The sequence below is a fragment of the Panthera pardus genome, unplaced genomic scaffold, assembly GCF_024362965.1.
Source record: "Panthera pardus isolate Hobbes unplaced genomic scaffold, ASM2436296v1 HiC_scaffold_17, whole genome shotgun sequence".
In the NCBI taxonomy this organism is placed as follows: Eukaryota; Metazoa; Chordata; class Mammalia; order Carnivora; family Felidae; genus Panthera; species Panthera pardus.
The window spans coordinates 106,606,010-106,678,098 of NW_026526732.1; the positions used below are offsets into that span (position 1 = coordinate 106,606,010).

Below are 72,089 nucleotides of genomic sequence, written 5' to 3' on the forward strand. Positions count from 1 at the left end.
TAAGAGAGAAAGAACTGTTAGAAGGATACGATGCGCTCAGTCTGTGGCTTTTGAGAAACCATATAAATGAGGATTCAGCGACATTGATGTTTCATGTACGTAAATACCGTTTCAGCTCCTCAACCATAATTTTGAAGTGATTTTTCTCCCCAAGGATTTTTTTTTTAAGCTTATTTATTTTGAGAGACAGCGCGAGTGTGGGGGCGGGGCAGAGAGCGAGGAGACAGAGACTCAATCCCGAGCTGAAAGCTCTGAGCCCCACGCGGTGGGGGGGGGGGGGGGGGGGGGGGGGTTGGGGGGCGGCCCGGTCCCGGCCCCGGCCCGGTCCCAGAACCATGAGATCGTGACCTGAGCTGAAACCCAGAGTCTGACACTCAACCCACTGAGCTGCCGGCAGAACCCCTTTCCCCAAGGGTATTTGTTATATAAACGACAGTCAGCTTCTGGAGATTTTAGTGGTTCTTTTTCCTAGAAAATGGCAAACATTTGGCTCTTGGAAGTAATCAACATTTATATCTATGTTCGAAATGTTTAATCGTTTATATCTGTGTTCTAAATGTGTAATCATTATGCACACATAATTTCAAAAGTATTTCTTTCACGGACTAGTTAACTCTTTTAGTCCACTAGCTTATTAATATAAATTCACGTGATGCATTTATTTATTTTCTTCTTCCAAGATTTTTTAAAATTTCAGTTAACATGCGTGTAGCACTAGTTTCAGGTGTAGCACACGGTGATTTCACACATGCAGCACCTGGTGCCCCTCAGGACCAGTGCCCTCTTCATCCCCATCACCTGTTCCCCCATCCTCCCACCTCCCATCACTGTGTTCTCCGTGGGTAAGAGTCTGTTTCCTGGTTTGCCTCTCTCTTTTCCCCCTATGTTTATTCGTTGGGTTTCTTAAATTCCATGCATGAGTGAAATCGTATGGTATTTGCATTTAGAACATACAGTGATGCTGTAACCGTGATGCATTGGGGCAGCACAGGATAACGTATTAGCTTGTCCAATCACTTGTACACCTGAAACCAGCGTAGCATTGTGTGTCAAATATACTCAAGTAAATAAATAATAAAAATACCTTAACATGTTCAAATTAAAAAAAAAATAAAACAACCCAACCTCCTGGCCTGTTCTGGTGCATGGTGTTGAGGAAGGAGTCAGCTTCTGGGCCTGCATGTTGATGACCGGGTAGCTGAATCTCAACATGGGGATAAGGGTCAGGGAGAGGAGGTTCCCTGGTGGCGTGTAAGTTAGTGGCCTCGGCATAGATGTTTTACCTTCTAGAAGATTAAAGAGGCCGAGATTTGTAATGGGCTTTTTGAAAGTCCAGTTGTAAATGAAAATGTTCAAAATACACTCACTGAGACAAAGCATATTTCCAAAGACCATCACTGTGTGTCATGTTGAAGACAAATGGGCACATGTCCTCAGGCTTCACAATTCTTCCCTCATAATAACTGCACATCTTGAAATTGTTTTGTTACTTGTGGAAAATAATCATGAAAGTAAAATATATGAAGTCATTCTCAATGATTAACCCTTATGTTCATGTAACATAGCATGTGACAATATACTTGCGGATCTGGGTCTGGGCATCCAACAGCAGCACAGGTGCAGAATGGTCTTTCAAAAGAGTGAAAGGAAGTGATATTATAACAACAATATAAAAGGGCCCCAAGGAACACACTAGTTTACATGTATACTTTCTAATTCTAATAAATGCACCCCCAGTAACGCATATACATACCGCTGAGCACAAACACCTGGGCACGCTCATACCTCTGCCCATCCCCTTTCACTGTCAATTCCCATCTATACATACTCATTCTTCCTTTTAAAAAATTTCTTTAATGTTTATTTTTGAGAGAGAGAGAGAGACAGAGCGTGAGTGAGGAAGGGGTAGAGAGAGTTGGAGACACAGAACCCGAGGCAGGGTCCAGGATCTGAGCTGTCAGCCCCAACGCGGGGCTCGAACTCACGGACCGCGAGATCACAACCTGAGCTGAAGTTGGATGCCTAAGCGACTGAGCCCCTCGTGCCCCATTCATATGTCTCTTAAGTTCAGTGAGGGGCTCTGCCATCTGTGTCTCTCAGGGTCACAGCCTGACTGGTGTCCACACCCCTGACAGGCTGGCAGAGGGAGAGGAAGGCTCCAGAAGGACTTTCAGGGGAAGCCAAGCATTCTGGCCTGGAATTAACGGAGTGGGAGAAAGCGGTAGATATTGACTGTTCAGTGAACATGATGAATGGATTTACAGTAAGTGCCCCCAAATACATAAATGTGAGAAGCTGAATGAAACAGCCTTTAGCTATGGAGTAAACTTTGCTGTCGCCCGTGTCCTTTTCCCTCTGCAGTTTTCCACTGGCAAGTTCACAGCCCGTGCCTAAGGCAAGAGTAGCACACACAAGGTGGAGACAGAGACCCTCATAGCTCTCAATTCCCCTGCAAGTTCTCGAGCTGGACCAGGCCTGACGGCAGACACTTCAATCACAGACATGAGAATATTTTATTACTTAAACGTGGGCATTTTTACCACTTAAAATGACCACAAAGATCATGGGACATTGTAAAGATGGAGTCCAGGGGGGAGAGAGCCAGCACATGGCAGGCAGGAAGGGTGAGGCACTAAGACCTGTTTTCATCGCTCCCACACACTGGTCTCACCTTCACCACATCAGCAGGTAAGTGTGGATTGAGCTCTGCTGGGTGCCAGGCTCCCCACCAAGCACGTTACACACGTCATTTCACATATCACTCACTGGCACTATTGTTCCACTCAATAAAGATGAGGAAACCTTATCTTCTAGAGGAGAAATATCTTGCCCAGGTTCTGGAACCTACGCTGATCTGACTCCAGAGTCTGTGATCTTACAAAATACAAGATGTGCTGCCAGTTCACAGGAGAGTCCAACCTCCTTCACAAAGCACAGGAGTCCTTCTTCTTCTTTTTTTTTTAAACATGAAATTTATTGTCAAATTGGTTTCCATACAACACCCAGTTCTCATCCCAACAGGTACCCTCCTCAATGCCCATCACCTACTTTTCCCTCCCTCCTGCCCCCCATCAACCCTCAGTTTATTCTCAGTTTTTAAGAGTCTCTTATGGTTTGGCTCCCTCCCTCCCTAACTTTTTTTTTCCTTCCCCTCCCCCATGGTCTTCTGTTAAGTTTCTCAGGATCCACATAAGTGAAAACATATGGTATCTGTCTTTCTCTGTCTGACTTATCTCACTTAGCATAATACTCTCCACTTCCATCCATGTTGCTACAAATGAACAGATTTCATTCTTTCTCATTACCAAGTAGTATTCCATTGTATATATAAACCACAGCTTCTTTATCCATTCATCAGTTGAAGGACATTTAGGCTCTTTCCATAATTTGGCTATTGTTGAAGGTGCTGCTATAAACATTGGGGTACAAGTGCCCCTATGCATCAGCACTCCTGTATCCCTTGGGTAAATTCCTAGCAGTGCTATTACTGGGTCATAGGGTAGATCTATTGTTAATTTTTTGAGGAACATCCACACTGTTTTCCAGAGTGGCTGCACCAATTTGCATTCCCACCAACAGTGCAGGAGGGTTCCCATTTCTCCACATCCTCTCCAGCATCTATAGTCTCCTGATTTGTTCATTTTAGCCACTCTGACTGGCACGAGGTGATATCTGAGTGTGGTTTTGATTTGTATTTCCCTGGTAAGGAGCGATGTTGAGCATCTTTTCATGTGTCTGTTGGCCATCTGGATGTCTTCTTTAGAGAAGTGTCTATTCATGTTTTCTGCCCATTTCTTCACTGGGTTCTTTGTTTTTCAGGAGTGGAGTTTGGTGAGTTCTTTATAGATTTTGAATACTAGCCCTTTGTCTGATATGGCATTTGCAAATATCTTCCCCCATTCCATCAGGTGCCTTTTAGTTTTGTTGTTTATTTCCTTTGCAGTGCAGAAGCTTTTTATCTTCATGAGGTCCCAATAGTTCATTTTTGCTTTTAATTTCCTTGCCTTTGGAGATGTGTCAAGTAAGAAATTGCTGTGGCTGAGGTCAGAGAGATTTTTTTCCTGCTTTCTCCTCTAGGGTTTTGATGGTTTCCTGTCTCACATTCAGGTCCTTTATCCATTTTGAGTTTATTTTTGTGAATGGTGTAAGAAGGTGGTCTAGTTTCATCCTTCTGCATGTTGCTGTCCGTTTCTCCCAGCACCATTTGTTAAAGAGACTGTCTTTTTTTCCCATTGGATATTCTTTCCTGCTTTGTCAGAGATTAGTTGGCCATACTTTTGTGGGTCCGATTCTGAAGTGTCTATTCTATTCCATTGGTCTATGTGTCTGTTTTTGTGCCAATACCATGCTGTCTTGATGATTACAGCTTTATAGTAGAGGCTAAAGTCTGGATTGTGATGCCTCTCACTTTGGTGTTCTTCTTCAAAATTACTTTGGCTATTTGGTGTCTTTTGTGGTTCCATACAAATTTTAGGATTGCTTGTTCTAGCTTCAAGAAGAATGCTGGTGCAATTTTGATTGGGATTGCATTGAATGTGTAGATTGCTTTGGATACTATTGACATTTTAACAATATTTATTCTTCTAATCCATAAGCACAGAATGCTTTTCCATTTCTTTGTATCTTCAGTTTCCTTCATAAGCTTTCTATAGTTTTCTGCATACAGATCTTTTACATCTTTGGTTAGGTTTATTCCTAGGTGAATATGGATGCAAAAATTCTCAACAAGATACTAGTAAATCGAATTCAACAGCATGTAAAAAGAATTATTCACCATGATCAAGTGGGACTCATTCCAGGGCTGCAGGGCTGGTTCAATATTTGCAAATCAATCAACATGATACATCACATTAATAAAAGAAAAGAACCAGATGATCCTTTCAATCAATGCAGAAAAAGCTTTTGACAAAATCCAGCATCTTTCTTAATAAAAACCCTCAAGAACGTCGGGATAGAAGCAACATACTTAAACATCATAAAAGCCTTTTATCAAAAGCCCACAGCTATTATCATCCTCAATGGGGAAAAACTGAGAGCTTTCCCCCTGAGATCAGGAACACGACAGGGATATCCACTCTCACCGCTGTTGTTTAACATAGTGTTGGAAGTTCTAGCATCAGCAATCAGACAACAAAAGGAAATCAAAGGCATCCAAATTGGCAAAGATGAAGTCAAGCTTTCACTTTTTGCAGATGACGTGATATTATACATGGAAAACCCGATAGACTCCACCAAAAGTCTGCTAGAACTGATACATGAATTCAGCAAAGTTGCAGGATACAAAATCAATGTACAGAAATCAGTTGCATTTTTATTTTTATTTATTTATTTATTTTTTTTAGATTATTCCATTTTTATTAATCTTTGCCATTACTGGATATTATCTTTTTTTTTTAATATATGAAATTTATTGTCAAATTGGTTTCCATACAACACCCAGTGCTCATCCCAAAAGGTGCCCTCCTCAATACCCATCACCCACCCTCCCCTCCCTCCCACCCCCCATCAACCCTCAGTTCTCAGTTTTTAACAGTCTCTTATCAGTTGCATTTTTATACACCAATAATGAAGCAACAGAAAGACAAATAAACTGATCCCGTTCACAACTGCAACAAGAATCACAGGAGTCCTTTTGTAATGGGTCCTTTCATCCCCTAGGAACTTTCTGCCACTTCCCAGAGTCTCTCCCCTAGCTATAACTGAGACCTTGAGTTCCTTGGAAGATTCTTTCTTCTCACAAATCCACTGATTAGCACATGAAAGATGACTGGGCAGTTCAGAGGATGAGGTCATGGGCAATCAGCCCAGGATCAAGGCCACACTTCTAAAGTCTCCAAGTTTTTTCATCCAAGGATGAGGTTTGGTGAGATTTTGAGAACTAGATGTGGTGTGTGGTTCATAACCTCAATAAAAGGAAAAGATATTCAGAAACTTCTGAGTGTTTAAATATTAACTGAACAAGCTGATCATAGGATAAATAGGGCATGTTGTAGGAGAGATAAATTAGGTCAAAATGGTGGAGAACCTGGAACTTTATTTGTTAATCATTAGGCACCATTTCAGTGAGAGTAGTGGGGTCATGTATGGAAAATAATTCTTACAGAATAATCAGACTTATGGAGAAAAAATAAGATCTGAAAGAAACAGCTTGGAGACTTTAGAAGTGTGGCTGTGATCCTGGGCTGGAGGGTGACTGCCAAGCTCCTGGGGTGGGTGGGTGGGTGGGCTCTGCTGTAAAGCTGAAGGACCATGGCACAGCAGAGGTCATGACCTCTGACCTTCAGACCACACTGCCCATCTGACTGCAGCCCAGGCCAGGCCTTCACCACTTGCGTTAGAGCAGGGAGAGCATGTGAATTAGGGCGACGGCAGGTGAGGAGGGTGAGGGGTGCTGCTGGGACCCCGTGCATGTGTGGGGCTTCCCCGCACCGTGCAGAGGTTATCCAGGGCTGGGGGAATTAGCAGGAAGAGTGGCCTTAGACGTGATTGAAAGCCTGAGGTTGAATGTTAAATGGGTGACGAAGGTCTAAGTGCCCAGAGGTTTGGAAGCATGTGTGTGGTTACAGGTAGAATTCTTACTGGTGGTTCTATTAATATGCAAGTGGCCTTGGGCTAATGTCACATTTCCTTGTCACAACAACTTGTAAATTAGGGGCCACTGTCACCACAGTAGTGCAGGTGAGGACCCTGACTGGCCTGGGGCACTCGGGCACGAAAGCACCTCCAGGGTCAGGCGGCTGTACGTGCTGGCCTTCACACTGAGTCACATCGTGCAGAGCCCAGGCTGCTCAGCCAACACCACCCTGCACAGTAGAGCTGGGCCATCCAGGGCACAGGCCAAAGAAGGCAGGTCTGGGCTGGGCCGTCTAGGGCACCGGCCGGGGAAGGCGGGTCTTGGCTGGAATATTCTCATATTCTGTATATTCCTAATAATGTTTAACATGAAATGCCAATTTCTCCCAGATTGATGTTTTTACTTTTGATGATTAGAACTCTTATCTCAACCCTTTCAATAAGTACTAAGACCCAGGGCGAGCACAAAGCAGGTATTTCCATCACCTCCAGAGAGTAGCATAGTTTCTACACTGTTATCATTATTATTTTGGTCAAATGTTTAGGATTTATTTTTAATAGCAATCATGTCCATGGAATCATGGCATGAACAAAATCCACATGTTCCAAATGCCATTATAAATCAACCCCGTCGCCAGGAGCAACACCATTGCTGGCTAAGGAGACAGTTTCCTGGTATCGGTTTCTCCGTGGCCTCGAAGATGGTTTATGTGCACCTTTTGCAGAGCCCGAGTGCCCAGAAAACAGGAGACACACTCCTTGCAATTTTAAGGCTCTGCAGTAATCCTCTTTGTCATGAGCTCTGACCTCCATGTCCACGGGGCATCGTGCTGGCCCTGTGTCTGCCGTGCTGACCCCTGACTGGGCAGCGTCCACCACGGAGCTGCTCGCACCCTTTGAGGCTGCACAGGGGACAGCTGTGTCCCCCTCCTCCGGGCAGCCCCCCCGAGCCCTGATTTGTCTTCAGGGTCATTCTTCACTTTTCTTGAAGGAGAAAACACGTTCACAGCCGCATTGCCCCATTTCCCAGCCTGTAGAAACCCAGGAGTCTGACAACCTTGCCTTCTTTTTTTCATCTCTGTGCCCGTTGGTCCAATTTATCAGTGTCTCTGCTGATGTAATCCTGTCTTCTTCTGAGATGAATGAGGATTATCCAAATCTTCAAGTTCTGATTCCTTCACCTCCAGTTTATGTCTCTCCTCTTGCTTTTACTGTTGGAAGCAAGGAGACAGCACCTCACATGATGGAAGCAGGTGCGTGGCCTTTCTGGCTGGCAAACTCCACGATGCCTAGAGTGGAAGACTCTTCTCACTGCCCCTCCATCTCAGAGCTCATGATGGGAGGCTACCATGATAGCAGAGGGCCGGTTACAGACACCTTCACAGCAAAGTGCATGTGTACGTGCATGTGTGTATGTTCAGACAGTGGCATAGGATTGATTGCCTCCCAGTGACACAGAAGTGCAAGCCTCTAAGGCCCTTCTCTCTCCAGAGACGGGAGTCTCCCTGTGATATAGACGGGACGCTGCCTGGGAAGGAGCTCCAGCAATGTGTGAGGAGTGAACTCGCCAACCTCCATCCACCTGCAGGGTGATTGAGCCAAGAGATCACAGCTTATAGGCTGCCCACACGCAGATTCCCCGCTGCCTGTCCCAGAACTCTGATCAAGACTGAACTTTTCATCACAGCCTCCAACAGCTTCTGGATTGACATTCTTCCTGGAAGGTAGGGCTGTTTTTCTCATGTGTGGAAAAAAATAAAGGAAGTTTATTTTAAAAGTCCAGGCCATCCAGAGCTGGTTCCCTTTAGCAGCGAACAGGATGAGGTTTTCATGTGTCCCAACATCCACTGTATTTTTAGTCATGGAAAATTGACTCTCTCCTTCTCTTTGCAGACATAAATCCCCTCATTGGCATCTTGGTTCACAGAAATGTGAAAAGAGAGTTTCAGTATGGACTCACCTGGGAAAATGCGGGTTATTCTTGGAGCAGAAATATCCCAGGACAAAATCGTGGTGATGTAGAGTTACATCGGGCCAAGTGGGCCCCCCACGCACTGTGTTTCTTGTAGACCCAGCAGCCCCAAGCTTTCCCTCTTCACAGTTTGGGGGAGGAAACCTAGCAGCTAAACCAAAGTCAATTCTGTACCACACAATTCAGGGTTTTACTTTACCACCAAACCACGTGGTCACAGGGACATATGGTAAACACAGTGACTACTTCCTTTGTTTCAATTAGTTTCCTTCCTTTGTTTCAATTCTGGAAGGAGGGTTGAACTCACCCAAAACACAGCAGTTTCACTCAACCAGAGTTCAAACTGCAGCTGATGATTGCCATGGATACTGAGGAAAATAAACAACTTATTCTCCTTAAAGTGGATTATATGACGATTGCCTAAGATCAGCTATAATGGCCGAGGGCTCTTAGAAATACAGTTATATTTTCTGGTCAGGATATTGAAGAGAATTTTCATTGGATATTTTTGTTTTTTTATTGTAAGAAACCTGTTTAGGTTTGACCCACAGGTCATCCATCTGCCCAGTCATTTGGAAACGCTAGGACCGAGCATTCAGAGGGACGGATGTTCCTAACTGCACTTCCTAATCTCTGCAGGCTCATAGCATGAAGGACACTGATGCATTTTACACCATTTACTCTATGAAATGTCAGTGGATTGCATTAGATGACTGAATTCAGATGCTCTTGTAGTGAAAGCATATTAAAGCATGTGAACTTAGGACCCACTGGGGAGAGAGTGTGCTTGTTGGGGACTGTGAATTAGACTTTCCTAGACAGCAATGTTCGTGAAGACAGTAGACCTATGACTCAAATAGGGAGATCACAGAAGTTTTGCTTAATGCTATTATCAGGTCAGTAATTATTTGCTTCATAGAAACACAATGAATATGAATGATAACCATGTCTCATTGCTCCTGTATAAAAATTCTATGTGTCTCCAACTCTGTGTACCTTCTCTCAGACCCTTGCTCACTACATGGATCTTTCAACTTATCTGTTACATATATTGTCTAGCACATGTCTATCTATATAAACCAATCACCTTTTCAATTTCTCTGCTTTTTCACAGTGTGTGCATTGATGGCCTGTGTATTTTAATCCTCAGGTGGTTTGGTATATAAATCTCAAATCTGGTTCAGTATATGCTTCTAATGTCTCTCCTGTGTTTGTATATTTCCTTTCAATGCATTTAGTATTTTCATGATGGAATATATTTGTCTTTCTTTCCGGATAACAAGTCAACCTATTATATTTGCTGGTTTGCATAATTTTATCTTTGTCTGTTGTTTCTCTAATTCCAGTGTCCAAATGCTCATTTCACTCACTTTGTTATTTTTCCAGTGGTTATGAGACCTGATTTTCTTCCCGCAGGAATAAAACAGGAATGACAAAGAAAGGTGACTCTCAGGTAGGGAGGAATGAGAGGGACAAATTCTAGCAACCCGGCAGGGTTTATCTTGCTGGGCTTCTCTGAGCAGCCCGGGCTGGAGAAGGTCCTCCTTGTGGCCATCTCCATCATATATGTACTGACGCTGGTGGGGAACACAGCCATCATCCTGGTCTCCTTCTTGAACCCCAAGCTGCACACGCCCATGTACTTCTTCCTGTCGAATCTGTCCTTCCTGGACCTCTGCTTCACGACGAGCATTGTCCCACAGATGCTGGTGCATCTCAGGGGCCCCGAGAAGACCATCAGCTACACGGGCTGTGTGCTCCAGCTCTACGTGGCGCTGGGGCTGGGCTCCACTGAGTGCATCCTTCTGACGGTGATGGCTTACGACCGCTTCAATGCCATCTGCCGCCCCCTGCACTACGGCGTCATCATGCACCCCAGGCTGCTCCGGCAGCTTGCAGCTGTGGCCTGGAGCAGTGGTTTTGTGGAGTCCACGCTTCAGACCATCCTCGTCTTCCAGCTGCCTCTCTGCAACCACCACAGGGTGGATGATTTCATGTGTGAGGAGCCCGCCCTGATTAAAATTGCCTGTGTGAACACCACCTTCCTGGAGAACGAGCTCTCCATAGCCATCGTCCTCTATGTGGTCATACCGCTGGGGCTGATTCTGGTCTCCTACGGCTGCATCGCCAGGAGCGTGCTGAGAATCAGGTCCACGGAAGGCAGGAGGAAAGCGTTTGGGACCTGCGGGTCCCACCTGCTGGTTGTGGTTTTGTTCTTCGGGACTATAATTTCTGTCTACATCCAACCCAAGAGCGAGTACACGCAGAACCACAGTAAATTCCTCACCCTCTTCTATACTGTAGTGACGCCCTCGCTTAATCCTCTCATCTACACGCTGAGAAACAAGGAGGTTAAGTGGGCTCTGAGGAGACTTCTGTGGAGGGACCCACATCAGGGAGAACCGTGACACGTACTCAGCCATTCCCCAGGTGCCGAGGACTTACACATCCCGCGTCTAAGGGTCACAGCTTCGGCTCCGCAGTAAAACAGGTGTCACATTTCCTTTCAATGGCATCCTGAAGTTACTATCCTAAGCCCTTCTTTTCATCCTCCTTTCCCGAACTGTTATATGTCTTTTTCTGGCTAATTTGTAAAGATTCTGTGTATACATGAACACGTTTAGAGGCAGGGGTATGTGCACATGAATCATACTTCCAGGAATCCCGGAGTTATTGCTCTGGTAACGAACTATCGCCATGAGCAGACAGAAGCCAGCTCCAGCTCGTGCTGGTCACGGCTGCCAGGTGGGTCTAGCTGAGGACAGGGCTCTGCAGCAGGGGCTGCGTCTGCAGCTCGCCGGCCGGTTAGGGCCCTGCACACCCACAGCTACCTGACGGTTTGTCTTATCAGGGGTTGTTGGTTCTCACATATTCAGCAGGGCGCCTGGGATTCCATGCACCCGGGACCATTCTGATCTCTCCCAGCCACAGAGAAAGTCTCCAAGGAGAACGACCAACGTGACTGTTTCTCTACTACACGTCTCTTGTTACCGCAGAGCAGCCCCCAATCTCTTGATTGACCCCTTGGTGCTATACCTGAATTGAGGTCAAATAAACACAATTTGAAATATTGTCATTAAGTGTGAATATTTAAATCTCCCAAAAGTAAGCAGATTTATTTATAAATAAAAGTGTTTGTCTTTGCCATTATAACATTCCCTTTCACAGATATTGTAATTTCATAGAATTTATAAATTTTTTTTCTTCATATTGAATATGAAGTTTTTATCTATTCTAATAACACAGCTGAAAATCTGGGTAACTTTTAAAGTGTGAAAATATTGGCCATGCTTTCCCTATGTTCATAATAGTTATCGATTTATAAAATATTATCAAAATCCTTATTGGCTTTAATTCTAGAGACTACTTCAACATACTTACAATGTGTTATTGTTTTATAAATGTGGTCTTAAAAATAAATGCTTTTAACAGAGATTAATCCTAAGTAATTATTTTAATACAGATAAGTAACTCTAGCTGAATATAGTAAGTTGAATGGAATGATTTAAAAAAAAAATGACCTCATTGGAGGAGAAAAAACATGATCTACTAAGAAGACATTGATAAGGTGCCTTAGGTGTTGTTTATACAAACTGGTGCTTCTATTTCTCTGTTTATATGATAGAATTTGATTGACATTTGATGGAAATTGGATTAATTGTGGTCAGATTTAAATAAAATATTTTTATAGATGGATTAGGACAGCCAAATACCTAATCAGCAGTATGATTACCCAAATCATTTAAAATGTTATAATTTCAAATAGACAATAAATGAAAGCACTAATAAAAATGGTATACTTATGTCCCCAATAAGATTAAAAAATTTAATATTTTCTATATATTTTCTACATTTTTAGCACTCATACCTAGAGGTATTCATGATTATTAGTTTGTGTACATTTATCCAAAAACATTTAAAAATACTTTAAAGTAAAAATATATAGATATTAATGGTTTTAAATTTACATAAATAATATTAAACTACATGTATCACTTACACTAGTTTAAGAACTAGTTACAAAGATATTCAGATTATTTAATTGTGTGCATGTATCTCATTTTATTAAGAATATTTATATTGTTTCAAGTTTTTTACTCTTTCTAACCATGCTGCAACAAACATTCTTGTGTGTAGATGCCAGTTTTTACCTACTTTTGTGGGAATGATTCTGTGTGGTCAATAACTACATGTGGAAGCCTTCAGGTAAAGGAGATGCCCATTAGAAACTACAGAAATCCGCTGATATGGCAAAGATTTCCGCAGGTAACCATATTGATTGACAACCCCACCTTGACTGTATGAGAACCTCATTGCTTATCCTCTATTCAACCCACAATGTAGCCAGATTTGAATGCCAGAAACTGTGCCCAGCTAAAATGCTGAAAGTATCCATTGTTTCCGCATGCAACTGTTGAGAAGATTGCATTGTTTTTCTCCTATTATAATCTATTACATACTTCCTGTGTCAATAGATTTTCTACCTTGAAATAATATCTGTGTTCCTGGAATAAGCTGGCTTTGTCTGTAATGTATTGTTTTTAGAATATTCCTTCTATATTCAAAATGTCTTTTGAGAATTTTTATAAAAATTTTGTAAAATGTAAAACTGTATTTGAGTTTATAATGGAGATTGGCCAATAATATCATTTTCTTATGTCACCTGTGTTCTGTTTATGCATAAAAATTTTACTAGTCTCATAAAATCAGTGGGGCAACTTTCTATTTCTTATTAAATTTGGAAGAGATTAAATAAACCTGGAATTAATGGTTCTTTGAGTTTTCTAGAAGTCACACAGAACAGATCCAGCCTTGTGATGCTGAGGGTACACTGTGGGACATTAGTAATCCTGAGCTCATTAAAAAAAATATACTGTTCTACTCAGGCTTTTTCCTTCCTGGGAATTTTGACAATTTATATTTTTCTGTAGAAAATTATTCATTACATTTAGATTTTTAAGTTATCGGCTCAACATTCTTCCTGAAATGGTGTGTTGTGGCATTAAATCCGTTTTATACTGTGTCATTTTTTATCTTAATGATACTTACTCATGTAAATAGCCAGAGGTTTACCATTTTATTAGTTTTATCAAAGAACCAGCTTATTATTTTATTGGTCAAATCTATTTAATTGTTGTATTAGTGTTCTACTTCATTCATTTCTCCTTTTAGCTTTATTATCTCCTTTATTCTATTTTCTTTGGTTTATTTTGTTGTTCTCCCCTTATTTTGGTATTTTGAATGTTTAGCCTCTGTTCTTCCAATTTACCAATAAATGCATTTAAATCCATAAATTCTCTTTGAGTACTGCTGCAATACACACGTTTCCATACATATTTTGAAATTTAGCTATAAATGCCTTTTAATTTTAATTTTTATTTATTCTGTAACTTGAATTTATTTAGGAATGTGGTTTTTGGACTCTAAACTCATGGGATGTTGACTATGATTTTGTTAATGCTATCTATTTTATTTTTTTGACTATCACTTTGTTATTGATTTCTTATTTTACTATATGGCATCAGTAAATATAATCTGTGAAAAATCCTTTAGAATCATTGGTTTGTCATTTTCACCTGGTAGCTCTGAAAGATTTGGCTCTGTCTTAAGGCTTGTTGTTTTAATTTAATAGCATAAATGAGAAATCACTCAAAATCATTTCATGGGGAAAACAAATTGGTAAAAATAATAACTTAATTCAGCCTATGACAGATCAAAGATGTATCTTGTAATGTCTAAGCCACTAAAAGAATAAGACTTTAATGTAATGCCAACAAGCTTGAAGGTGAGGCAAGTGTTATAATAAAACTATTTGATTAATTATAAAAACATAAACGCAGTAGAAGAAAAGGCAAGCAATAAATTGGATGAATAGAAGCTGCATAGAAAAATAGTAGCCACCAACTCCAGCAATTATATGAATTATATTATTTAAATTATGGGTATGAATTATATAAATTTGTATATAAAGTACATTATATAAACTATATGTATAAATTATATAAATGTAAATGGCCCAAACTGTCCAAATAAATAAAAATATTTTCAGAGTACTGTTTTTTAATTAAATTTTTTTTTAAGTAGGCGCCATGCCCAACGTGGGGCTTGAACTCATGACCCTGAGGTCAAGAGTCAGATGGTCCACCCACTGAGCCAGCCAAGTGCCCCCAGAGTGCATTTTTTTTAGAGACTAAGATAAAAACTACATATAAGATGCAGGGTAAAGTTTAAAAAAAGACATACCCTGTGACGGTAGACAGTAGGAAGTTGAAACATGCTAATATCACATGACAGAAACTTTAAGGGAAGAGTGATTACCAGTAATAAGGAAGGACTTTTCATCATGCTAAAATATTTAATCAGCCTGGAAATTATAACACTCCAAGATTCACACACCTCCTGTAACATAGCTTCAAGGTATGAAGCCAAATCGGACAAGTAGCAAAGGAAAGAGAGAAATCCACAGCGGAGTTGGGTGAATCACTGGTAGAAAGACACACAAACATGAGTGATACACAGGGAATATAGTTAACAACAAAAATCACCTCAGACGTGCAGAGAGGACACTCAAGCCAATGAGTTTATACGAGCGTTTTTGAAGCATACACAGAACATTCACAACATGTTGACCAAATATTGAATAATACAGCAAGTTTGAACACATTCCAAAAGCTTAAAGGCACATGAGCATTTATTTTGAGAAATATGAAATCAAGATAGAAATCAGTAACACATACTGGACAAAGGATTACTGTTTTTCACATATGAACATTTCAAACATAGTACACGGAGGTAGGAGAGGATAAGATAACCCACCAACATCCAAGTCCACATTAGCAATTATCAACATCACGCCAATTTTGTTTCAAATATTTCCTCCCACAGTTTTTGTTTTTTCATTTTGTTTTGTTTTGCTGTAGTTTTTAAAAGTAAATCTCAGGCATTGTATCATTGCAAACAATAATATAGAAAGAAAACGAACAGTATTTGCTTACCATAATCCGTCAGCCCATGTTCAGATTTTCTTAAATGGTTTTTGTCTTTGGTTTGTTCCAATCAGGATCCAAAAACTTCCACCCCTTGCATTTTGTTGGTGTTTCTCATGTGTGGACGTTTCCGGCGGAGGGCAGGTACCAGGCATCTGCAAACACTGAACTCTGCAGGTACAGCCCCTGAACCGCGTGTTGGTGAGGGGGCTGGGGGCGTCTCCACTGAGCCTCATGTACACAAATAGGCAGTAGGCAGATTTGGCCCATGGCTTAGAGTTTGCAAACCGACCTGTGGTTTGCATTCTGCAAGGAGACAGGTTAACCTAGAAGAGGTGATGGCATGCTCTGATTTTGTAACTTGGTATAGACAATAACTCCAAGAGTGAGACAATTAATAAATTCCTTTTCAAACTGTCTCTCTGCCTAGATTTCCTTGTCATTAAGCCCTGGGCTACCTGTCTTATCTTCTGCTGGTTCATCTATTATTGAATGAGATAAACTGTAGCTCATTCTAAAAATCTATTTGAGAATTTTGCTCTCAGAACATGCTGCTGACTGTGTTTTTATGTAAATAGGAGGTAAACAATTTATGTGTGTGATTTAAAGATAACAAGCATAGGTGTTTGGGAATCTCTCTTTCTCTCTCTGTCTTTTTTTTTTTTGTCTTTTTATTTAAATTTTAGTTAGTTAACATACAGTGCAATATTAACTTCAGGAGTAGAATTCAGTGATTCCCTCTTACATACAAGACCCAGTGCTCATCCCAGCAAGTGCCCTCCTTAGTACGCATCACCATCTAGCCCATCTCCCCCCACCTCCCCTCTAGCAACCCTCAATTTGTTATGTATCATTATGAGTCTCTTGTAGTTTGTTTCCCTCTCTTCTTTATTTTCTTCCATATCTTCATCTGTTTTGTTTCTCAAATTCCACATGAGTGGAATCATATGGTATCTCTCTTTCTCTGACTGACTTATTTCACTTAGCGTAATGCCCTCTAGTTTCATCCACATCATTTCAAATGGCAAAATTTCATGCTTTTTGATCGCCTAGTAATATTCCATTGTGTACGTATACCATATGTTCTTTATTCATTCATCAGTCATTGGACATTTGGTCTCTTTCTGTAATTTGGCTATTGTTGGTAATGCTGCTATAAACATTGGGATGTATGTGCCCCTTCAAATCAACATTTTTGTACCCTTTGGGTAAATACCTAGTAGTGTGATTGCTGGGTCGTAGGGTATAGGGGTTACTCTTAAATATAAATCAAAAGTTACTGTTTACATCACATGTGCTGATTCAAACCAAAGGAGAGGCTTTCACAAAGAAAAATAAAATCACCCCTCTGAAAAAATCTCACAAATTAGAAAGAAACCTGAACAGCATATTTGTCCCTTCCCAGTGGACACTCTCTGGTATTGTTTGGTCTTTTCACTTGCACTTTATTTATCTCAGGGACAGAGAATGCAGGGAATCAGAACTAATGGGAATGAACCTTCCTGGAAGTCATGGCTGGTGCCCCACACTGGTCCTTGCTCACTTTGGAGATGAGAGGTTCCAGCCTCTGCTCCTGGCCTCCAGGCGTGTAGACTGAGGACAGTAGCACAAGGGTGGTTTTTAAGGTCACATGGAGTGAGCTTAAACTGCCCTTTTATACACTCAGAGTTCAGTAAACGTGGTTGTCGTTATGGTTGGTGGCGCTGTCTGTGCTGGTGCAGAGGAAAGTGCACTCCAGAGTCTCCCCAACACCACATGGCACAGGCTTGGAGGAGCAGAGTTAGTAAAGAATGTCTCCCTATAACTAATATTCAGGAACATGCAGTAGAGAAAATACTGAGGGTAAGTTAATTCGTGACCATGTAGATATTTAAAACAAACGTTAAGTGTTCTAGAAGATGCATTTTTGGTACTTTTTATATATTCAACTGCTTTCAAAACAACATATATATGTTTTCATAACATAATCTTTCATGGGAAGGGACTTGAGTGTGTGTGTGTGTGTGTGTGTGTGTGTGTGTGTGTGTGTGTGATTAGTGGAAAGAAAAGGCTAAAATAAAATAAGCCAAATGTTTACATTAGCTGGATTCAAGGAAGATAAATGGATTAAATTTTCAATTTTACACTTTTATATATTTTATAAATTTGCTCTGAAAAGCATGTATTATATTTGTTTTAACAAAAGGTCTACATTTAAATATTTTAGTATCTGTATTCTACATACATTACATATTTATTGAAGAAACCTTAGAAACAAGGATAAGAAAAACATCTGCAATATGAACGCCTGGAGATTCTACTGTGAACATCCCATTGTAATCCGTTCAGATTTATAAAACTAAACAAAAATGGTCATGGTATACAAATCGTTTTTAACTTGCTTTAATAATCACTCTTTTTTCTGGATTGGTCATCATTTCTAATGCCTGCCTATAATTTCTGCCTATTCCATAGCATAATTATTCCCCAGTTAGTTTTGCTTGTTTGATTATTCCCATTGTCAATTACTATGCACATGTCTAAATATGAACCACAATGCGTTATGTGTGAATTAATTGGACAGTTTTTCGTAAAGTAGGGATATCTGGAAAACACATCTTGGTCATTAGTGGACATGACTATTGTCCCCTGATAGAATTATCACATTAGCACATTCTTTTTTTCTTTTACCACTAACTGACAAGCAAAACTGCATGTATTTAAGGTGCACAAGGTGATGAAGTATTAGCACAACTGAGTTATTGACACACCCATCATCTCAAATAGAGATTGTGTGTGTGGTGAGAGCACTTCAGATTTGCCCTCTCTGCACATGTCAAGGGTACAATACAGTGCTGCTAACCAGGGACCACATTTACATCACACCCAGGACTAGTCATCGTGCACACTGATTGGGTCACACAGCTACTCTTGGTCCTATGACAGCTGCTGCCTGAGTTGTTAGCAAACCCTCCTGCATCCCAGCACCTGTGAGGGCTGGGTGTTGGTGCCTCAGGCAATGCCTCTCCAGGCGCCTGCAGCTACTGTGTTGTGACCATGTTCATTTCCTTTGAGAGATAGTGTGTGGCTCATTTCCAAGCATAAGGAGCCAGAATTCATCTGTACATATGCAAATTTTGTAAATTATATAAAAATCTTTTAAATTGTTTATGTTAATTATGTTTAGTTCATTTTTATCTTTCTATCCTATAATTTAAATATGATTCTCTTTTTAAAAGCATTTTCAGCATGGAGACTGATAAAAATTTCCCACTTTTTTCTTTTAATGTTCTGAAACGTGTTTGCTTTCTTTTTTTGCATGCTTACATATTTTATAGTACACGCAACTCACAGAAAGAATTAATTCCATGTCATGTAACAATAATTACAGTTGGAATGCTTAAAACATTTTTTATGGAAGGAAATAATGTGTTTCATGGAGTTATTAGGGATTTGAGAGTCATGTGGGGCAGACATATGTGGGAACACTTTCCCCAGGGACTAGGGCAGAGAGTCAGATGGGACCCTCGGGGACTGGAAAATGACTAAGACTGCAGAATGAGAATTTGCCAGACTTCTGAGATATAATCTGGCAATTTATACACTAAGTCTAGACTAACATATTTTGGAAAACCTGTCTAGTGTTGGACTCACATATTAAAAATTTTTGGGAGCCAACTTCCTTCCAGAATTTGGCAATCAGAACTTAGGCTGTGAGTACAGAGGTGTCTCCAAAATTGCAGCCACTGTTATCACAGAAGGTCCTAACACAGGACCTTCTGTACTGTGAAGGTCACAGGACTGTGAGCAGGGCTCACAGTGTTATCACAGAAGGTCCTTACACAGGCTGCAGGGCTCAGAGTATTATCACAGAAGGTCCTTACACAGGCTGCAGGGCTCAGAGTGTTATCACAGAAGGTCCTTACACAGGCTGCAGGGCTCAGAGTGTTATCACAGAAGGTCCTTACACAGGTTGCAGGGCTCAGAGTGTTATCACAGAAGGTCCTTACACAGGCTGCAGGGCTCACAGTGTATGTTTCTTTCTTTCCTCTTGGGTTGTGTGTGCATCTTTTCAAAGAGCAGATCTGCACAGTCCTTCGGTACCTACCCGCGAGTTAAAGCTTTTTTCCAGAGGGTTCTCCAGAGAGCTGCCTTGACCTCCTTGTTCCGCAAACTGTAAATGATGGGGTTGAGCATGGAGGTTACCACTGTGTAGAAGAGAGCTAGGAGCTTATCTATTCCTGGCGAATGGCTGGCCTTGGGCCTCAGGTAGGTGACAGACCCTGAGCCGTAGAAGAGCGTCACTACAAGCAGGTGGGAAGAGCAGGTGGACAGAGCTTTCCGGCGGCCTTCAGGTGAGGGCATGATCAGCACGGCAGCTAGGATTCTGCCATAGGAAGCGATGATCAGTAGAAATGGGCTGGAAATGCAAAGAACGGCTACAACAAAGACCGCGGCCTCGTTACGGGATGTATCCCCGCAGGCAAGAGCCAGGATAGGGGGGAGGTCACAGAAGAAGTGGTCTATTTCACAGGGGCCACAGAAGTTCAAGGAGAAAATATAGTTGGTCTGGCCCAAGCCTACCACGCAACCCACTGCCCAGGAAACCACGGCCAGCTGGGCACATAGCCCACGGCTCATTCGTGTCGCATAGTGTAGTGGGGAGCATATGGCCATGTAGCGGTCAAAAGCCATGGCCGCCAGAAGACAGCACTCACTGATGGCGAACAGCGTGAAGAAGAACATCTGTGTGGCACACCCCTCTCGGGAGATGCCCCGGGCCTCACTCACAAGGCTCTGAAGCATCTTGGGTATGACTGAACACGTGTAGCCAATCTCCAAGAGAGACAGGTTGGCCAGGAAGAAGTACATGGGCGTGTGGAGGGTGGGGTTGGTGCAGATGGCCAGGGCTATGAGAGCGTTGCCCGTCAGGGAGGCGAGGAACATGAGCAGGATGAGGGTGAATAGAAGCAAGCACTGCTCGGCAGCGGCAGAGAACTTGGCGAATGCAAAGTGCTTGACGGACTCGCTGTTGTCCTGCCACTGGGAACAGCTGAGGTTCATGACCTGGGAAGGGGTCAGCAGGCAAGGATTCGTTCAATATAAATGCAAATCTACCTCTAAAGAGCGCTAGTACGCCAGGTAGGTACATTTCTTACCTGCAAATCTAAAACTCAAAAAGTTTGGAAGTTACACTCACCCTCATGCCTTTAAGAACCAAATCCTACTCTGTGTTCACAATGCCAGCTGATCTGCTAAAAAATACACCTGGTCACCAAGCATGACATTGAAAACAAACATTAACTCCAGCCCATTTCTGTCTTCATCTAGTCTGACCCAGGAATTGCACTACTAGGTATGTAGAGGTGTGCTGTTTTGAAGGGGCACATGCACCCCAATGTTTATAGCAGCACTATCAACAATAGCCAAAGTATGGAAAGAGCCCAAATGTCCATCAATGGATGAATGGGTAAAGAAGATGTGGTATATATATACAATGGAGTATTTCTTGGCAATCAAAAAGAATGAAGTCTTGCCATTTGCAACTACATGGATGGAACTGGAGGGTATTATGCTAAGTGAAATTAGAGAAAGACAAAAATCATATGACTTCACTCATATGAGGACTTTAAGAGACAAAACAGATGAATGTAAGGGAAGAGAAGCAAAAATAACATAAAAACAGGGAGGGGGACAAAAACATAAGAGACTCTTAAATATGGAGAACAAACAGAGGGTTACTGGAGAGGGTGTGGAAGGGAGGATGGGCTAAATGGGTAAGGGGCACTAAGGAATCAACTCCTGAAATCAATGTTGCACTATATGCTAACTAACTTGGATGTAAATTTAGAAATAAATAAACTATTTTTTAAAAAAGTCTAACTTATAAACTAATTAGTGAAGATTTGCTCTTAGCAGAATCTTCTCTGGCCATCCAAGAGCACAGCACAAATTTCCTTCTGTTTTATTCATGGAGTTCCCATACATTTAATCACTGAGCTTTATCAAAAGTATTTTATGGGGCCAGAGGCAGGTGAGTGGTTTCCAATGTTCTTATACATTTTATTGTATCCTATTGAATAAAAGGTTATTTCTGGTAAAAAAAAAAAATACACCTGGTCACCAAGCATGACGTTGGAGAAAAAATTAACTCCAGCTCATTTCTGTCTTCATCCAGTCTGTTAATCAGTCTTCAGATACCACCAAAGGTCCTCTGTACCGATCCTTCCTTTTCCCCATTTCTGTTGTCACTGAGTCCTTCACACACTTACTCAGCACGTGTTTACTGAGCACAGAGATTCTGCCTTTCCTGCTGCAAGTCCTGAGATTCAACAATGAAAAACAACAACCCATTTCTTTCCAAATGGGACTTATTCAGTGAAAGAAAGTAGAGATTAAATAGCTATTCAGTAAATAAATAACTGCTGTACTGCAGAGAATTAAAGCCAGTGTGTCCTGGGGGCTCTGTGGGAACAGCAGGAGCCCGTACCCACTCTACACCACGTCTACACTGCATGCTGCGTTCACTGCATTGAGGCAACAGACTACTCTCCTGGTGATTCTTCTCATCTGCCAGGCTTTCCCTGTCACAGAATTCTTTGCTAAATGAGCACTGCCTTCAAGTTACAATTCAGATGTCTTATTAACGTCATTCATGCAAACCCATGGATTGGCTCAGTGACTATGACAGAGACGTTTGCCCCTTAACCAGAGGCCTCCTGTGACTGTCCTATCGAACCACACGCACTCGCACCTTTTAGAGTGTGCCTTTCTTGCACGTGTTTCCTTTGTGCTGATTTTCTCGCAGGGACTTGACCTCTGCCTCCCTGACTGTCCACCCAGTGAAGCGCCCACTGTGTTCAGGCTGCAGGATGCATCTTCTCCTCTCTGGAAACTTCTTCCTCACTCCTGCTCTGCCCTGTCCCCATAGCGGGTGTGGACATGTCCCTGCGTGTGTTCCCACCACCTGGTAACTCACACTCCTCCAAGGCAACTGCTCATTTCTTCCTGAGCGGAGCCTTGGACACAGACACGGAGTGCAGAATTGTATTTATCAGGATGCCTGGGTGGCTCAGTCGGTTAAGTGTCTGACCCTTGATTTAGGCTCAGGTCATGATCTCACAGTTCGTGAGTTCGAGCTCTGCGTTGGGCTCTGCACTGACAGTGCAGATCCTGCTTAGGATTCTCTGTCTTTCTCTGCCCCCCCTCTCCTCTCTCTCTGTCTCAAATAAATAAATAAACATTTAAAAGAAACTAATTGCATTTACTTACCTCTTACACGCACCACACTTACTAACGAATATGTTCTCGTGTAACGAGGAAAAGCTTGAACGCTCAGCTTTACTTTTCTGCCCACGGGTGCTGAGTCTGTTTTCTGAGGCTAGCTATGATAAATCTCATCTTCTTCAAATGTCCCAAATGTGACCGTCACCTTTCTCTCAATCTAGGAACATCAACTCCCGGCAAAATAGCCCTCGTTCCGTTTGTGGACGTCCTGCACTTTGGGTTGTTCTTTGGAAACGTCATGAGGCAAAGCTCCAAGCCAGGTCTGCCATCCCAGGGGCGGGAGAGCAGGGAGGTCACATGCCTGTCGGCCTGGACTCTATCTGCTCTAGCGTCACCTGAGATCCTGTTTGTACATTAGTTCATAACACATCACTGTTTATCGCACAGTAACGTGTGATGCTGGCACATGTAACACAAAAGTGCTTCCTGAGGTTGCACGTTATTGTGGATAGACAAGAACATGAGGTCCACTCACGAAAACCTAGCACAAAAATGTGCATTCTTGCATACACACGTACACCCACACACAGAAACACACATTCCAATCCACACCGAGTAGCATAGTAATCACGAGTGTTTTGGAGCTATTCTATCTGGGTTCAAATCCTAATGCAGCCATCTAGGGCTGGGTCAAAGTCAACATTTCCTGGAACTATCTGTTCCTCAATTTTCCCATTTGTAAAAGGAGGTGACAGTGGTATGTCCCTAACGGGGTTGCTATGAGGTTGAGTTAATTCCCATGAAAGCACCTAGAAAGTGGTTCAACGCGCAGTAAGCATCGGCCATGGCAGCGGCTGTGTCCGGGTACACTGTGGTGTTCGTCACCATAGATTTACCTTCACACACACTCCCTCTTGTGGGATTTTCATCCATCCCTGGTCATTTCTCCTGCCTCTTCTTCATCCCCATGTCATGATTTGCTGTGCACCTGCCGTGATGGAAAGAGGAACAGCAGAAAACACACACACATCCATACACACATAAAGATGCTTCCTGAGTGTTATGTCCTGAGAAAAAATAGTTACGTTGTGGATCGTTTTAATCTACTAATTTGGGTGTCCACGGAGCTATGCAAAAGGTCCAAAGTTAAGGATGGGAACAAGTGATCTGATCTAAAACTGGGAAATAAGAAATAACAACTCTGCGTAATGACAGGGGCTCCCACATCAAGTAGTCTATTATAATGTACTTATACAGATATTAAAGCATTTATAAACCTTTTTCCTGCATTGAAATTGTTTTTAACATCTATGTTTCCCATGAAAGCACACAATTCAGTGAAGCCTGAGGCAACAAAAACAGACAATGACGTACTTATCTTTGTTTTTACCCAAAACATTTTCTTGAATTTCCTGACTCTTCAGTCAGGGTCTACAGACAGAAAACTCTGCCTGTGGAGGTGTCAGTCCATTTGTCAGTTAGACACGTGCACAGGCCTCTTACCCTGCACATCTTCCCTCATATTGGGAAGACAGCAGTTTCCTGAGTGGTGCCGATAGAGGTGCAGTGACATCCTGATGGTCTCCTTTCCTAAATGTCCCACCCCGTTTGGACAGCGGACAGGAAATGCTGGGCCTGTTTTGGGGCTAGGAGTCGGGCAATGCTGGGGGTGGACGGCACGCAGTGGGGCCGCTCACACGGCCTAATGTGTGCTATGGCAGCTGTTGTGCTTTGGCCTCCCAGTATGAACAAAAAAGTCATCCTATGATAAGGACATTTTAAAACCTCACAAGTTCAGAGACAGTTGGAGAAACAGGCTAACAGAGGCAGCAAAGGTCTGTGAGTGTTTCTAACTGTTGAACAAAGAATGGCACTCTGCCTGGAAATAAATACTGAATCATATAACAATGAATGTACAGGACTCACTGGAGGTGAGGGTACAACCAAATGCAGTCAGTCTCTTTTCCCTCCCTCTCTGTCACTTGGCCTGATACTGAAGCAGGTAAAATCCGATTTTTTAAATCACAAATCCTGCTGTTTTCAGGATTTACTGTGTTGGCCTTAGTCTGGGGACCTGAGGCCCATGTGGTGGAGACCAGCCTTACGTACACCGATCACGGCTGTGCAGCCAGTGAAGAAGTGGAAGCAGAAAGGGCCTCCAGCTAGTACAGCAGCCGAGTGTGAACGTCGCTTCTGCTCTCACCTGACACCTTTTCTTGACTTCAAGTTTCTGATTCATCATTTTCACGTGAAGGAAGGATGACGAAGCCTTCCTATCTTTCTTGCTAAGTTGTTTTGAGTTAAAAATGCAAACACTGTGGAGGCAGGCCATGGATAAAAAGTAAGAAATGGCCATGAAAATGCAATTAATCAGCATTAAAATCTCTTGCCTTCTGAAACAATGAATGAACTCCTAGGACACCGCACGGACTATTTTCTGTTGTTATTCTCTATTGTTAAATTGTAACATACACAAAATAAATATATGCCATATAATATATAACTATATTATTATCAGTCTATAAGAGTAACTTATGAAGGGTGTGATCAAGCAGATAGTAACATCATATAACCTAAAGATATCCAAGTTTCATGCCCCGTGATAAATTCTACTTATAGATTCCTATTCCATGTGATCAGATTAAGTGGCCCTTGGACACTGGCAAGATTCTGAAGGTTTACACTTCGACATGGACTTTCAGTGATAGGTGGATGTATGAGAAGTAGGAGGGAAATAAGGTGATTTTCATGCTCAGCCCTAAAAGCCAAGACAAACACTCTCTATAGACTTCTGCTTTGGAAATAACCCAGCACGAGATGATTGGGTCATCTCCACATAATGAGAAATGTTCCTTAACTGACTCATTCTCTTATTAATCTCCATTTTCATAACAAAATATTTCTTTTTTCCAATCAACCAAAGGAAAACTTGTTATACATTATTAGACACTGTATCTGAAACAGCACAGTGCCTGGCATACAAGAAACACTCAGAAGTATTAATGTTCATTATAATGAAGTTTTCATTTCTAAAATGTCTGCATAGTAGATACAACCTATGTAAATGGCTCGTTACGGATTACAGAGGTGGTTACCCATTGCTTTCCACAATTTCCCCGTAGTCACTTCTTCGAGGACCTGAGGTGATGCCTTAACATAACGTAGCAGAAACTATTTTGTCATTTGATTGGGTTAACGTGTACAGGACAATCTAGGTAGTTCATTCCCCAACAATAAGGTATTTCCATTTCCTATGAAGGATTTAATTTAGAACAACTCACAGCAATTTTATGACAGGAATACTGGCAAATTGGGTAGACTGTTCCACTCTCTGGAGATGGAGGAAATAGCTGATTAAATAGTGCTCAGAAGGAAAATGCTGCAGGTGCTGGCTCTCTGTTTCCACACTTTAAGCCACTATCTCCTACAGCCTCTCTTCTGGAAACATCCACTTATGCCACATTCCTTTAATCATAACGTTTGGGGGAAAGACCAGGTGGTTATGGCCACTGCCTGGTTTCCTCTGCACCCTCCCCTTACAACCTCTCAAAATCCAGAGGCTGTAAGTCTGTGGATCCTCTAAGACTGTTCATCCAGAGGCTTGGATTGTGCTCAGCACCTCCCAGCTCTCAGGACACCTCTGTGTCTCATGGGATCATGTCCCTCCAGCAATGCCCTCCACGCTCCCGCTGCCCCCTACGAATGCACACAAGGCTGTGTCAATTACATGATGATATAGTTGAGCCTTCCTCCTTCCTGGAAAACAACAGAGCTTGAACAGTTATATTTGGATTCTTCTGGCTCTGGATCCTTAGCCTTCTTCCTCCCCAAGGAGGCAGATTTCTTTTCACTGGAGACTCTCAGGGAGCAGTGTGATTCTGCCTCTCAGGAATTGTCAGGGGCAATTCCTCTATCTGTTGGTAAATGCTAACAGGTAAATGCTAAAGAAGTAAAAGTAAAAGACAAAAAGAAATCAATAGTTATAATGAAAGCTATATTATGGGTAACTGCTACCCCAGTCTGTGTACAAAGCATGATATGAATTCCATGAAATGCACTGTTGCAACCAAATCTTTGACAACTCTATTAGTATAAAATATTAAGATTTCAATTTTTTGTCTGATTGAACAAAACTCATGAAAAACAATTATGAAAACTACATAACATTCATGTCATATTACATCGATGCAGTTAATATTTATTCCAACTATTATAAAAAACTCAAATTAATAAATCATAGTAATCTTGTTACACATGAGTTTGGCAAAGTGTCTACTTTTTTCTATCAAAGGTAATAATAAAATCATCAAAAGTCAAAGGGTATATATTAGGATAGATAAATAAATAAAACTGTAAATACAGTTTTACAGGAAAAAACTGTAAGGTACTGAATGCTTCTTATTTAAATGCTACAGAAAAGTGGGTAAGGTACTACGTCCCTATTATTGTCATGATACAAAGGCAAGGAGACGTAGGAAAGGCGAAAGTGTCATTTAGGTAGAAAATTCCCCTGGTTGGAGCCCTCTCAGGTGAAGTGAGAACGTGTTCATGGGAACCCCACACAAGAGCTTACTGTCCCAAGTATACATTCTGATTTGTACTTTTTGCTTTAAGTCCTCCTGAATTGGAACCTGACAGCTTGAATGTGATTAAAATGTAGTTCTCCTACAGTTATCACTCCCTAATTCGAACACAGAGCCAAGGGGTTTTTATTAGGTTTATCCATACAGGACGAGACAGCTGTCCTCTCCAACATTCTCCCCCTTAGTAACAGAATACAGACTTTATTTGTGGCAAATGCTCTAGTTCAGGAACTTTTCTCAGCTTCTCTTGCAGCGAGGTGCACCCACACCTAACTCTGGCCGAGAAGACATGAACAGAGGCAGGTTGGTATGACCAAGAGGTTTCCTGAAAGGGAGGGAGACTGCCCTGCTTTGCCCCTCTCTGTCCATCCTGCGGCCTGGGAGCCCAGTATGACGTCCGCTTCAGCCTGGCTTACACCTTGCACACAAAGGACAACTCCAAAGCTGGGGGACGTTGGAATAGAAGGCCAGAGAGACACGAATTCTGGACAAAGTGGACTTCATTGTGTGAGATGTATAAACTTGTATTTGTTAAGAAGGCACAGGTGTTTGGGAATCTTTCACTATGCGCCCCAGATTCAGTGGTAACCTCTCAAGCAGGTGGTTCGGGTAAGGTGAGGAAAGCTGCTGGGATTCTGTGGACTTTCTATCCTGGACACAGGACTTTGCCCCTCTCCATCTGTCAGCACGAAGGAGCAAATGTGCTTGTTAGAGCTTTTTTTAAAAAAAAAAATTTTTTTTAACGTTTATTTATTTTTGAGACAGAGAAAGACAGAGCATGAACGGGGAAGGGGCAGAGAGAGAGGGAGACACAGAATCAGAAGCAGGCTCCAAGCTCCGAGCCATCAGCCCAGAGCCTGACACAGGGCTCTAACTCACGGACTGTGAGATCGTGACCTGAGCCGAAGTCGGACGCTCAACCGACTGAGCCACCCAGGCGCCCCTGTTAGAGCTTTTTAATCGAAGGACATTACTTTAAGTGTCATTAAATGGCCTTAGCACTGGAAGAATGCTAAGGAAGTTAGTAGCAAGTTGAGTTAAAAGGGAGAGTTTTGTGGAAGGAGACCTGGCTGGAAGCGAAGGGATGAGAGAAGAAAATAAAGGCAGGTGTTCAGAGCTACAGAATGTTTTGGCACAGGTGCACAGCCTGTCTGGGAGAAGTGCTAGCATGGTCTTTCCCCTAAAATACGCGGGTGTGTGCACTGCTAAGTAGGAGTTGTACGTAGCAGCAGAGCCTCTAACATAACGCATTCAAATCCTTAAAGTGTCCCAAGTAATATGCTCTCCAAGGAAAAAAGATACTTATTCCAGGAATAGTAATACACACTACTAGTTACTTAGTTTTTATTTGTTCATATTTGGCTTTTTAATTAGCATTGTTATATGTAATTATATAGCTTTATGCTTAAATATATGTTTCAAATAAGCAATTTTATGAGGGAAGGAGAAATGGAGAGGAAAGCAGTTTAGTAGAATGAGCGAAGGTTATCAGTTTATTCAAAACATATCCATTTGGATGGAGCCAGAGGGTGTTAGGCTAAGCAAAATGGTTTCAGTCATGTGTGGAATTTAAGAAGCAAGCAGATAAACATAGGGGGAAAAAAGAGACAAGAGAGGGCAAACCATAAAACAGACTCTGAACTCTAGAGAGCACCCTGGCGGCCACCAGAGGGGAGGGGTGGATGGGGAAAGGGCTGATGGGGATGGAGGAGGACACTGGGCGGAGCATCAGGGGTTGTAGGTGACGGGTCACTACATAGTACACCTGAAACCAGTATTACGCTGTTTCCGCGAAGCCTGCGTTAGCACGATGTTGACAAATGCACGTGTCAGGGTAGGGTACTGAATAATTATGTGGATCTTTTTCAAAAACTGCCTGACCCTGATTTGCTAGTTTCTGTGGACGACTGCTAGAAGGGGGGCGAAGACGTTTGTTTAGGCAAAATCTCTTTATTTTACTCATAATCTTACAAGATGCCGTTGACGAAACACGGTGGATCTCCAGGAAAAAGACAACACAAGCTGGAAGAACTGGGCAATAATTAATCCCCACTTGTATATGTCCATTTATGTCACCATATGCTCTCTGTGAGTTTTGTATCATTACCCCCCTCCTGAATGTGCACGGCTCCCCCACGTACAACACACACGTGACACTCTTGCCCACGCACACAGACACGCGCACACGCATGCACACGACGCACGCACACTCACAGGACGCGCGCACACGTGCTCACGCACTCACAGGACTCGCGCGCACGCACAAGGACACACAGGACGCACGCGCACGTACACGCATGCGCGCACACCCTACCTCCCGTCTCAAAGCGGGTCAACCGTGTCCTCGCGCTGGCTTGTCGCAGGGCACGGACCTGGCCAGGTTCGCGCTGAAGACTGGGCACAGGGAGCCCGAATCAGAGGACCTTGGCTGCCGGCTGCAGGACCAGACCCACAGGCAGCCGACACTGCTTCCTGCCGTCTCTCTGCTGCGTCTCCTGACACACACCTGTGTCACCTGCCAGCCGTTGTTGACCTGCAGTGCAGATGTAACCAGTCCAGAATGTCCCCAGTCAACCTGCTCGGGTCTCAGCCCTTTCTCTTCTGTAAGTGTTGGCCTTGCCGAGTTAAATCAGTCCCCTGATTGATCTCCGGTATAAATAGTGTGCCGTTGATTAGCTGGACGTCTTTGAGCTAATTAGCAGTGCATCCCTGGAGGTCCCTGCGATGCCGCGTCCCTGGACCCCACGCTGGACCAACGGAAACAGGTGGTCTGCAGGGGACCTCCTCGGCTGCAGCCACCCTCCCGAGTCTGTTCTGGTGAGTTTCCCGGTTGAGCTGTTTTAGGTCTTGCATGTACACCTGAGTCTTTGCCAAGTTAGCGTTCCGTTGATGTTTTGATGGTGCACAGCCAGTCGTGTCCGCCGTGGTGCCAGCAGACCGGATTTTCAGTCGTGACCTTTACATTTCGAGTGTTAAGTGATTTCTGTCCAGTGACAGATCTTGGGAATCCGGCCGCAGCCAGGCGAAGGGTGAATCTGATTCGTTCGGTGTGTAAGTGCGTGTGCTTACTTGTGTGAGGACCCTTGTCTGTCTAGCAGGGCTGTTTTCTGCCCCGGGAGTCCCAGGGTGAGAGGTTTAGTCTTCTGTCTCTCTGACTTTTGCTGAATCTTCTCTGTGCGTTGTGTCTGTACGACTGTGAGTGTTCCCAGCCTGAAGCTCAGGACTCTGTTCCTCTCCCCAACACTCTGACTTTTTAAAATGTAGATTCAGGGCAGGCCCAATAATTGTCGGTGTGCAAAATGGAGTTTGTGTGCCAAAGTGTATCGTAGCATCCCAGGTTCTCCAACAGATATTTTTGGTGTTAACAAAATTGTATTGTATTGTAACAAAATTGTATTGGTGTTAACAAAAATGAAAAGAAACTGAACCCCTGCTCTCTCACATTCAGCCTTCTTTGGTTTGCTAAAGTCTTTAAATGATGAAAGAATTGGAATCAGTGCTCCTTCACGCCTCCTTAGGTAAGAGAAGTCAAGTCATTGCAAATTGGACAAATTGATTCAGGAAAATGAGGGTTTTGTAGAGCTGTGTAAATCAAGATTTAGTATTTCCCAAACCTTAAGCCAGCTCATCTTTTAATAAAAAACTGATGGAAACCAATGTCACTATGTTAAGGGACATGAGCACAGAAGGATATCTCACCAAGTTCAAAGGGAATCAGGTCACTACTAGGATTTCTCATCAGTGAGGATTCTGGAGTGATCTAATGATATTTAGTGGCACGTCTTTATTTCCTTTGTTGTACATGAACGCTTTGGTTTCTATTTTAAATCATGTTCTATTACTTTTATGGATCTAATGTGCACAAGAGTTGATACAATTTTCAATTTTTATAAATAAGACTTTTTTTTTAGCAAACAGATCAGTATTCCTTGTCTTCATAAAGAGGGAGATAATGAAAATATTCCTCTTGAAATGCAAAGGCATCCTGTTTGTTTTACAAGTAACAGTATACTATCAGCTTATCCCATTTGACGTGGATTCTTAATTGTTTTATAAAGTATAACATGCATAATGAAGAAAACACTAAACCTAACTGAATTACCACAAAGTGAGAACAAAACACATTCAACCACTTCCAAATGGAAATCTAGAATGTTACCCCACCTCCAGACCCCCTCATATCCATCCCATTTGCTGTTTCCACATTCCTCCCCAAAGGTAATCATCATCCAGATGTCTACAAAGTTTGTTTTACTTGTTTTTGAAATTTTCGTGCGTCCAAACATGTAGTACTAATCTTTCCATCTGACTTGTTTCTGAGATTCACCTGGGATGTTGCAGGTAGCAAGGCTTTGTTTCGTTGTGTATAGTATTATATATATGGATATATTACAATTTTATTGATCTACTTTACTACTGATGAATAGTTGGCAATTTCTATTTGGTTTTATTATTAATACTGTTTGCATAAGCATTTTAGTTGAGCTATTTTCTGAGTATCTGTAGCAGCAGAATTCCTGGGTACTAAGATATGCATACACTAGGCTTTAGTAGGTGCACTGCCTACTGGTTTCCAAGATGGACGAGCCACTTAGACTCCCACCAGCCATGGATGAGAATTCCATCTATTCACGTTTTGCCAACACTTGGAACTATCGGTCTGTTTTAGTTTAGGTAACCCTGTAAGCATGCGGCGGTATTGAACTGTGAGTTTAATTTGCATTTCCTTGGTGACTAATGTAGGTGAATATCTTTTTGTATATTGATCCGTCATTTCATTTTTTGTGAAGCACTTCAGGACATTTTTCATTAGGTCATTTGTCTTTTTCTTCTTGATTTATAACTATTTACATATTCTGGTCTAGCTTTTGAAGTTGTATTATAAACATCTTCTCTCACTCTGTTGTTTGCCTTTTCACTTTCTTAACGGTATCTTGTGATTAGCAGAAGTTTCTAGAATTAATGTGGTCTAATTTATCAGTCACTGCCTTTATAGTTAGTGCTACTTATGCATTAGGTTTTTTTAAACTTTTGCCGACCCCAAGATCATGATCATATTCTTCAGGGTTATTTTCCCAGATGGTTTAATATTTTGCCATTCAAATTTATAATATCTAAACTCTATGGGGAAGTAGTTTCTGAGGCAAAGTGTCAATATTTATTTTATGTGGATAGACAAAGTACTATTTATCTTATTAAATATCGCCATGCCCCCTCTCCACTGCCAAGTTCTTTATAAACCTAACGTCCAGGTTCATGTGGGTCTGTTTCTCTACTGTACTTCACTGTTTTCTGTGTGTATTCCTACACCCATAAGAGACCATAATTGCTGTCTCTTTATACTAAATCTTGATATCAAGTATTCCAAATCCTCTGACTTCGATTAGAAGGTAAAGTTGCAAGCCTGTCTCCCTCATGAGCATAATCTAGAATTCCAGCTAATAATTAGCATTTTTAATCTAGCAATTTATAAAAAGGAAAACAGACTATAACAAAGTTGATTTTATTGTAGGAATTCAGAGTTCTTTTTAATGTTAAAAAGTCAGTTAACAGAATATATTATATTAGAAAAACTAACAAGGGAAAATTATGTAATCATTTCAATAGATGTAGAAGTCTTTGTTTTCTCTTTAGACAGTAAAAGCTGTATAAAATACAGCATCCATTCACGTTAACATAAAGACACACCTAGCATTACCAACAATAGAAGAGAACTTTCTTCATCTGATAAAGGGTAGCTGTAAAAGTCTCAGAAGAAGGGAAGGTCCCTTATGCTTAAAAAAATTCAACAAAATTGAAGAACCAACCATTTTAATGGAAATTTCCCAGGGTTATAGTTACCATATGTGACCAAGAAATGAAGCCTAAAAGTTCGGGACCATGCACACACAAGATCCTTTGAAATACTCCATCCTGCACCTCTTACACCCTGAGGTCACAACAGACTATCAGAAAAGACACTGCTCGGTAGCCCTTACCTTTCTGCATGTGATACATATCAGGCCTGTAAATGGGGGTAAAACCCACTAACTTTTCTTTTTAATTCTGCCAAACAACTTGAATACCAACTTTATTTACATAAAGATAGAATCCAGAAAAGATCAGTGTATTTGAAAAACCAAGAGTCAATCACAAAACCTACTCCCTACCCCCTCTATGAAGTCACAAACAACATAAGATGCGTAAATGCTTAGGGAGGGTGGATAGTAATGATCCCTTAGAGAGGATTGGGAATACAATGTAATGTCTGAAACGTGATTTCTCATCCTGTATACACTTCTGAAATACAACACCTGTACATAGGGCACACACACAAGCATATACATATTAGAAAAAATGAGGAAATTTATATTGGGATAGAAGAGGAATGACAGACCAAGAGAATGAGAAGGCAAGCCACAGACTGGGAGAAAATGTTTGCAAAAGACATACCTGATAAAGGACTGGTATCCAACATATACAAAAAGCTATTAAAACTCAACATGAAGAAAACAAACAACCTCATTAACAAGTGCACCCACAACCTTAACCTCAGCAAGGAACAGATGTTAGAGCAGCGTATGAACAGATGCTCCACATCATACGTCGTTATGTAAATGCAAATTAAGGCAGCAGTGAGATACTACTATATACCAATGAGCATGACCGGAATCCAGAACACAAACAACACCAAGTGTGTGTGACGATGTGGAACAATAGGAACGCTCATTCATTCCTGGTGGGTATGCAAAATGGCGCAGCCACTTTGGGAGACAGTTTGGTGGTTTCTCACAGAACTAAACATACTCTTACCGTGTGGTCCAGCAGTCACACTCCTTAGTATTTACCCAAAGTGGTTGAAAACGTATGTTCTCACAAAAACCTGCTCATGGATGTTTATCATAGCTGGATTCGTAATTGAAAAATCATGGAAGCAAGGACCAAGATGTGCTTCAGTAGGTGAATCAATAAATAAACTGTGGTCCATCCACACAGTGGAATATGATTCATCACTTTTTAAAAAGAAAGGAGCTATCCAGCCGTGAAAAGACATTGAGGAACTTAAATGCATATTAAGTGAAAAAAAGCTGGCCTGAAAAGGCTATATACCATAATGATTCCAACTGTATGACATTCTGGAAAAGGCAAAACTATGGAGACAGTAAAGAGTTCAGTGTTTGCCTGGCGTTGGGAGAGGGAGGGATGAACAGGTGGAGCACGGAGGACGTTTCGGGCAGTGAAAACACTCTGTATGATACTATAATGGTGGGTACATGTCATTGTGTATTTATCTTAAACCCACAGAATGGACACTGAGAGTGAACCCTCATGTAAATAATGGACTTTGGGTGATAATGATGTGTCAGTGTGGGTCCATCAATTATAACAAATGTCCCCTCTGGTGTAGATAGTGGGGAAGGCTGTGTGCAGAGGGGCAGGGGCATGGGAGGGGGTCTCTCTGAATCTCTCAGTTTTGCTGTAGATCTAAATCTACTCCTCCAAAAATGAAGTCTTTATAGAAAAAGATGTCAGAAATTTTGTCACATCTTCAAACAGCTCATTTTCATTACTCATCAGGAGCATTGAACTATATACCCACTGCTCAGACATAGGTAGAAAGGACCACTGTGTGTTGCCACTAATAAAATAACTTGTACATTACAGTTTTGAGAGTAGATGCTTTTTCATATTCTTCTGCTGTAAATTTACCCAGATGAAGATGTGGTCATTTTTTCCCCTCTGTTCCAAATGTGAAACCATAACTTGCACAAGAAGATAGGAAGAGAAGTAATTAAAATTTAATAAGACGTATTGATAGTAGGAATGTTCTTTCGATGTTTGGGCTGTTTTCATAGTACATGAGAGATATTTGGTTGTGTCAAGCCTACACATCCTTGCCTCGAGGTAGGCCTTTCATCCAGCAATGGTTACATAAAATGTAGAATCTATGAAACCGGAACTGGGGAGAGAGAGGCAAACCAAGAAACAGACTCTCAACTATAGAGAACAAACTTCCGGTGACCAGAGGGAACTTTGGGTGGGGGATGGGGGAAACAGGTGATGGGGATTAAGGAGGGCATGTGTCGTGATGGGCACTGGGTGATGTATGGAAGTGTTCTATCACTAGATTCTACACCTGGAACTATTACACTGTACGTTAGCTAACCAGAATTAAAAAAAAAAAAACCTTAAACACATGGCATTGGGGATATCTATTCTGTGTGCAGAACTTCTATGCTTTCTTGCTTTTCATTTTGGAGAAAAATGTCTATTTTTCTATTTTGCCTGCTGAGAATGCTGATAAACATGATTGAGCACCAAAAATAAAATTTATACTGATTGGGAAACAAGTGTTTTCAGATCAAAAGCCATTGCTGAGAGATATACATGTTGTCTGTATATTGGCCATGAGGAAAAACTTCCATATGAGAACATGTTGAATTTTTAAAATATGCTAAAAGAGGCTGCTAGAAGGGTCGGATAAATGAACAAACAGGCAGAGGTCTTGCAGAGAGCTCTCTATACATCCACGCCTTTTTTTTCCAGAACTGTGTCAATGCTCATAGCATGGACGTGGCTCTCTGAGGATGCTGCATTCTAATATTGACTAAAATGAGTTCAGAGGTACAACAGCTATACTGACAACACAAGAAAATATGGGTGGAGGAAATGAAGTTCCCTCTTGAGTATAAGGGCATTCTTCTAATTTTGTGGCATAATGTAGTTATTTCAGACAGTCCTCTTCCTGTTTTTTAAACAAGTCTCAAGATTAGCCCCTTAATCATCAGTTTTAATGTGCCATGTGATAAGAAAACTTACTTAGTTATTAATTTTAAGACTTCATTGGAAAAGACAGCATGGTGACAAATGCAATACTTTACTAAAATCTATGAATATTCATTATCTATTTTTAGAGCTCTTTCATTATTTTAGGGGGAGAATAGTCAGCATTTTATTTCCTCTGAAATACAAAGGTAATAGGAATAACAGGCAGCCACTGTTATTGGGACCGTGGTGATGGTGTCCATGGCAGGCATTCTGGGAGTGAGGAACACGAATTGCAAGGAACCACCTTCTCCTAAGCCGTGCTCCACCCCTCCTCTTCTCTCCCCAGTAGCTTCTTTACTGCTCCCTTCACATCCCTGTTTCTCAAGGTGTAGATAAGAGGGTTAAGCATTGGAGTTACAAGTCCATAAAAGAGAGCAAGAAGCTTGCCCTTCAGTTTGGCTGAATTGCTCTTGGGCACCATATATGCATAACCACTGATAGCTGAGCCATAGAACATAACGACCACCAGCAGATGAGACCCACATGTGTTGAAGGCCTTCTTGCGACCCTCAGTAGATTGGATCCCAACCACTGCTCTGACAATGTTGATGTAAGAGAACAGAATTAATCCCACAGGGATAACTTTTATGATCACCACAGCTGCATACATCTCGACTTCGTTGGTCCGTGTATCAACACATGATAATTGAAGCATGGCAGGTACCTCACAGAAGAAATTTTCTACCCGATATTGACCACAGCGAGGTAACAAGAAAGTTAACACTGTTTGCACCAAGGAGTTACTGAAACCTGTTCCCCAAGCCACCGCTGCCATTTGTTGGCAAAACCGCGAGTTCATGATAACTATGTAATGGAGAGGCCGGCAGATAGCGACATAACGATCAAAGGCCATTATTGAGAGAAGTATGCATTCAGTGGATCCTAAGCCAAGGAAGACGAAAAGCTGAGCTATGCATCCTGTGTAGCTGATGTTTCTGCGGTGGCTCTGTATGTTGACCAGCATCTGCGGGACGGTGGAGGTAGTGTAGCAGAGGTCCAAGAAAGAGAGATTAGCCAGAAAGAAATACATGGGTGTGTGGAGTCTGGGATCAAGGTGTGACAAGAAAATGATGGCTGAATTTCCGAGGAGGGTCATTATGTAGAAGGTGGAGACAGCCACAAAAAGAACCATTTCTAGTCTGGGCCGTTCAGAGAAGCCCACCAGAACAAAGCCATCGGGGTGAGAAAAGGTGTTGTTGAATCTTCCCATTTCTGGAACACTACTTGCCAGAAACAACACAGTCAGAATCCTGGGAGCTTTGTGATCCTGTGGTTAGAACCTGATGCTGGCTTGTGGACTTACAAGCAACACAGAAGCTGGGCAGGGGATGTGAAACAGAGAAAATAATTAACATACTGCGTTTTATAACTTCAGCAAGAATAATGAGAATTAACAATTACATTATCTGTATCTTAACAACCATGTTTTGTTTTGTTTTGTTTTTGTTTTTTTTTTTAACAACCATGTTTTAATCCTTGATCTTCATTTAGTTTGCTAAGTGGGAGTATTGCAAAGATCAAGATAGTAAAGAGGCGTTACTAATTATTTGTTACAGAAAGAAAGTATATCTGTTAGGATTGGGAGAAACCGAAACATTGGAGCTTCAATAAATGTCTAATTTACTCAATTTTTTCTAACTTAATTCCTTTCAATTCATTTTTCTTGCTGATTTTTAATGGATTTCTATTATAGCATGTAAAATTACCACCCTTGAAAGTCACTATCAGTGAAGGTAAATTCTCCTTTCTTCTCCTGGTAATTAAGTCAATATGGCTAAAACCCCAAGGACCCAAGGTAATGCACTCATGGAATTAATTTATCATGATATTTAGCCAAAGGGTAATTAGTAGGAGTTAACACAGCTAGGACTAATAGCACAAACATTTTCACTTAGTTTACTTATGTCAAAAGCACTTTTGTATTTGTATCAAATATCATGAACTAAAAAAAAGTGTGGTATTCATTGATGGCCTCACTGTTCCTTCCATTAAGCCACACCTCCAAGTACAAAGATTTTCAAAACAGGCTGTCCTGTAATAAAGCTTCAGTATAATATAATCTTCTGTTTTCTGGAAACTGTGATTACACAATGGACAGAGCTGTGAAGAACATTATATAGATTCTCCAGTGTGAGTCCTGGATGTGATAATTACCAAATATATGACCTTGCACATACACACACACATGCTGGGCATGTGCTTCATTTTCCTTATGTATCAAGCAAATATATAATTCAGGAATGTTGTACTCAAACTTTGAGCAACGTACAATGCATCACATAAATATAAGTATTACTATTAAGATAATAATTGTCAGTCAAGAAGTGATTCCGTGAGTGAAGGGCTTTTATAAACACTTTAATTTTTAGAGAAGGTAAATTCTTTTTTTTAAAATTTTTTAGTATTTATTTATTCTTCAGAGAAAGAGAGTGCAAACAGGGGAGGGGGAGAGAGAGGGAGACACAGAATCTGAAGCAGGCTCCAGGCTCTGAGCTGTCAGCACAGAGCCTGACAACAGGGCTCGAACCCACAAACCATGAGATCATGACCTGTGCCAAAATCGGACGCTTAACCAAATGAGCCACCCAGGAGCCCCTCCTTAAGAAAACATTCTAGATGTATGACTAAATGCACAAAAATATTTACATGCTAGGATAAACATCATTGCTATATGTACATTATGGGAAAATTAGAAAAAATAAGCTTGATGTTTCAGAACAGAGAAATGTCAAAGATCGTGTATCCATTGATTAGATTATTACATAGTCAATAAAATTAATTTTAAATATGTAATACCTATTCATGATGCTTACAATGTTTTAGTGTATGGGCAGGAATAACATAAAATATGAAATATTTTCCAAATATTGCTGAAATATATGTAAATGTAAGCATACAAAAGCATTGGAAAACACACTACAAGAATGATAATTTAGATTATCTGTGACTTTGGGATTATTAATAGTTTTCATTATATAATTGTGTTCTGCATTTCCAAATTTTATTCAGTGATTAGGCGTTCTTTTTACAATTAGCCAGTAAACACTGGATGTTAAACAAGGCACCTGGCCCAAGGAGCAGCCCTGTGTAATCCTACTTTGTTCTGGTTATACTGAATAGTCCTTGCCGAGCTATATGCCATGGTCTTGCTATTGTATATGTTAGAACTCCTGGTGCTTGTTATTAATTTTTTCACTGCTATACAATCTACTGATTTTGTGCTTTAAATGTTCTCACTCCAGAGTATTGATTAAATCATTCAAAGAGGCAGTCACTGAGAGTAGAGGCCACATATATTCTATTTTTATACTATTAGTTTACTGTCCTTGAACAATTGACTCAGGTAATTTTCACATGAGGGTTGTTAGGGAGATTCAATGAGTTGATGTAAAACAGCACAGAGGTGGATAGAATAAAGGATTTAAATCCTAATTGTTTTTATTGTGGCACGTATCTCCTCATGACCACTAAAATACTTTGGTCATCAATTTATTTATAATTAATCATATCCATAGTACAAATATGCAGAATTATTTTATAGGCAGGAAGGAATAATGAAAGTTTAGGTACTTTGGGTTAAATTATTATCCTGATAAAATGTACACTGTTCCCATAGATACATCATTCACCACTCATATTGTGATTTGTTTGATAGGAGGGAAAAGAGAAGTTATCGCATAGCCTATAAAAGCTTCTGATTATGGGGCGGGGTCCTACCTTCAGATGGTGCAGAGAAGTTTTGAGACCCAGACAAGTTGACCTGAAGGAAGAAAGGCAGTGAAAATAGAAATGAAGTCTCCAAAGCCCAGTTTCACCCAATTCAAAATTTAGTCTGAGCCAGTTGTAATGTCCACACCTTCAAAGGATATTATTCACTACTCTTTTTGAAAGAAAGAAAGAGAAGGAGAGACAGGGAGGAAGGAAGAAAGGAAGGAAAAGGAAAATTTTGATTTTAATGACATTTCCTGGAAACAATAATTGTTAAAAAGAACTTTTATAATAATACAAGAGACAGATTTCAAAGACTAAGAATCATGAAGATGTATTCAGAAATATGTTTACATCCTAATTCATCTAAATTACATTAAATAAATACCTCACAACAATCATTTGAAATGAATTTTTCTCAAGCTGTCTTAGCATAAAGTATATTTTTAAGTGCATAATTTCTTAGTGTCAAATAGTGTGAAATGTTTTTTCTTTCCTTATCTTTAGTAGAATAGGAGCGGTGACCAAGAGGCATAATTAAAATGGTCCTGAAAAAAAAGTGTATCTGTTTGTATCATTTATGATGCCTAATGGGTGTAATAATACCGTGCATTCCAGCAAACTTCCTGGACTATTGTGTCACTAAAATGAGTTTGTAGTGTCCCTAAACCACTGGTAATCATTTCCAGGTTGCTAATCACGTACATGCAGTAATATGGTTCCTTGGTAAATAGGGGTTCATCCACTTGATTATTGAGGTCATTTCCCAAACCTCTAAGCAGATGTCTTACCAAGTCTACATTGTTTTGGGGGAAGAGATCACTCATGCTTCCAGAGAATTGCCCAGCATAATTTCCCACTACTGTCGTTAGACCTTCCCATAAGTAGCAATCCCAAAATTAAAAAAAAAAAATTGTCCAACTTAAACTCAGCACCTTACTTTACTCTTGTTACTTAAATATTTGAATATCACTATTCTTTTTCTTTTACTCTAAATGAGTTTTATTCCTAAATTATTTTTAATCCACATGCCATGATCATCCCTCCCCTCTGCTGTACTCTGTAGCCTGTTTCCCTAAGACAAACCCATTGTTGTCGAAATGACCTCCAGTAAGGAAAAATTTCAGTCTCTAAGGTCAAGGAGAGCATAACCAGTAAAAGTAATTTCCCTCTCTCAGAACTGAGGCTCCTTGTGCTCTGAAAGTGTCTCTGATGTTCCTTGTGCCCTTATCTCTTGGGTTTGTGGCATTGTCCAAAGTCATGTTTCACTCCCCGAAATCTCCTTGTCTTCTCCAGCATTTGAAATATTACAGGGGTACCTGGGGTCTCCCTGTCTTTTAATCCTCAGGAAATGTGACTATAGGATTGGGGCTAGAAATTTTGACATTAGGGAACCAATCTCCCATTTGCAATTAAGCAAAACTCGGGGAGAAAGGAGTTTGGGCCATGGGGAAAATATTAAAAAGTAGTATCATAAGTGGTTTACAAAGCACATGAATCCTCCTGAATTCTGCCATTTGGTTCTCCTTCCTATAGAATAAATCCTGCATTTCAGAGTTAGCTCTTCCCCAGATTTTTTTCTACCTCTATATTTATGAACACTTAAGCTACTTTCCAGCTTCAAGGAAAATTTCAGATCCAACTATAACTTTCTTAGGGTCATTTTATTGAAATAGTTATTTTTTTCCACAAGGAATCAATGCTTCCTTGAGGGCTGAAAATTGTAGGAAAAAATATATTCTCTGGATTGAATTTTAAATCCATAGTCCCTCTTTGTAGTTATACATACCTAACTTGTAAATCTTAAAGTGAATATTTAATGTTTACTTTGTGCGAGTTATTTTTTCACTAGAGCTTAAGATGAAATACATCATTTACTTCTCCCTAGAGCCTCACCAATATAGTATATTGTCAACTTTTGGGATTTTGTTTCTCTTTCTTTCTTTCTTTTCTGGGCTGTAAATACTCTATTTTATTTTTTTAAAGATATAAGTGTGTTTATTTTTATTCATTTATTTTTAGTTAATTGGATTTCTTTTTCAAACTGATAGTTGAGAAATGGTATCTTATTGCCATTTTATTTTGCATTTTTTATTTTGAATGAGACTGATATTCTTTTTATATATTTAAAGGCCATTTAACCATTTGTGAAATATCTGCCCATACTTGAAGATGCTGCTGCCCATTTCACTATTAGCTTGTAAATATTTTTCTTCTTGATTTTGGGGAGCTCTTTATATATTAGGGGGTTGGCCCTTTGGCAACAATGTAAAATTAATTTTTTTGGTTGTCATGGGTGGTTTGACCTTTCTTGTTACATTTTTCCCATTGAATTATACATGCAGAAAAATGTAAAACTCCTAAGTGTAGCTCAATGAATTTTGATCAATGAATTTTGAAAGTATAAAGACTCCTGTAAGCACACACAGAGCCAAGAGAGAATATATCTACCAAGTCAAAAGTTCCCTGTGTGGCTCATCCAAGTCACTATCCCCTCCAACATGATTTTATTATTGAAATTATAAGTAATATTTGCTTTGTTTTGAAATTTACATAATTGAATTCATCTGGTATATACTATTTTGTATCTCAGCATTGTGTTTGCAAGGTTCACCTATGTTTTTACATGTACCATTAGTTCATTGATTCATATTACTGTATGCTTCTATATTTTTGAATATGATACAATCTATTTATTCTTACTATATTTGGAAAGTTGTATTGGTAGGTATTACAATATGGATATATCCAGTTGTACATGTCTTTCAGTGAACAAATTTATACATTTCTTTGGGTATATACCTAGGAGTAAAATTTCTGGCCTAGATGGTATTGAGATTATTTATTTTTAGTACAAACTGCTGACCAGTTTCTGAAGTAGTCAAGATAATTTATTCTCCCACCAGCATTTATAAACATTCGTTTCTACCATTCGTAGCCTCTTCAATTGGTAACATCAGCTTTTGAAAACAGTATCCTTTCTATTTGGCATGAAAGGGGTATCTTATTATGATTTAATTTTCATTTCCCAAATGACTGAAAGGATGAACAACTTTTCAAATTAGCCATTTATATACCCTCTTTTGTAAAATGTCTGTTCTTTTATCCATTTTTTTCTATAAGATTTTATCTTTGTCTTACTGATTTCTAGGAGCTCTTTATATATTCTAGATACATGTACTTACAAAATAAATGCACTAGAAATATTTTCTCCAATTCTGTAACTAATATTTTTACTCTTTTAATAGAGTTGTCTTAACTTTTACTGGGAATTTTTAAAGATAAGCAAATATAAGAGAATAATCAGAAGAGATCTGATGTATCCATCAGAGAGCTTCTAACAAGTATCAATAGATGTCCCAATTTGTCTAATTTATAACCCTTAACCACGTCAATACTTATTTTTGAACAAATCCCAAACATCATTTATTTCATGTGTGTATATTTCAGTATTCATCTTTCCTCATCTGCAGAACCCCCAAACTGACCCCTGGGTATCCCTAATGCTCTATATACCTCAAGCACAGCCCTTGCACACCCCATGGCCAACTCCTAGATCACACTCCCATGGATGATGAGTGTGACCTTTGCAGATGGCTAGCAAGGAAGCACAGAAAGCCAGCCTGACTCTGTTGATTTGGGAGAAGGTTCACAAACATGAGCATTTCAGGGCACCAGCCCAGGGAAAACAAACAGGAGGTTATCAGCACTCAGCATGCTTTTGTGGGATTGACCACAAAAAGAAGACATACAATCTTAAGAATTGTGTACCTGCCAAGGGAGAACAGGAAGTAAAGAGTGGAAGCATCCACAGAAATGTTCTGAGAGCCTCATAATACCTGGCTAGATTGACCAATGAAGGTCTCTCTCTCTCAAAGCCAGTGAGTAAGGACTGGAGGAAGTGACTGCTTCTTCAAATGCAAAGACAGAAACACCAGACTTTAAGCAGTAGGAAACATCAAAGGATCGTGACACCACCAAAGGAGAACAATAATTTTCCAGTGACCAACCTCAAAGAAGTGGAGATATATGAACTGCCTGACAGAGTATTCAAAATAATTGTTTTAAGGAAGCTCAGTGAGCTACAAGAGAACAGAGTTAAACAATACAATGAAATTGGAAAAAATACATGAACAAAATGAGAGATTCAACAGAGACAGAAATCATAAAAAAGAACCAAATAAAATTGCTGAAGCTGAGTATTACAATTAATGAAATGAAAAAATAGCAGAAATGATCAAGCAGAAGAAAAAAAATCTATATGCTGTAAGACAGATCATATGAAAAAACCAGTCAGGGAAGGAGAAAGAAAGAAGAAAGAAAGAAAAAGAGAAAGAAAGAAGAAAGAAAGAAAAAGAGAAAGAAAGAAGAAAGAAAGAAAATGAGAGGAAGATGACAGCATAGGAGGACGCTGGGCTCACCGTGTCCTGCTGATCGCTTAGATTACACCCACATCTGCCTAAATAACCCAGAAAACTGCCAGAAGACCAGCAGAACGGACTCTCTGGAACCAAGCTTAGACAAGAGGCCCAGGGAAGAGAGTGGGAAGGGCAGAGAGGTGGTATGCGCTACACGGACTGGTGGGAGGGACCCAGGGTGGTGGAGGGGCAGCCTGCCCAGCAAGGTAGAGCCCCCGAGTCTGGCTTGCAAAAAGTGGAGGGGTAGACTTCGTGAGTTCCCACAGCCAGCGATACTTAACATTTGGAATGTTAAAAGTCAACAGCTCTGCTCTCGGAGAGCGAGGAGGGCAAGAGGACACTGGAACAGAGAGTGGTTGAGTCCTGGAAAGACAGAGCTTGGCAGGGGAACAAAGGCACTGGCAAGCGCCATCTCCCCCTCCCATACCCCAGCCGAAATTCCAGTGGGAACCAGTTCCTGCCACTCAACTTGCTTGCACTGCACAAATGCCCAACGCTGTGCTTCTGTGGATCCATCCCTCTCATGGGACTGCCTCCCTCCCAGTGCTGCAGGGCCCCACCTGCAGGGGACCACCCATGGCAAAGCCAGCTAAGCCTAAGCCTGCCTCTCCCCACCTCCCCCCCACCCCCGCCCCCACCCCCGCCCCGGTGCACCTTGCAGATCCACCCCTCTAATACGCCCTGGCCAGATCGCATTGAAGCAGTACCACAAGCCTGGCAGTGTGCAAGCAGCCCAGATAGGGGCCAACCACTCCACAGTGAGTTCTGCCCCTGGGAGAGGGGAAGATAAGGTACACACCAGTCTGAATGTTGCCCCAGTGGTGGGCTGGGGGCAGACATTGGGTCTAACTGTGGCTCCTCCCACCAAGGCAAGTTATTCTGGACAACCCAGGGGAAGTGCCCTGCAGTTTGGAGCTACCACAGGGACTACCCAAAGCAATGAAACGGAAGAATTCTCCTCAAAATAAACTCTAGGAAGTAGGGACAGCTAACGAATTGATTAAAACTGATTTAAGAAATATAACAGAACAAGACTTTAGAATAATAGTCATAAAATTAATCGCTGGGCTTGAAAAAAGCAGAGAGGACAGAAGAGAATCTATTGCTACAGAGATCAAGGGACTAAAAAATAGTCATGAGGAATTTTAAAATGCTATAAATGAGGTGCAAAATAAAATGGAGGTGACTACACAGATTTAAGAGGCAGAGGGGAGAATAGGTGAATTAGAAGATAAAATTATGGAAAAATAGGAAGCTGAGAAAAAGAGAGATAAAAAAATCCAGGAGTATGAGGGGAGAATTAGAGAACTAAGTGATGCAATCAAATGGAATAATATCCATATCATAAGAATTCCAGAAGAAGAAGAGAGAGAAAGGGGCTGAAGGTGTATTTGAACAAATCATAGCTGAGAACTTCCTTGATCTGAGGAAGGAAAAAGGCATTGAAATCCAAGAGACACAGATAACTCCCTTAAGACATAACTTGAATCGATCTTCTGCATGACATATCATAGTGAAACTGGCAAAATACAAGGATAAAGAGAGAATTTTGAAAGCAGCTAGGGATAAATGGTCCCTAACATACAAAGGTAGACACATAAGGGTAATAGCAGACCTATCTACTGAAACTTGGCAGGCCAGAAAGGAATGGCAGGAAATTTTCAGTGTGATGAACAGAAAAAAATATGCAGCCAAGAATCCTTTATCTAGCAAGTCTGTCATTCAGAATAGAAGGAGAGATAGAGATTTTCCCAAACAAACAAAAACTGAAGGAATTCATCACCACTAAACCAGCCCTACAAGAGATCCCAAGGGGGATTCTGTGAGTGAAATGTTGCAAGGACCACAAAATATCAGAGACATCACTATAAGCATGAAACCTACAGATACACGATGACTCTAGACTCTATTCTTTCAAAAATAACACTGAATGTAAATGGACTAAATGCTCTGACCAAAAGACATAGGGTATCAGAGTGGATAAAAAAACAAGACACATCCATTTTCTGTCTGCAAGAGACTCATTTTAGACCAGAGGACACCTTCAGATTGAAAGTGAGGGGATGGAGAACTATCTACCATGCTACTGGAATTAAAAAAAAAAAAACCTGGGGTAGCCATACTTATATCAGACAAACTAGACTTTAATTTAAAGGCTGTAACAAGGGATGAAGAAGGGCATTATATCATAATTACAGGGTCTATCCGTCAGGAAGAGCTAACAATTATAAGTGTCTATGCGCTGAATACGGGAGCCCCCAACTATATAAAACAATCACAAACATAAGCAACCTTATTGATAAGAATGTGGTAATTACAGGGGACTTTAGCCCCATTTACAATAATGGATAGATCATCTAGACACAGGATCAATAAAGAAACAAGGGCCCTGAATGATACATTGGATCAGATGGACTTGATGGATATATTTAGAACTCTGCATCCCAAAGCAACAGATTATACTTTTTTCTTGAGTGCACATGGAACATTCCCCAAGATAGATCACATACTGGGTCACAAAACAGCCCTTCATAAGTATAAAAGAATTGAGGTCATACCATGCACACTTTCAGACCACAATGCTATGAAGCTTGAAATCAACCACAGGAAAAAATCTGGAAAACCTCCAAAAGCATGGAGGTTAAAGAACACCCTACTAAAGAGTGAATGGGTCAACCATACAATTAGAGAAGAAATTAAAAAATATATGGAAGCAAATGAAAATGAAAATGCAACAATCCAAACGCTTTGGGATGCAGTGAAGGCAGTCCTGAGAGGAAAATACATTGCAATCCAGGCCTATCTCAAGAAACAAGAAAAATCCCAAATACAAAATCTAACAGCACACCTAAAGGAACTAGAAGCAGAACAGCAAAGACACCCCAAACCCAGCAGAAGAAGAGAAACAATCAAGATCAGAGCAGCAATAAATAATATAGAATCTACAAAAACTGTAGAGCAGATCAATGAAACCAAGAGTTGGTTTTTTGAAAAAATAAACAAAATTGACAAACCTCTAGCCAGGCTTCTCAAAAAGAAAAAGGAGGTGACCCAAGTAGATAAAATCATGAATGAAAATAAAATTATTACAACCAATCCCTCAGAAATGCAAGAAATTATCAGGGAATACTATGAAAAATTATATGCCAACAAACTGGAAACCTGGAAGAAATGGACAAATTCCTAAGCACCCACACACTTCCAAAACTCAAACAGGAAGAAAGAGAAAACTTGAACAGACCCATAACCAGCAAAGAAATTGAATCAGTTATCAAAAATCTCCCAACAAATAAGAGTCCAGTAACAGATGGCTTCCCTGGGGAATTCTACCAGACATTTAAAGCAGAGATAATACCTATCCTTCTCAAGCTGTTCCAAAAAATAGAAAGGGAAGGAAAACTTCCAGACTCATTCTGTGAAGCCAGCATTACTTTGATTCCCAAACCAGACAGAGACCCAGCAAAAAAAGAGAACTACAGGCCAATATCCCTGATGAATATGGATGCAAAAATTATCAACAAGATACTAGCAAATAGAATTCAGCAGCATGTAAAAAGAATTATTCACCATGATCAGGTGAGATTCATTCCTGGGCTGCAGGGCTGGTTCAACATTCACAAATCAATCAATGTGATGCATCACATTAATAAAAGAAAAGATAAGAACCATGTGATCCTTTCAATCAATGCAGAAAAAGCATTTGACAAAATTCAGCATCCTTAATAAAAACCCTCGAGAAAGTCGGGATAGAAGGAACATACTTAAACATCATAAAAACCATTTATCAAAAGCCCACAGCTAATATCATCCTCAATGGGGAAAAACTCAGAGCTTCCCTCTGAGATCAGGAACTTCCCTCTGAGATCAGGGATGTCCACTCTCATCGCTCTTGTTTAACATAGCATTTGAAGTTCTAGCATCAGCAATCAGACAACAAAAGGAAATCAAAGGCATCCAAATTGGCAAAGATGAAGTCAAGCTTTCACTTTTTGCAGATGACATGATATTCTACAAGGAAAACCCGATGGACTCCATCAAAAGTCTGATAGAACTGATACATGAGTTCAGCAAAGTCGCAGGATACAAAATCAATGTACAGAAATCAGTTGCATTCTTAAACGCTAATAATGAAGCAGCAGAAAGACAAATAAAGAAACTGATCCCATTCACAATTGCACCAAGAAGCATAAAATACCTATAAATAAACCTAACCAAAGATGTAAAAGATCTGTATGCTGAAAACTATAGAAAGTTTATGAAGGAAATTGAAGAAGATACAAAGAAATGGAAAAAACATTCTGTGCTCATGGATTAGAAGAAGAAATATTGTTAAAATTTCAATACTACCCAAATAAATCTACATATTCAATGCAGTCCCAATCAGAATTGCACCAGCATTCTTCTCAAAGCTAGAACAAGCAATCCTAAAATTTGTATGAAACCACAATAGACCCTGAATAGCCAAAGTAATAGTGAAGAAGACCAAAGCGGGAGGCATCACAATCCAGACTTTAGCCTCTATTACAAAGCTGTAATCATCAAGACAGCATGGTATTGGCACAAAAACAGACACATAGACCAACGGAATAAAATAGAGACTCCAGAATTGGACCCACAAAAGTATGGCCAACTAATCTTTGGCAAAGCAGGAAAGAACATCCAATGGAAAGAAGACAGTCTCTTTAACAAATGGTGCTGGGAGAACTGGACAGCAACATGCAGAGGAGTGAAACTAGACCACTTTGTTACACCATTCACAAAAATAAACTCAAAATGGAAAAAGGACCTGAATGTGTGACAGGAAACCATAAAAACTCTAGAGGAGAAAGCAGGAAAAATCCTCTATGACCTCAGCCGCAGCAATTTCTTACTTGGCACATCTCCAAAGGCAAGGGAATTAAAAACAAAAATGAACCACTGTGACCGCATGAAGATACAAAGCTTCTGCACTGCAAAGGAAACAATCAACAAAACTAAAAGGCAACCAATGGAATGGGAAAAGATATTTGCAAATGACATACTGGACAAAGGGCTAGTATCCAAAATCTATAAAGAGCTCACCAGACTCCACATCTGAAAACAAATAATCCAGTGAAGAAATGGGTAGAAGACATGAATAGACACTTCTCTAATGAAGACTTCCAGATGGCCAACAGGCACATGAAAAGATGCTCAACATCACTCTTCATCAGGGAAATACAAATCAAACCACACTCAGATACCACCTCACGCCAGGCAGAATGGCTAAAATGAACAAATCAGGAGACTACAGATGCTGGAGAGGATGTGGAGAAATGGGAACCCTCCTGCACTGTTGGTGGGAATGCAAACTGGTGCAGCTGCTCTGGAAAACAGTGTGGATGTTCCTCAAAAATTAAAAATAGATGTACTCTATGACCCAGCAATAGCACTTCTAGGAATTTACCCAAGGGATACAGGAGTGCTGATGCATAGAGGCACTTGTACCCCAATGTTTATAGCAGCACTTTCAACAATAGCCAAAATTATGGAAAGAGCCTAAATGTCCATCAACTGATGAATGGATAAAGAAGTTGTGGTTTATATATACAGTAGAATACTACTTAGCAATGAGAAAGAATGAAATATGGGCTTTTGTAGCAACGTGGATGGAACTGGAGAGTGTTATGCTAAGTGAGATAAGTCATACAGAGAAAGACAGATGCCATATGTTTTCACTCTTGTGTGGATCCTGATAAACTTAACAGAAGACCATGCGGAGGGGAAGGGGGAAAAATAAAGAGAGGGAGGGAGGCAAACCATAAGAGACTGTTAAAAACTGAGAACAAACTGAGGGTTGATGGGGGGTGGGAGGGAGGGGAAAGTGTGTGATGTGCATTTAGGAGGGCACCTGTTGGGATGAGCCTGGGTGTTGTATGGAAACCAATTTGACAATAAATTTCATATAAAAAAAAGAAGAGAAAGAAAGAAGAAAATAAAAGCACTGTAGTAATGAGGCCAATGTGAATTATGGGAAACTATGAACCTATGAACAATATCAAATTAATTAGTGATTTCAAAATTCTAACAGTATCCCCCTATATACAGGAGATATGTTCCAAGACCCCCAGGAGATGCCTGGAGTCCCAGATAGGATGAAATCCTATATATACTATGTTTTTCTGATACATACCTATGATAAAGTCATTTTATAAATTAGGCACAGTAGGAGATTAACAATAATGAGTAATAATAACATAGAACAATAATAATAATATACTGTAACTAAAGTTATGTGAATGTGATCCTTCTCTCTCAGTATATCTTATTGTGCTGTACTCACCCTTCTCTTTGTGATGCAGTGAGATGATAAAATGCCCACGACATGAGATGAAGGAGGTGAAGGACACAGGCTCTGTGATGTAGCATTAGGCTACTACTGACCTTCTGACGATATACATCAGAGGAAGATCACCTGCTTTCACACCATGGTTGCCTACAGGTAAGTGAAACTGCACAAGGCAAAACCACAGATTAAGGGAAACTGCTGTAAAAGGATCAAATGGGATCAATGGTCAAATGGGATTTATCTGTGCGGCGCAAGGATGCTTCAGCACACACAAATCCATAGAGGTGGTGCACCACAGTAACAGAATGGAAGCTAAAATTCCTCTGTTCATCTCATTAGGTACAGAAAAAGCATTTAGCAAAATTTGACATCCTTTCATGATTAAAAACTCTCATCCAGTTAGATATGGAGAGACATACCTCATCGTAATGAAGACCATATATGCCAAGCCTACAGCTAACCTCGTACTCTGTGATGAAAGCTAAAAGTGTTTCCTTTAAGATCAGAAACAAGACAAGGGTACCTCTCTCACCACTTGTATTCAACATAGTATATAAAGTATTAGCCAGAGTATTTAGGCAAGAAAAATAAATAAAAGGATTCAAAACAGGAAAGGAAGAAGTGAAATTGTCTCTGTTTGCAGATAATATGATATATATATATATATATATATATGTGTGTGTGTGTGTGTATATACATATGTATATATATGTATGTGTGTGTATATATATATAGTATACACTAAATGTATATATGTGTGTATATATACATATATAGTATACACTATATACTGTATAGTATATATATATACTGTACATATATATATGTATATATATACATATATACTATGTGTACTATACTATGCTATATATACTATATATATATATGTATATATATACATATATACATATACATATATATACATATATATATACTATACATATATATATACTATATACTATATAGTATACACTATATATATATAAAAAATATATATATACATATATATGTATATATATGTGTGTGTATATATATATATAGTATACACTAAATATATATATGTGTGTATATATACATATATAGTATACACTAAAGACTCCATAAAAAATCTGTTAGCACTAATAAATGAATTCAGCAAAGTTGCAGAATACAAAGTCAACATGCAGAAATCAGCTATATTTCTCAACACTAACAAGAACTATCTGAGAGAGAAATTAACAGAGCAATCCCACTTACAACAGCCCCACAAACAGTAAAATATTTAGGAATAGATTCAACCAAAGAGATGAAAGTTCTGTGCATGGAAAAACATTAAGATATTGATGAAAAACAAACTGAAGGAAGCTGTAAGAAATGGAAAAGGTGGATTGAATGCTAATGTGATAGGAATTACTGTCTGAATTTTCCAACCTTTAATGGTAGCAATGTCTGTGATTGCCCTGGAGCTTCAGTTTATTATTTAGAAGTGGTGGAGAGGGGGCACCTCTTACCTCTTACCTTTCTTTCTGCAATAGTCTATATTCGATGAATATGTTTCCCTTTTCCCGTTGTACCCTGTAAAATGCCAAGGCTAAAGGTAGAGTTGTATACATAATTATGGTAATGTCTCTAGTCTTTCCTCAAGGAGACTGAGGTTTTTTTTCATCCAATGACCTCTGGGCCTGTTAATTGGCTGTTAACTAAAATCTAACCCCCAAAGGGATTGTATTAGGAAGTGTGTGTGTGTGTGTGTGTGTAGGGGGGTCATTAGCTTTAGATAAGGTCCTGAGGGTGAAGCCCCATGATGGCATTAGTGTCCTTGTAAGAAGCGAAGTCCACAGCCCCCTCTCTCTGCCATGTGAGGACACAGCAGAAGACAGCCGCCCCAAGCCAGGAGGCAGGCACTGAATCTGCCAGGACCCTGATCTTCGACTTCCCAGTCCCCAAAACCTCAAGAAATAAATGTTTGTTGTTTAAGCCACCCATTATGTAGTATTTTGTGATAGTATCCCAAGCTGACATAATGCCCAGCATAAAATAAAGTTTCAAATTATAAGTCACATTAGCAAGCAAGAAAAGTAATCAGGGGAACCACCCAAAAGAGGCACACCCACAGATGTCCTTGCCATTAGAATGATCAGACAGGGGCTTTTAAAAAACTATAATGATTACATTCAAAATTTTTGTGGTAAAGGAAGACCATGAACAAATGAGAAGCTTCAGCAGAGAGATGAGCATTATGCAAAAGAAGCAAGTGAAAATGTTAGATATGAAAAATGCAATATCAAAAAACATAAAGCAGAGCATACATATTCCATAGGGTACTAACTCTTCCAGCATATAAATAATTGAAGCCCCAAATGTGCCAAGAGAAGTAAAGAGCTGGAGAGATTGTTTGATTTAGTCCATTATCTTGGACTTTTACAAAATTGATGAACAATAGCACCACAAACTGAAGAAAAAAACAAAACTCACCAAACCCAAAGCAAGATGAATACAAATAAAATCACATGTAGCCACCATATTGATGGTAAACCAAAGGCAATTAGAAAAGCCTAGAAGAGGGGTGCCTGGGTGGCTCAGTCGGTTAAGCGGCCGACTTCGGCTCAGGTCAGGATCTCGCGTGATCTCGCGTGAGTTGGAGCCCCGTGTCGGGCTCTGTGGTGACAGCTCAGAGCCTGGAGCCTGTTTCAGATTCTGTGTCTCCCTCTCTCTGACCCTACCCCATTCATGCTCTGTCTCTCTCTGTCTCAAAAATAAATAAACATTAAAAAAAAAATAAAAAAAAAAAAAAAGCCTAGAAGAAACCAGGCAAAAGTAAACACTGAGTAGAGGGTAGTAGTCATAATGACGATGAGTGACTTTACCATGAGAAACACTGATAATAAAATGTCGTCTTTCAGATGCTAGAAAAAGCTATCGACCTACAGTATTATATTCAGTGAACATATTCTTCAAAATGAAGGGAATTTGAGGGTGTCTCAGATATTTTAAAATTAAAAATTCATCCGCAGGAGAAGACCACCACAAGAAGAGTTCAATAAACCTTCCAGACTCAAAGATGATTTTTTAAAACAAAAATAATGGGAGTGTGTTGTGTAGTGTTCAGCTGGTATTGAATGACAGTAAGGGGCCAGCAAGGAGCAGGACAGATGGAATTTATTGCTGTAGGTTTCTTACGTTGTTTCTGGTTAGAAAAAAATTGTTTGATGATGTCCTCTGATAGATTAAAATGTCTTTTAACTACTAAAACAACTTCAAAAAAAAGATACAGAGTAGTTTAAGAAGTTAGTAAAGGAGAAGAAATGTTAAAGAAGGCAGCAAAGGATGAACTGAACAAAAGCAGAATAGACAGGGCAAAGAGAAAACAATAAAACTGTAGGCTCAAACCCAATCACACTGTAAGTTACTTTATATTAAAATGGAAAATCACCCCAAACTAAAGGAAGAGATTGTTATGTTTAATAAATGACCAGACCCATCTATATCCTGTTTTCAGAGAAATGCACATTAAATATAAAATCACAGATAAATGGAAAGTAAAAGTGTTGGCAAACACAAGACAGAAAGCTGGCCTGATATTGACATCAAACAAAGTAGATCTCAAGACAAGAAGTCCTACATGTGGGACATTACACAGAGATTAAATTACCAAAACATGAATCCACAATAGTCATAAATGAGTGTGCAACTGATAACAGAGCCTCAAATTCACGAAGCAAAAGTTGGACATGTTAAAGGGCAAATAGAAAAATGTGCAAACACAGGTGGAGATATCAACACATCTCTCTCAATGAATAGAACTAGACAAAAAATCATAATGGTATAAAATGTATCTGAAAACCACTGTCCATCAACTTGAACTAATTGAAATATATCTCTATCTATCTATCTATCTATCTATCTATCTATATCTAGATATATATCTTCCTCTCTGCCCATCCCCTGCTTGTGCTCTCTCTAAACAAACAAACAAAAAACATTAAAAATAATACTATCAGAATTCACCTAAGAAGAAATAGCAAGGTTTAAATGGCCCTGTGTATACTAAGGAATGAAATTGTTATCCAGTATCTTGCTCTGTTTGGATTTTCCAGGAAGCCAATGAGACGAGAACACGAGCTACAGGTTGTGAAGAGAGTGCCCTTGGGGTTAATGTCCATGGAACAGAAAGGAAGGAAGCGGGATTTGGGGACAGCAAGAAGTACAACCAGGACTCAGAGTCAAAGGGGGCCTTAGTGGCCTTGCAGAAGGTTCTGGAGACAGTCTTGGTGTGCAGAACTCTCCGGAGATGGCTCAGGTGGGCAGGGGCTTTATCCCCAGCCAACCAGTCACTAGGAGCATGTGGCCCTGAGAAGGCAGGTTTTCAGCTAAGGCAGCCCTTGGTGGGGCAGCCCTTGTTATGAGACATAACAGCTGAAAACATCCTCAGACGCTGAAGAAATAAGTCCTTTGTTCCTCAAGGGGCATCATCACAGCGTCCACCATGAACTTTCTCAAAGAAACCTCCAAGCCCAGACGATTTCATCAGTAAATCCCACCAAACATTATAAAGGAAATAATACCAATCTCAAATAAGCTGTTTAAAAATATAGAGAGACAGTGCTTGCTAACTCATTTAGTGAGGTCAATAGAATCCTGATAGAAGAACATGACAGTGACATACAATGAAAAGAAAATTACAGACCAGCGTCTTTCATGAACACAAATGCCAAAATCCTCATCAAAATATTAACAGACTGAGTGGATGAAAATGTGGTATAGATACACAATGGAATATTACTCAGCTATAAACACAGATGAGATCTTGCCATTAATGACAACATGGATGGGCCTAGAAGGTGTATACAAAGTGAAATATGTCAGTCAGAGAAAGACAAATACCATATGATTTCACTCACATGTGGAATCTAGACACAACAAAACAAAGCAAATGAACCAACAACATTACCACCAGAAACAGACTCATAAATACAGAGAACAAACTGGTAATTGCCAAAAGAGTAGGGACGGGGGTGGGAAAAATAGGTGAAGAATATTAAAGGCACAAACTTCCAGTTATAAAATAAATAAGTCACAGGAATGAAAAGTGAAGCATAGAGAACATAGTGAATAAAATTGTAATAATGTTGTATGGTGACAGACAGTGATTAACTTGCCATGGTGAGCATTGCATGTGTAGAATTGTTGAATCCTATGTTGTATGCCTGAAGCCAACATCACATTGTGTGTCAACTATACATCAATAAATACATTACTGCAGATTAAAGGGGGTGATAGACCATGATTAAGTAGGGTTCATCCCATTGTCTAAACCATCCAGTGTGTGGTGTTTTCTTATGGCAGCCCTGGAGCACTAAGACACCCTCTCCAAGATCACATTTGCAGATTCTCAGTGAGCGTTCTTGGGGGACTGCCTTTCGACCAACCACAGACCCCTACACTGACAACCACAAAGGATGGGGAGGGAAAGTGACAAAGGCTAAAAGGTAAGACCTACCATACTCGTTGTTGGAAAACTCGATATTAAGATGTCCATGATTTTTATACTAATTTATAATGAAAATCTCAGCAAGTTTTTTTTTAAGAAATTGATATGCTGGGTTCCGGAAGATGGCGGCGTAGGAGGACGCGGGGCTCACAGCACGTCCTGCCGATCACTTAGATTCCACCTACACCTGCCTAAAGAACCCAGAAAACCGCCAGAGGATCAGCAGAAGGGAGTCTCCGGAGTCAAGCGCAGACTAGAGGCCCACGGAAGAGGGTAGGAAGGGCGGCGAGGCGGTGCGCGCTCCACGGACTGGCGGGAGGGAGCCGGGGCGGAGGGGCGGCTCGCCGGCCAAGCAGAGCCCCCGAGTCTGGCTGGCAAAAGCGGAGGGGCCGGACGGACTGTGTTCCGACAGCAAGCGCGACTTAGCGTCTGGGAGGTCATAAGTTAACAGCTCTGCTCGGAAAGCGGGAAGGCTGGAGGACAAAGGGAGGGAGAGCTGCTGAGCCCCCGGACGGCAGAGCTCAGCTTGGCGGGGAACAAAGGCGCCAGCGCCATCTCCCCCGCCCATTCCCCAGCCAAAATCCCAAAGGGAACCAGTTCCTGCCAGGGAACTTGCTCGCTCCCCGCAAACACCCAACTCTGTGCTTCTGCGGAGCCAAACCTCCGGCAGCGGATCTGACTCCCTCCTGCTGCCACAGGGCTCCTCCTGAAGCGGATCACCTAAGGAGAAGCAAGCTAAGCCTGCCCCTCCAGCCCCCGTGCACCTTGCCTACCCACCCCAGCTAATACACCAGATCCCCAGCAACACAAGCTTGGCAGTGTGCAAGTAGCCCAGACGGGACACGCCACCCCACAGTGAATCCCGCCCCTAGGAGAGGGGAAGAGAAGGCACACACCAGTCTGACTGTGGCCCCAGCAGTGGGCTGGGGGCAGACATCGGGTCGGACTGCGGCCCCGCCCACTAACTCCAGTTATACACCACAGCACAGGGGAAGTGCACTGCAGGTCCTCACCACGCCAGGGACTCTCCAAAATGACCAAACGGAAGAATTCCCCTCAGAAGAATCTCCAGGAAATAACAACAGCTAATGAACTGATCAAAAAGGATTTAAATAATATAACAGAAAGTGAATTTAGAATAATAGTCATAAAATTAATCGCTGGGCTTGAAAACAGTATACAGGACAGCAGAGAATCTCTTGCCACAAAGATCGAGGGACTAAGGAACAGTCACGAGGAGTTGAAAAACGCTTTAAACGAATTGCAAAACAAAATGGAATCCACGATGGCTCGGCTTGAAGAGGCAGAGGAGAGAATAGGTGAACTAGAAGATAAAGTTATGGAGAAAGAGGAAGCTGAAAGAAAGAGAGATAAAAAAAATCCAGGAGTATGAGGGGAAAATTAGAGAACTAAGTGATACACTAAAAAAAAATAATATACGCATAATTGGTATCCCAGAGGAGGAAGAGAGAGGGAAGGGTGCTGAAGGGGTACTTGAACAAATTATAGCTGAGAACTTCCCTGAACTGGGGAAGGAAAAAGGCATTGAAATCCAAGAGGCACAGAGAACTCCCTTCAGACGTAACTTGAATCGATCTTCTGCACGACATATCATAGTGAAACTGGCAAAATACAAGGATAAAGAGAAAATTCTGAAAGCAGCAAGGGATAAACGTGCCCTCACATATAAAGGGAGACCTATAAGACTCGTGACTGATCTCTCCTTTGAAACTTGGCAGGCCAGAAAGGCTTGGCACGATATCTACAGTGTGCTAAACAGAAAAAATATGCAGCCGAGAATCCTTTATCCAGCAAGTCTGTCATTTAGAATAGAAGGACAGATAAAGGTCTTCCCAAACAAACAAAAACTGAAGGAATTTGTCACCACGAAACCAGCCCTACAAGAGATCCTAAGGGGGATCCTGTGAGACAAAGTACCAGAGACATCACTACAAGCATAAAACATACAGACATCACAATGACTCTAAACCCATATCTTTCTATAATAACACTGAATGTAAATGGATTAAATGCGCCAACCAAAAGACATAGGGTATCAGAATGGATAAAAAAACAAGACCCATCTATTTGCTGTCTACAAGAGACTCATTTTAGATCTGAGGACACCTTTAGATTGAGAGTGAGGGGATGGAGAACTATTTATCATGCTACTGGAAGCCAAAAGAAAGCTGGAGTAGCCATACTTATATCAGACAAAGTAGACTTTAAATTAAAGGCTGTAACAAGAGATGAAGAAGGGCATTATATAATAATCACAGGGTCTATCCATCAGGAAGAGCTAACAATTATAAATGTCTATGCGCCGAATACCGGAGCCCCCAAATATATAAAACAATTACTCATAAACATAAGCAACTTTATTGATAATAATGTGGTAATTGCAGGGGACTTTAACACCCCACTTACAGAAATGGATAGATCATCTAGACACACAGTGAATAAAGAAACAAGGGCCCTGAATGATACATTGGATCAGATGGACTTGACAGATATATTTAGAACTCTGCATCCCAAAGCAACAGAATATACTTTCTTCTCGAGTGCACATGGAACATTCTCCAAGATAGATCATATCCTGGGTCACAAAACAGCCCTTCATAAGTTTACAAGAATTGAAATTATACCATGCATACTTTCAGACCACAATGCTATGAAGCTTGAAATCAACCACAGCAAAAAGTCTAGAAAACATCCAAAAGCATGGAGGTTAAAGAACTCCCTACTAACGAATGAGTGGGTCAACCAGGCAATTAGAGAAGAAATTAAAACATATATGGAAACAAACGAAAATGAAAATACAACAATCCAAACGCTTTGGGATGCAGCGAAGGCAGTCCTGAGAGGAAAATACATTGCAATCCAGGCCTATCTCAAGAAACAAGAAAAATCCCAAATACAAAATCTAACAGCACACCTAAAGGAAATAGAAGCAGAACAGCAAAGGCAGCCTAAACCCAGCAGAAGAAGAGAAATCATAAAGATCAGAGCAGAAATAAACAATATAGAATCTAAAAAAACTGTAGAGCAGATCAACGAAACCAAGAGTTGGTTTTTTGAAAAAATAAACAAAATTGACAAACCTCTAGCCAGGCTTCTCAAAAAGAAAAGGGAGATGACCCAAATAGATAAAATCATGAATGAAAATGGAATGATTACAACCAGTCCCTCAGAGATACAAACAATTATCAGGGAATACTATGAAAAATTATATGCCAGCAAATTGGACAACCTGGAAGAAATGGACAAATTTCTAAACACCCACACTCTTCCAAAACTCAATCAGGAGGAAATAGAAAGCTTGAACAGACCCATAACCAGCGAAGAAATTGAATCGGTTATCAAAAATCTCCCAACAAATAAGAGTCCAGGACCAGATGGCTTCCCAGGGGAGTTCTACCAGACATTTAAAGCAGAGATAATACCTATCCTTCTCAAGCTATTCCAAGAAATAGAAAGGGAAGGAAAACTTCCAGACTCATTCTATGAAGCCAGTATTCCTTTGATTCCTAAACCAGACAGAGACCCAGTAAAAAAAGAGAACTACAGGCCAATATCCCTGATGAATATGGATGCAAAAATTCTTAATAAGATACTAGCAAATCGAATTCAACAGCATATAAAAAGAATTATTCACCATGATCAAGTGGGATTCATTCCTGGGATGCAGGGCTGGTTCAACATTCGCAAATCGATCAACATGATACATCACATTAACAAAAAAAAAGAGAAGAACCATATGATCCTGTCAATCGATGCAGAAAAGGCCTTTGACAAAATCCAGCACCCTTTCTTAATAAAAACCCTTGAGAAAGTCGGGATAGAAGGAACATACTTAAAGATCATAAAGGCCATTTATGAAAAGCCCACAGCTAACATCATCCTCAACGGGGAAGAACTGAGAGCTTTTTCCCTGAGATCAGGAACACGACAGGGATGCCCACTGTCACCGCTGCTGTTTAATATAGTGCTGGAAGTTCTAGCATCAGCAATCAGACAACAAAAGGAAATCAAAGGCATCAAAATTGGCAAAGATGAAGTCAAGCTTTCGCTTTTTGCAGATGACATGATATTATACATGGAAAATCCGATAGACTCCACCAAAAGTCTGCTAGAACTGATACATGAATTCAGCAAAGTTGCAGGATACAAAATCAATGTGCAGAAATCAGTTGCATTCTTATACACTAACAATGAAGCAACAGAAAGACAAATGAAGAAACTGATCCCATTCACAATTGCACCAAGAAGCATAAAATACCTAGGAATAAATCTAACCAAAGATGTAAAAGATCTGTATGCTGAAAACTATAGAAAGCTTATGCAGGTAATTGAAGAAGATATAAAGAAATGGAAAGACATTCCCTGCTCATGGATTGGAAGAATAAATATTGTCAAAATGTCAATACTACCCAAAGCTATCTACACATTCAATGCAATCCCAATCAAAATTGCACCAGCATTCTTCTCGAAACTAGAGCAAGCAATCCTAAAATTCATATGGAACCACAAAAGGCCCCGAATAGCCAAAGTAATTTTGAAGAAGAAGACCAAAGCAGGAGGCATCACAATCCCAGACTTTAGCCTCTACTACAAAGCTGTCATCATCAAGACAGCATGGTATTGGCATAAAAACAGACACATAGACCAATGGAATAGAATAGAAACCCCAGAACTAGACCCACAAACGTATGGCCAACTCATCTTTGACAAAGCAGGAAAGAACATCCAATGGAAAAAAGACAGTCTCTTTAACAAATGGTGCTGGGAGAACTGGACAGCAACATGCAGAAGGTTGAAACTAGACCACTTTCTCACACCATTCACAAAAATAAACTCAAAATGGATAAAGGACCTGAATGTGCGACAGGAAACCATCAAAACCTTAGAGGAGAAAGCAGGAAAAGACCTCTCTGACCTCAGCCGTAGCAATCTCTTACTCGGCACATCCCCAAAGGCAAGGGAATTAAAAGCAAAAGTGAATTACTGGGACCTTATGAAGATAAAAAGCTTCTGCACAGCAAAGGAAACAACCAACAAAACTAAAAGGCAACCAACGGAATGGGAAAAGATATTTGCAAATGACACATCGGACAAAGGGCTAGTATCCAAAATCTATAAAGAGCTCATCAAACTCCACACCCGAAAAACAAATAACCCAGTGAAGAAATGGGCAGAAAACATGAATAGACACTTCTCTAAAGAAGACATCCGGATGGCCAACAGGCACATGAAAAGATGTTCAACGTCGCTCCTTATCAGGGAAATACAAATCAAAACCACACTCAGATACCACCTCACGCCAGTCAGAGTGGCCAAAATGAAGAAATCAGGAGACTATAGATGCTGGAGAGGATGTGGAGAAACAGGAACCCTCTTGCACTGTTGGTGGGAATGCAAATTGGTGCAGCTGCTCTGGAAAGCAGTGTGGAGGTTCCTCAGAAAATTAAAAATAGACCTACCCTATGACCCAGCAATAGCACTGCTAGGAATTTATCCAAGGGATACAGGAGTACTGATGCATAGGGGCACCTGTACCCCAATGTTTATAGCGGCACTCTCAACAGTAGCCAAATTATGGAAAGAGCCTAAATGTCCATCAACTGATGAATGGATAAAGAAATTGTGGTTTATATACACAATGGAATACTACGTGGCAATGAGAAAAAATGAAATATGGCCTTTTGTAGCAACATGGATGGAACTGGAGAGTGTGATGCTAAGTGAAATAAGCCATACAGAGAAAGACAGATACCATATGGTTTCACTCTTATGTGGATCCTGAGAAACATAACAGAAACCCATGGGGGAGGGGAAGGAAAAAAAAAAAAAAAAAAGAGGTTAGAGTGGGAGAGAGCCAAAGCATTAGAGACTGTTAAAAACTGAGAACAAACTGAGGGTTGATGGGGGGGGGGGGAGGGAGGGCAGGGTGGGAGGGAGGGCAGGGTGGGTGATGGGTATTGAGGAGGGCACCTTTTGGGATGAGCACTGGGTGTTGTATGGAAACCAATTTGACAGTAAATTTCATATATTAAAAAAAATAAAAAATAAAAAATAAAAAAAATAAAAAAAAATAAAAAAAAGAAATTGATATGCTGAATTTAAAAATTCAAAATATAACAAAAAAGGAAGCCTCTGTTTATCTTGTTGTAGAGTCAGGCTCCTAATTTTTTTATGCAATTTACTCTGTAGAATCAAAAGTAAGTTATCTCCATGACTCCTATTTCTGCTTTTCTGAGACTCCACACAGAGATGCAGGACGATTAACATTGCCAGCCTTCATTCCCCATTCCTGTTGTTGAAACAAGAGGCTGTCTTTTCTTCAAGCCAGCCACTTGTTTGGAGGAAGCTGGCTTTTTCAGTCCATTTTGAGCTCAGCAGTGATGGACATACTCTATCTTAAGCCCTTGCTTTGGTCCTTCTCGTGTCTGGGACCATTATTTAATGATTCTGGTTTTCAAGTATATTTTAGATTATTGTGCTTCTGTTCTCCTTATTAGTTTTGGGTCTCTTTCTAAGAGGGGAACAGGAAAGACATTTTATTCAACCATAAGAACATTGAAATGTTTGCTGTCATTGATGATCAATCTCCAAGATCATTAGTGAACTGATGCTCTATGTTCCTATAAAATAAATCTCCCAGCAAGGGAAACTAGCCAAAATATTTTTTGTAACCCATGTCTAGTGGTAGTTACAAGGGGTTACATTATATAACATGAATCACAACATTTATTTTTCCTTTTATTTTCAAACTTTTATTTAAATTTTGGTTAACGTATTGTGCAATATTGGATTCAGGAGTAGAATACAGTAATTCGTCACTTACCTACGACACCCAGTGCTCATCCCAACAAGTGTCCTCCTTAATACTCATCACCCATCTAGCCCATCCCCCACCCTCCATCAACTCTGTTATCTGTCATTAAGAGTCTGTCTTGGTTTATTTCCCTCTCTCTTTTCTCCCTTCCTGTACACTCATCTGTTGTGTTTCTTAAATTCCACATGAGTGAAATTGTATGGCATTTGTCTTTCTCTGACTGACTTATTTCACTTAGCATTATACTCTCTAGCTTCATCCACATCATTGCAAATGGCAAGATTTCACTCTTTTTGATCACTGAGTAATATTCCATTGTGTGTGTGTGTGTGTGTGTGTGTGTGTGTGTGTGTGTGTGCATATATGTGTATACCACATTTTTTTATCCATTCATCAGCTGATGGACATTTGGGCTCTTTCCATATTTTGACTATTGATAGTGCTGCTATAAACATTGGGGTGCAGGTGCCCCTATGAATCAGCATTTTTCTATCCTTTTGTATGAATACCTAGTAGTGCAATTGCTGGATCCTAGGGAGGTTCTATTTTTAACTTTTTGAGGAACCTCCATACTCTTCCCCAGAGCGGCTGCACCAGTTTGCATTCCCACCAACAGTGCAAGAGGCATCAAGAGGCAACATTTTTAAATTCTAAGCTATGTTTCTAGGTTTACATCTATCAAGTCATTACTGCTGTGATTTAGTTAAAAAAATTTTTTAACTTTTATTTATTTTTGAGAGACACAGAGCATGAGCAGGGAGGGGAAGAGAGAGGCACAGAGTCCAAAGCAGGCTCCAGGCTCTGAGCCGTCAGCACAGAGCCTGATGTGGGGCTTGAACCCACAAACTGTGAGATCATGACCTGAGCTGAACTTGGATGCTTAACCAACTAAGCCACCCAGGCATCCCTCCATGTTACTTTTATACCCATTACGTTTCTTTCTCCTCTTACTCTTTTGGTAGATTGCTGAGGGGGCATTAACTTATGTTCCATGCTGAAATTATAAATGTATTTGCCAACTAAATTTATTTCAAAACTTTAGATCATTTATAAGAAGATATGTTCTATTAAAAAAAAATTGTAGATTCAGAAGATGCAGACCACACTGTTTTGTTTATTATTCGTCATCCTGTGCTTGTCACAAGACTTGTATGATACACAATTTACAGCCACATAAAAAGAGTAATAATGTCCACTCAAGGCCTTAAGGATCACTAAGACGTAATATGCAAAAATGTGTTGTATATTGTATATTGAACTATATTGTATTGCAGATTGTGTATAACAAAGCACAATACAAAACTCTTATAATTATTTTCACTCATATTAGCCTGATATATAATACAAGTAATAGTAATGATGATTTTAATCTCAGTCTAAAATTAAGAAAAGTAGCTGACTTTGGACATTGATAACTTCCCTTCAGGGAGAATTGTTTTTGTTTTGACTTTGTGTTTCTGAGCAATTATCAATACAAATTGCTTAGGAGAGATTCAGTATCCCCAGGTGTTACACCATTGCTCTTAGGGGAAAACTACTTAGTTATCATTCATAGCACAGCTGTGTCTCCTTGCTGGGTTATTTTCCACAGGAGGACATGAACGTGCCTCATTAATCGGGCCAGTGAATGGGGTGGTGAGAGGCAGCACAGCCTCCTTCCGCCAGCACAAAAGTCACGGTGATAATTGGGCAAAAGTGGAGATAGTCTAGGGATATATCTGCTCTATTTAGTTATAAAGAAGAATATTCATCTTGTACTTCAGAAAAAGAAAGTTTCTCTTCTAAGTTTTTCTTGCCTGAATTACCAGCACTGAAAAGTTTACTCAACTGAATTAGGGTAAGTGGGCGAGAAATTAGGTTGTCTTGGGTAGTATTACTAGAAGTTCCTCAACATCAAAATAATTTGCATATAACCTTTTAGTTCTAGTTTTCTCTACCATGTAGGACATCTAATAATCTCTAGGTCACTATCTGTTAAGTGGAAATGGTTTTACCTCTCTACTCCTGTGTCTGTACGCCACCTTCTGTGTTAACAAGCATGTATTAAGAGCCTACTAGGTGCACTTTAGGGATCATACGTCTAATAAACTAAGTGTGTGCCACAGTGAAAGGGGCAGTGGATTTGTTGGAGAGTGAAAATGAAGATCTCAGTTAGAACCATGATGCGTGACATTAGCTGTACATTTGCTCCTGGTGATGACGTGAACCTGTGTATGGCTGTGGAATCTGCTGCTGGGGGGAGCTGGGCAAGCAGAGACCCACGGCCGATCATCAGTCCCCAGTGAGAAAGTGAAACCTCAGGAGTGAAGATCCATGAAACAGGAGAGAAGCAGAAGATGGTGTGAACACAGGTGGAGGGAAGGAGAAATGGATGAGAAGACGAAGTGAAGGGAAGAGGTAAAGAGAGTGATAAAGTGATAATGGTAAGAAAAGGGGTTGTACTATCTTGGAGGAGAGTAGAGTTATTTTAGAAGTTAAGTTTTGGTTACTGTTTTTGTAGGGCAAAGGTAAACCCAAGTGGCTAAGATAATTGAGAAAAGACACTGGTTTTAGAAATTAGGGCCACTTTGGTGGGTGCCTGGGTGGCTCAGTCCATTAAGTTTCAGACTTTGGCTTAGGTCATGATCTCCCAGTTCGTGGGTTTGAGCCCATGTCAGGCTCTGTGCTGACAGCTCAAAGCCTGGAGCTTGATTTGGATTCTGTGTCCCCCTCTCTCTCTGCCGCTCCCCGGCTCCTGCTCTGTTTCACTCTCTCAAAAATAAAGAAACATTAAAAAAAATTAGGGCCACTTTGTCTTTAAGATGATATTTTTAATATATGGTACATGAGAGAAGCCAGATTGCTTTTTTGAAAGTTTGTGCTTGTAATTTTAAGAAGAAACTTCTCTTTCAGAGTTTAATAAAGGCAAAGGGTGAGGAACACAGATTTACTGTTACTGTGGCTTTTATGTATTGCCAGTCTCTGTGCCTAAACCTGGGGTTAGTCACTGAGAATACAGCTATGAAATAACACGGCTTCATGTGGCTCAAAATTCTGACTGGAAGTGTGCCAGGAGTGAGTCATTGTATGGACGAAAGCCAAAGTATAAGTGAGTGGTAGAAAACCTGTATAAAATCAAGAAAGACATAAAAGTATGAATAACCAGACTTTAGGAGACTGTAAATAATGGAGTCAATAGTACAGGAGGTCAAATAATTTTTGTAATAAAATAAATCAATTTCTGGATCTGAGAAAAAATAAGTGGTAGAAGGTAGGTGGCAATACAGAGAAATTTGAATCAAAGGGATAAATTTGACTCTTAGAAGGAAATGGCAGAATTTGAGAATAAAAATCTGGAAGGACAGAGTGGGATTCAGGCTCACACCAGCCACAGGTTAGACCAGTGGTTCTCCGCTCGGGAAACTTACCCCACATGGGACTTTGGGCAGTGCCTGGGCACTTTTTTTTTTCATTTCAAGCATTTATAATTTAAAAGTCTCATGTCAGACTCCATAAGAATTGTGACATATTAAAGGCATAACCAATATCATAAATGTTTAGTTATTATATGACCGCTTAGAATTAATGCTAGGATAAATACAAGTCTCAAACAAGACCCACAGTCAAATACTTGGAGGGCTCTGTCGATGATTATGAATTTTTTCCAATAGTATTACAGAGATCTCTGTACAGAATGTATTTTATGTATTTTTCTTGTGATGAGAACTCTAAAGACCTACTCTCTCAGCAATTTTCAAGTATGCAGTGTAGCATTATGGACTGTAGGCACCGTGCTCACCTCTCTAGGACTGACGTATTCCATTGTGTCTATGCACCAGTGTCTTTATCCATTCCTCTATCAATGGACACTTAGTTTGCTTCTATGACTTGACTGTTGTGAATAGTGCTGCAGTGAATGAGTGAGCATTTTCATGTACTTTGGATAAATGCACGAAAGCGGAATTGCTGGATCGTATGGTTGTTGTTTTCTTTTTTAATTTTTTGAGGAACTTCCATCCTATTTTCCATAGTGACTGCATCAAGGAATCTCTTTATTTGAAAATATCTCCAAAAAATTTTTTTTTGTTTAGACAGGGTTGGAAATTACTGTTCTATTTGATATTCATGTGATTTTGTTCCTTAGTGGAATCAAAATTAAAATAATTGTATTTTAAAAGATTAAACATAAAGTTAATGATTTAAATTCTTCAGTATGCACTGCTGCTATTATTGACACAAAGAAAATTCCCCAGTAAAGAACTAGCCACATTAAAAGACATTTAATGACATTAAATCAAACAGAGTTCTCTTGTATATACTCTAGTGGTAGAGATACAGATTACTAGTTTTATCAATAAATTTTTATATTATAATTCACATTTGGACATTTTGTTTGATGTTCAAAAAAGAAAACTATACAATAGCCCATTACAATTGTCCATCAGAGCTTAAAATTTACATTATCTGAACCAATAAAAATTTACATTATCTGAAGCAATGAAAATGATATGTTTTATAATAAAACGTTTATCCATATCATCAATGTAATGCCTGATTTGAACCTGGCTGTAAGGGTTTTGAATATACTCATTATTGATTATTCCATCTTTAGAATTGCTATTGACAAAAAAGAAAACAATGGTCAATGACAGCCACTTTGGTGGATTTACACTCCTAGGATTCCAGGGGCAGCCACAGCTGGAGATGATCATCTCTGGGGTTGTCTTTCTCTTCTACACCATTGCCTTGATGGGAAATATGGCCATCGTCCTGCTTTCTTTCCTAGATGACCATCTCCAGACCCCCATGTACTTCTTCCTTAGGAATTTGGCCATCTTGGATCTCTGTTATACCACAAATATAGTCCCACAGATGTTGGCCAATATCTGGGGCAAAGACAAGAGAATTACGTTTGGTGGCTGTGTCCTTCAACTTTTCATTGATATGGTACTGTGCTCAGTGGAATGTATCCTTCTGGCTGTGATGTCTTATGACCGATTCAATGCTGTCTGCAAGCCTCTGCACTACATGACCATTATGAACCCCCAACTCTGTCGAACCTTGGTGGCCATGACCTGGGGAGTTGGTGTTACTAATTGCATGATACTTTCACCCTATGCCATGAGTCTTCCCCGATGTGGGAACCACCATTTGGATCACTTTTTTTGTGAAATGTCTGCAATGATCAAGATTGCGTGTGTGGACACCACAGCCATGGAGGAAACCACATTTGCTATGTGCCTGATTATAGTTCTTGTTCCCCTTCTTCTCATTCTGGTTTCTTATGGCTTCATTGCTGTAGCTGTGTTGAAGATCAAATCTGCAGCAGGGAGACAGAAAGCATTTGGGACCTGTTCCTCCCACCTCATTGTGGTGTCCATCTTCTATGGGACTGTTATCTACATGTACATCCAGCCAGGAAACAGTCCATCTCAGGATGAAGGTAAACTTCTCAGTATCTTTTATTCCATTGTTACTCCCAGCTTGAACCCCCTGATCTACACACTAAGGAATAAGGAGTTCAAGGGGGCCATGAAGAGGCTGATTGGAAAAGAAAAACGTTCCTTGGAAACAACAGGACAATGATTCTTACTCCCAGCAATTTCCAATATGGAAATGTTCACCTGACATCCATTAAATGTAGACAAGATATTTTGTAGTCATCAGCTGAGAGACAGAGGGTACTCTAAATACATACGATAATAATTATGATAAAATCCAATGTACAGAAATCCATATTTATTTATGTTAAAATGTTTATTTTGAGAGAGAGTGAGTGTGCATGTGCACAGGCATGAGCAGGGTAGGGGCAGAGAGAGGGAGAGAGAAAGAGACTCCCAAGCAGGATCTGCACTGTTAGCACTGAGCCTGATGCAGGGCTCAATCTCATGACCTTGGGATCATGACCCAACCTGAAATCCAGAGTATGTTGCTTCACTGACTGAGCCACCCAGTTGCCCCCAAAGTCCATATTTAAAATAAATTCTTAAACTGAGATGCCAACACTAGAGATTGATTAAATTATGCACTGATTCTTTCAGAGGACACATGTCCCAATTATATTGACATTCATCAATTAAACTCTAATCTTCTCCCTTCATTATGCTAAGTAAATATTGTCAGGATGTCAAGGGGGTTAAAAGCTGTTCTCGTCACACCCAGGTTTGGGATGTCTTCGCCTCCAGCATTCTAGGAATATCTCCACATAGGGTGATCTCCAGTGCGAGGACAACTGTGAGACCACTAATAAACCAAGAAGACCATGAGTTCCAGCTACAGCTACCACTTATCTTAAAAGTGAGGTGATGCTAATTACACTGAAAATGTCTTTCCTCTGACATCTTCCTCTGTCTATATAATTACTCAACAAACAACCCAATTCTTTGAGCACAAAAAGAAAAACATGTTATGTCACATTCCAGTGACTGTTGTTAAGATATTATCACTTTTCAGTTTCCCACTTGGTCTTTTTTACTGATTATTTTTAGGGCCAGCATGGAGATCTTACCACAGCACCTGTTTGAACTGTACTAACTCCCTACTCTGTGTGCAGAGTAGAAATACTCTTTTCTCAACTTGGGGAAAAACTAGCACATCGGAAGGTGATTCATGGCCACTGAAGTGACCTCTCATATTTGCCTTTCGCTACAATGTTGTTTGTTTTTTAGTTATTTCTCCATCATTTTGGTCAAACTGTAATCCTTTCCATATTTAAGAAGAAAGATAAATATTGATATGTAGAGACCATTGAGAGCTGTATTATCAGACTGAAGCTTGAGGCTAAGACTTTTTGATGACTTTCTCTTTATTTCTGGTTCAGTATCCAGTATCACTTCCTCTGGCTCCATTTCCGATCATGTCAGGGTCCTCACATCTGTCACAAAATCCCATTCACACCAAAGAGGTTAAAAAAGATGGCTATAACAATTCATTCCATGTCTAATACCTGCCTATAATCCTGCCCTCCTCCCCTGGAAGAACCATGATTCTCAATGTGTGGATTCCATTGTCTTCCTTTGTTTTATGGATGATTTACCTAGGTATGCATCTCCCAGGAATATACTATAATTGGATATTTAAAATTTTTTATGTAAATAAATTCTGTTGTGCCTGACTTCCTTCATATGAATAACATCACATTTTCATGATTTATGCATGTCTAAGCATTTCAGTACTTCATTTATTTCCACAACTGTGATATTCTGAATAGAAAGTAATAATTTATCTCTCCTGTTCATAAAGATTGTAGTTTTTAATAACCTATAATTACATATGTATTAATATCCACATGTATACATTCCAAAGCTCTTTTTATGATTTTTTTCCTAGATATTTGATGCGTTTTTATTCTATTGCAGGTTGTATCTTTAAAATTTTTAATTTTGTTTTTTAACAATGGCTGTTCAAGCAAAATTGATTTCAATATTGACCCTGTATTCACATTTTACCCAACATAGTTACTGAGGCTCCTAATTTATCCAGAGATTATTTTAGACTGTCCACATATACACCATTATTATGTGTAAAAAGTGACCGTATATACACCAATATTCATCAATATTATGTGAAGTTTTACTTGTACCTTTCCGAGTTATGTGATTTTAATTTTTCTACTCAATTTATAGTACTATCTTGCCCTGCAAATGATGAACGTAGTATGTGTGACATTGCTTATATAGTTCCTAATGTCAAAGGGAGAGTTTTGATTATTTCACTATTACTATATAATAAATGTGATGTGTTTTATCTTGCCACTTTTTATCAGCTGTTATTTTTTTACACTCCTTACATTCTAAGATTATTTTATTTTTGTCATAAATATGAAATTTTATGAAGTATTTTTCTGTGTCTGTTGTGAAGACCATGTGATTTTTTCGGCTTTGCTTTATTATGTTGTAAATTATATTTATTGATGATTTCTATGGTTATACAAACTTTACCTTCACAGAGTAGGCCTAACTTGGACCAGAATTATTATCTTAGTTTATACATTCAGTTTGTTACTCTTGTTGACAGTTTTTTTTTTTTTACCAAAACTCATAAGTGCTATAGGCGTGTAATTTTCCATTTCTATAAAGTTCTTTTCTGGTTTTAGTATCTAAGTTATGTTAGATTCATGAAGTGAGTGGAGTTGCCTCATTTTCTATAATCTAAAAGAACTCAAGATTGATATTGTGATCTTTCAGTGCAGGGTCCTCTAGCCCATGACCATGACGTCCCCTCCTTCTATCTCATTAATGTGTGCAGTTTTTCTGGAGGGCCCCTGCATGCATTTTACAAAGATTTATTGCTAGGCATTGAATGTTTCTGATCCTGTTGTAAATGGTAGTAAATGGTATTTGTTTAAAAAAATTTTTAGTTGGTTGTTGCCACTGTATAAAAATATGTTTTGTGGGGTTTTTTTTTTGGTATATTGACCTGGTATCCAATGAATTTGCTAGCCAAATTATTAATTCTAATTTATTTGTATATCCTTTTAGAGATTTTTGTGTATTTTATCACACAATCTGAAAATAATGACAAATTATTTCTTCCTTTCTGAAACTTCCTTTTTAGTTTTCTTTTTTTTCAAAAATTTTTTATTACATTTATTTATTTTTGATAGAGACAGAGCACAAGTGGGGGAGGGGCAGAGAGAGATGGAGACACAAAATCTGAAACAGGCTCCAGGCTCTGAGCTGTCAGCACAGAGCCCCACGCAGGGCTCGAACCCACAAATGGTGAGAGATCATGACCTGAGCTGAAGCTGGACACTCAACCTACTGAGCCACTCAGGCACTCTGCTCCCCCTTTTTAGTTTTCTTTTCTCTTACTGTACTGGCTGGGTTCCCAGCAGAATTTTGGCTGGAAGTGTCAGAAACTGTCCTGCTCACTGACAGGGAGGACGGCATCCCCTATTTCACCTCTGAGTTTAATGGTTTGCTACAGGTTTGTGTTAAAGACTGTTTTCTTTCTTTTTTTTTTAAATTTCTTTTAATGTTTATTTATTTCTGAGAGAGACAGAGACAGAATGCGAGTGGGTTAGGGGCAGAGAGAGAGGGAGACACAGAAGCAGAAGCGGGCTCCAGGCTCTGAGCTGTCAGCACAGAGCCAGACGTGGGGCTCAAACTCACAAACCGTGAGATCGTGACCTGAGCCGAAGTCGGACGCTCAACCTACTGAGCCACCCAGGTGGCCCTGTTTTCTTTTTTAAAAATATTTTCAATAATTTATTTATTTAAATTCAAGTTAGTTAACATACAGT

At 40.2% G+C, this 72,089-nt stretch overlaps 4 protein-coding genes across 4 annotated transcripts; 2 read left to right on the top strand and 2 right to left on the bottom strand.

The window, feature by feature from the left end:
* The first annotated feature begins 9,982 nt into the window (after window positions 1-9,982).
* LOC109260169 (olfactory receptor 2H2-like) lies at window positions 9,983-11,623 on the top strand. Its single transcript, XM_019438197.2, has one exon. The coding sequence runs from the start codon at window positions 10,009-10,011 to the stop codon at window positions 10,951-10,953; it is 945 nt and encodes a 314-aa protein (XP_019293742.2). The 5' UTR covers window positions 9,983-10,008; the 3' UTR covers window positions 10,954-11,623.
* A 7,991-nt stretch (window positions 11,624-19,614) lies between these two features.
* On the bottom strand, window positions 19,615-20,574 carry LOC109260156 (olfactory receptor 10C1-like). The gene has a single exon (XM_019438189.2). The coding sequence runs from the start codon at window positions 20,572-20,574 to the stop codon at window positions 19,615-19,617; it is 960 nt and encodes a 319-aa protein (XP_019293734.2).
* A 15,719-nt stretch (window positions 20,575-36,293) lies between these two features.
* On the bottom strand, window positions 36,294-37,384 carry LOC109260180 (putative olfactory receptor 2B8). Its single transcript, XM_019438208.2, has one exon. The coding sequence runs from the start codon at window positions 37,336-37,338 to the stop codon at window positions 36,379-36,381; it is 960 nt and encodes a 319-aa protein (XP_019293753.1). The 5' UTR covers window positions 37,339-37,384; the 3' UTR covers window positions 36,294-36,378.
* Window positions 37,385-67,483: 30,099 nt separating this feature from the next.
* Window positions 67,484-69,448, top strand: LOC109260181 (olfactory receptor 2W1-like). The gene has a single exon (XM_019438209.2). It carries the CDS (start codon window positions 67,484-67,486, stop codon window positions 68,429-68,431), a length of 948 nt encoding a protein of 315 aa, XP_019293754.1. The 3' UTR covers window positions 68,432-69,448.
* Window positions 69,449-72,089: the final 2,641 nt, after the last annotated feature.

Bases quoted from the DNA above. Each gene is read 5' to 3' on its own strand.
- LOC109260169 (XM_019438197.2), top strand. From the start codon at position 10,009: ATGAGAGGGACAAATTCTAGCAACCCGGCAGGGTTTATCTTGCTGGGC.
- LOC109260156 (XM_019438189.2), bottom strand. From the start codon at position 20,574: ATGAACCTCAGCTGTTCCCAGTGGCAGGACAACAGCGAGTCCGTCAAG.
- LOC109260180 (XM_019438208.2), bottom strand. From the start codon at position 37,338: ATGGGAAGATTCAACAACACCTTTTCTCACCCCGATGGCTTTGTTCTG.
- LOC109260181 (XM_019438209.2), top strand. From the start codon at position 67,484: ATGGTCAATGACAGCCACTTTGGTGGATTTACACTCCTAGGATTCCAG.